The sequence below is a fragment of the Gossypium hirsutum genome, chromosome A01, assembly GCF_007990345.1.
Source record: "Gossypium hirsutum isolate 1008001.06 chromosome A01, Gossypium_hirsutum_v2.1, whole genome shotgun sequence".
NCBI classification, from domain to species: Eukaryota; Viridiplantae; Streptophyta; class Magnoliopsida; order Malvales; family Malvaceae; genus Gossypium; species Gossypium hirsutum.
In genome coordinates this window covers 108,298,786-108,370,874 of record NC_053424.1, presented here as the reverse complement: position 1 = coordinate 108,370,874, position 72,089 = coordinate 108,298,786, and the positions used below count along the sequence as shown (strand labels likewise).

Sequence of the window (72,089 nt, the reverse complement as noted above, 5' to 3'; positions counted from 1 at the left end):
GATAAAGACAAGACGTTCTACGCTAATCTATTATCGATTAACACCTATGGCAATGTATATCATTTTTGGATCCAAGCCCCTTGAAGGTATTTCATCATCATTGAAAAAGATGAATTTGTTGGCACTTAGATTGTTAACCAGGCAGTCTAGCTTGTTCACAGAGATATCATCAGTGACATAAGTTTCATTCAACACCTTTATCAACGCGCTATGATGTGTCTCTAAGCTGAGCAAGGCTAGTACTGATATGCAAGTTGGTTATTTGTGTAACTGTTCCACAACACTACACTTGTTATGCTTTAAGAATTTTAAGAATTCTTTAGCCTTGTTCTCAGTTACTAGTTCATTAACAAGTGACTCAAGTGTAGCTGTCTTTTCTTTCTTATGTTCAACTGCCAGGGTTTTTCCTTTAACGGGTTCAGCTCTTGCACTTACAAGGTCATAGCGCCTCCTACTACGCGCGTAGAAACCAATATCATGGCCCTCTTCTGAAGTGTCAATAGAGTTCTCCTCTCTTGGGATCATCACATTACAGTCATAATTCCATGGAACCCTTTTGCCATTCTTACAAGAAAAAGCCATGGGTTTCTGAATTATGACTTTCGGCGCAGCTTTGTTCCTATTTCATTATTTCTCGATCGTGAAATAATCACCTCCAGATGGTTGACCTTGTAGACCTTATCTGTCAATCCTTCCTCAGAGGTACAAACATCTCCTTCCAAGCCCTTAATATCTTCAAAAAGTTTGATTTCTTTGTTATCCATCAGACTTTGTACTGGAGCTCTGAACTCAGCGCACTCTTAGATTTTTAATGACCTTCTTCAGCGTGGAACTCACAATAGCTTCTCACTCCTTTGGGTACCTCCTCCGAATCTTGAACAATTAATCTCACCTCTATCATTTTTTTCCAAACCCATTTTAATAGGGTTTTTACTTCTGCAACGTCAGTTTTGGTCCTCTTTCCTCCATTCTCAATTATCGCGTTTACCCATTGGTCAGAATGGTTGGGTAACAGATTTCCTACCACATTAGGTATTGATGGACCATCGAACCTTACAATCCTCATCTTAATGAACTTTTCAATCAACATTTTAAATACAGTACAGTTTTCAATTGAGTGTCCCGTTATTCCTACGTGGTACTCGCATTGAGCATTCGCATCATACCATTTTGGGAACGGAGGTTGTATAGGTTTTAAGAAAAATAGGGATACCACATGAGCATCAAACAAGTTCTAATATAACTCTCTATATGTCATCGGAATGGGTGTGAATTGGAGTTTTTCTGTGTTTGGCCTTGAGTTAGATTCTTGCCTCGAAGGGCCTTGAAGGCTAGTTGTCACGGTTATTGGCTGACCTACGGTGACCAATTTTGAATAGCTTTTATTATACACACTTGCGATGTTCACTTTATTTTTTTCTTTTTCGAGGCTAATATTTTGGTGTTTTCCCCAGCATCTATTTTCTCATTCCTTACTGCATTTTGAATGATGTCTCTAGACATACTATATCTGAGAAGCTCTTGGTAGCACTTCCTAACATATGGTTAATGAATTGGGCTTTCAAAGTGTTTATGAAAAGCATTGTTTTCTCCTTCTCTAGAAGAGATGGCTGAACTTGTGTTGCCACTTCCCTTTATCTTTGAGCGTATTGCTTGAAACTTTCACTTTGTTCTTTTCCATGTTTTGCAGTGTAATTATGTCGGGTGCCATGCCGGTCACATGGCTGTATTGTTTCATGAAAGCCTGTGCCAAGTCTTTCCATGAGTTGATTTTGGCACGGCTCAACTAGTTGTACCACTTGGAAACTGATCCGATCAAGCTATCCTAGAAGTAGCAAATTAACAATTAGTCGTTATTGATGTATTCAGTCATTCTTTGGCAGAATATTGTGATATAGGCTTTAAGACAACTAGTCTCATTATATTTTTTGAATTCTAGAGTCTTTAATTTTGGTGGGAGTACTAAATCTGGGACTAAACTCAGTTCTTTAGCATCGACCCTACAAAGGTAACCAGTATTCTTCATAGCTCTGAAATTCTCCTTTAACAACTTGTACCGATCTTCTAGGTGTTTCAGCAATTCCACTCTTCCACTATCCATTTCTACCATGTCATCTAAATCTGGAACGACAGGGTTGGTCGGATTATTTCCAGGATTGGAACCTGAACCAATTAAGTAGTTCACCAGTGCTGAAGTACCGACTTAATATTGTTGGGGTCTTATGGTAATAGGTACACTTCGTGGATATGTCTGGTTGGACTTAGACATTCACCGGGGTAAAGCTTGAGGGTATGTAGGGTCTTCATTATCATCCCCAAAGTTAATCACAGTACTTTTTCCTTTTTAATCCCCCCAGCCAGCAATCGAGTCAATTGGCTTATCATGCTCCGATGGGACTCTTGTATTTTATCCCTCATGTCTTGCTATACCTTAGCTAATTGTTCTTGCAGCTACACTTGCAACTTATCTTGCATGTCCTTCTGAATTTGTTCTAATCTTTCTAATCCTTGATCCATGGCTTTGGTTTTGTCGCTGGTACTATAACGATATTTAGTTGGTAGATTCTTGTTGGTTTCTAGGGTAACTGTCATAATTTCGACTAATTACGGTCTTTTTATAGAACTTAATACATATGATGAAATGTAATGCTGATGAATGAAATGAATGCAAAAAGAGACATTGATTTTGATTTAATTCTATTAGAATAACTTTACTAGAAAATAAATCTCTTTACATAAAATGGATATATTTACATATAAGTCTTGCCTTAATACTCAAAGCCCTGACTTTTCTAATAAGCCAAGCTAATTCTTAGCCCCAATCTAATTCTGATTCGTATTTTAAGCTCAGCATGTCGGCTTGAACTGCTAGGGTTTGCAAGTGATCGGCTACTTCCCGTATTTGAGTCACAACTTTGCCCATGATGTGATCTCTATCCCTAATCTAACCTTGAGAGCGTTGGAGTTGCTCATTTCATTGTTTATTGTTCGCTTCAAGAAGCTCAACTTGAAATTCACAATTTTGCAGTGTGATCTCGAGCTCTTCTATCTTTCCCTTCAACTCTTCAATCTTATTTAGGCTCTCTTTCAACCCAATTGCAGAGTTGCGACTACGATATTGAAGTAGTGACTTTTCTAATAATGCTACCCGGGCTCTCAATCTAACCTTTTCATTTCGTCTTTCTAACAAATCTCTTTCTAGAGCATCTTCTCAAACTCGAGCGTCTCGAAATTTCTTTTTCCACTGATTAGCTCTAATATTTTCTTCATTGATTTCCTGTGGCTACTGTTTCAATGTTTTTCCCAACCTAGTAGTCCTCATTGACAAACGCAGTTTCTTATAATATGTTTTTAAGCTGTCCAAGTTTTCCTCAGCCTTGTTCTTTCATTTTCTCATTTTCTCAGCTTCTAACCTCTAGACGTCGACGTCTAATCCTAGCTGAATCTTTTCCCCTTCCAACTTTACTATCTTTTTCCCTAGCTCCGAACTCTTCTTTTCAAAGTCCTGCTTTACTATCTCTAGCTTAGACGGGATCATTTGTAAGTGTTCTTCTATTGGCTGAGTGTTTTCTTGACTTAACACAAGGTCATTTTCATTGACTCTTTTACCCCACCACCAATCATATTCGAGGGTCGTCATGGGATTTACGGCAAATCTCTTCATTTTGTGAGTTTGGTTCCAAGCGTTCGATATTTCACGGACCTTCTTTTTCTAATTATCACATTTGTACGCAAACTCACACCACGCCAACCCTTGCATTGTCGGTATAAATTGCTTCGACCTATACCTCCTCAATACAAGTAAAGTGGCATATCTAATAGCTCCCGATATATCGAGTAGAGGGACCCAGTCAAAGTTTCCATATCGGTACCAAATTTCATCAAGGATCATCTAAAGGGCTCTCCACTCAACATTTTCGTCTTAGAGACTCTGGAGAATTGCCATCGACTTTTCCTCTAAAATGTTGTCTCACCTTGGCGTAGCCATGAATTCTTTCAACGGAAAGTAGTTCTCAAAAAAAACTCGATAAGAGACATTTTATACTTTCCCCAAGTGGCTATGCAACCATGCTAACAAGAGTTGTGCACACCTAATAAACCTTCCTTCACCCACTCTCCGGCATGCACTTAAAGATCTAAAAGTTTCAGCCCAAATTGCGGAGGCGGACGTGGCCCATCTGTCAAGTCGGTCAAATAGATCTAAAACTGCCTTATTGATGTGCCCTAGTGCTTTAGGGAAGATGATCAACTCATAGATACTCAAGGTGAAGACATCAACTCTTTTCTTTGTATCCAGATGTGCCAAGATCAAATCCCGCAAACTTTTCCAAGGGATGCATTTGTTATCTCCCTTTTATTTAATCCGGGCCGCGGCTAATTACTCACTCATCCTAGTTATGTTCATTAGCCTCTTTAAGAAAGTGGGGACGTTGGCTTCTCTAGAATAAGCTTTGTCGGCTTGGATCCTCGGGCAATAAAGCAGAGTTGTGTACTATTCTACGGTGAGCACAAAAACTACCTTGCCAAAAGTAAAGCAGCTATAGACGGGATTGCAATATTGGGCCAGAACTCCGAATAAGTGCTTATCCACTTTTACATCGAGTAAATAAGGCAAATCACCATAGTCACAGTAGAAAAACTACTTGGTTCTGTCATCCCATTGGTCTCATATACCTCTCAACTCTTGACGGTTATTCTGAGTCACACTGATGCGGGTGAAATCCCATAGTTCTGACATATATCCCTTTGTAAAGTTGTCGCCCTTCTCTTGTTGTATTCTCTCGGACCATATTCGTACAACCCTATTGTCTTCCACTTTATCAAGAAATCCCTTTTCCATGACAAGCTCTCTATTTATAAACTAAACATGAATCAATACCCTTTTCTATGATGAAAATGCAATGCAATCACAGCCAAAACGAAACAAGTCAGCACATTTCATACAAAGCTAGAATTCAAAGCAAGAAATAATAAATAGAACACATATTTGGGTGACTACTAGAGGTTTGATATGGTTCTACCTAGGGTACGCTCTTATGGCTCATTATATACAGTCCGATTCTAAAGTAAGGGTACCTGAACTAGCAAATTCCTCAATCCTCACCTATTATAAGCTCATATGGGCCGAGTTCAGTTCAGGGGAATACATTTCCCTATGGCTATACAGAGATAAAGACCTCAAGAAGAGATAGGTATGGATGTATCCTGAAAGCGATCTACTATCCTATACGGAGGTGAACACCTCACGAAGGAATAGTTTTTCACTCCCATTTAAGAAGGGAAAAATTGAATGATTATGTAATGCAATATGCGGAAATGTAGACTCGAACCAATAAAACAAACATATCATTATATAAAAAAATGATGAAGATTTGATTTACCACAAAAATGATGGATGAAATACAATGAATGGATCATTATTTTATACCAAATTATCAACTTTTGACAAAAAGACTAAAAAGTAATCAACTCGCGGCTTGACTCTCTTATTTTGTCCCCAGTGGAGTCTCCAAACTGTCGAAACCCTTTTCTAAAAATCAACTTTTTTATTAAAAAAGGAAAATGGAGTCGCCACCAATCCTTTTTATTTAGGTGTAACTGGATCACCTTAAAACTCATTTTAATAAAATGTTAAACTTATTAAAAAAATACTTTTCGATCTATAAAAACCAAGAAATAGGTTCGGGAGTCAGTTACGCACGTAGAAAGATTAACACCCTTGTGACGCCCAAAATTGGTACCTAGTAGATTACTTGATTTCTTACTGTCGAGAACTGAAAATTTGAAGAGGATTTTAAAACATGATCCCGTTTTGTATTAGGACCTTACTTAACTAAATTGATTTTCATGAAAATGGCTTATTGCACGTTAATCGAGAAGAAATGATCATATCCCGTAAATTAGGACACAGTATCTTAAATTATCGAAAACACAAATAAACATCATTTGATCGTTACTTAAATTTTTTTTAAATATATATTTGAGTATTTCGGTTTTAGAAAGAAGTAACGATCAAATGAGTGCAACTTTTAGAACGAAGCATATTTAATTTATTTGGGCATAATGCAAAAACAAATAAATGTATTTTAACGAAAGGGCACGATGATTAGGAAAATAAGGTAAAATAATAGATGGTGAAGAAATGAAATAATGACATAAATAAATAAATAGATGAATAAAGAAAATAAATAAAAGGTAAAATAAAAATGTCATACTTGTGAGTAATAATAAAGCAGATGTAACGAACATAAATTTATAATAATGATATCATGTCGTGATTGCTTAGCATAACATTAATAATGAAATAATAATAATCATAATAATGAGGGCAAAAAAAGAAAGAAAATAAATGCATAATGAAAATAGAATATAAATTATATCAAATTTAAATGTTTAAAAAGTAGAAGAATAATAAATAAATAAATAGATGAAACAAGTATAAATAATATCAAATTTAAATATTTAAAAAGTAAAAGAATAACAAATAAATAAATAGATAAAAAAAATATAAATAATATCAAATTTAAATATTTAAAAAGTAAAAGAATAACAAATAAATAAATAAATAGATAAAACAAATATAAATAATATCAAATGTTAAATATTTAAAAAGTAAAAGAATAACAAATAAATAAATAGATAGATAAAACAAATTTAAATAATATCAAATTTAAATATTTAAAAAGAAAAGGAATAATAAATAAATAAATAAATAGATAAAACCAAGACAAACAATATTAAATTTAAATATTTAAAAAGTAAAAAAATAAAAAATAAATAGATAAATAGATAAAACAACTCATAAAAGGATGGAATTAATTGAATGAAGCACTGAATTGAAATTTAAACGAAATTAAAAGTATAAATCTTAATAAAATAAATAAATTAAATAATAAAACAGAATAAAGGACTAAAATTAAACGTGCGAAAAACGGCAAGCACCAACTGGCAAATTATTCCCAGGCCCATTAAATGCACCGTTTCAAGAGGGACTAAAACAGAAAAAGTCAAAATTAAATGGTAAAATTTAAAAAAAGAAAAAAAAGAAATAGGATTGGATTGGATTCGAAACTGCCTAAAAAGCGGAAGGACTAGGGTTGCAATTATATCCTAGTCACAAAAACACGCAGATCTTGAGGTTCTCGGGTTAAGAAATTGTGTCATGCTTTAAAACGATGTCGTTCTGGGGCTTCTGAAGCCAGGCCAAAACGACGTCGTATTAATAGCATATTTAAGTTAAAAAAATTCCAAAAAATTCATTTCAGCCCATTTTTTTTTAAAAAAAAATTGAAACCCTTTTTTTCTCTCCAAGTCATCTTTAGGCCTGCCTTCAGGTTCGACGAGCCCCACGATAGCCATCAGTCGTTGGCGACTGGCTCCGCAATTCCTGGTGGCTAGAAAACATAAACACCCCTTTTTTTAGTGTTTCGACTCCTACAATCCAGATCTGGGGTCGATGCTCACCGAAAACCCAACGAAGGTCGCAAAAATTATGGCGGACCCTTCAATTTCTGGGTTTTGAAAACCCTTTCATCAAAAAAGGGTATCACCCTTCATCGGAGGTGATGACCTCAACCACTCGCGGTGGTGGAACGCGAGCCGTCAGGTATGTTTTCAACTTTTTCTTTTTATTTTATGTTTTTTATATATATTAAAAGATTCGAGAAAATAAATAAAAGATAAATCACCTTAAAAATTTTGTATTCTATTTGTTTGTTTTTTATTTCTTCCTCCGTAAAAATACAAAAATTCTCATGGCTTTTATAGCAATATATTACACTGTTTCTTTTTATTGTTTTTTCTACTATTTTTTTGCGTGTTTTTGCTTCTATCCTTGTTCTCTCTTTTTTGCAGGTGTCCTTGGCCGGCGATGACGATGGACAGATGAGGCATTAGGCCTCGGGCGACGAAACCTCTGGCAAAGTGGAGGTAGTGGCGCACAGAAACCCTAAGGTTTCTGTCTTTTCTGCAAACAGTTTCGGTTTTTAGGCTTATTGGGCTTTGGGCTTGTAATTCGGGTAACGTATTGGGTTAGGTTGTATTCTGGGCCTTTAGTTTTTATTTATTTATTTTTGTGTCATTTGGGCTTGATGTTTTCTGTAAATGGACTGTTGTATTTTGGACTTTGTAATTGGATATATAATTTTTTATTTTTATTATTTTTTTGGTCTTTGTTTGGGCCGAGGCTAAATGGCCTATTACACTAGGTATGGTATGCGATGCGGCCAGAAGATTTGGCTTAAGTAATGACTAACGAAAGAATAAAACACAAAAAAAAAATTGTTTATGCAACATAGACTTAACCTACGCTTGCAAGGCCCAGCCCAAAGAAGAAATTCACTACGAAACTTATGGTACTAACGATAACTCAAGCCCAATCTATCCTAACCTTCGAGTAATTGCGATCTCACTCTAGTACATTTAGTATAACTCTCCCAAAACAACCTATCTTACAAAAGGTTGTCAACTAATCACTTAAAAGTGAATAAACAATAAAATTCTCTTCATAAAGGTTTCTTACATTGAACAATTGAACTCTCTATAACTCTTTCAACCTTAAATCCCACTATCCATCCATATACAAAGACTTCAAAATTATCTTCAATTAAAATGGGAAAAAAACCATTTAAATTAAAAAGCTTTAGCTTGATCTTTATCTTCTTGGGAAACAATATTTCCAAGAATTATCTTCTACAAGTCTCATGTTTGGACTTGGACTCTCCAAAGCCTACTGTCGAGATAAGAGTAAGATCTCTTCAAGTGTCATACTCGTAACAAACTCTTCCATATTGGAGTCTTTCAAACGTGTTGCATCAGACAAATATCCCATGTTTTTGTTGTTGATAAGATAACTATAAGGATGAATATAAAGTCAAAAAATTCCAACCAAAGCAAAATGTGGTTACAATGAAAAACACCACTTGCTTAGCAACCTAACTCTTAACATATTATGTTGATTTGGTCCTAATTGTAAATTTTTTGGGAGAAAAAAAATGGAGGGATGAGAAAGTAAATTAGATTCCAATCAAGAAAAGCTTTTCCATTTGAGTAAAACTGCTTTTCAAAAGCTAAAATTTTCAAGCAAAAGTTACTTGTTTAGCATAGCCTTTTAACAAGCACATCTAAACAAAGCTTATGTCAACATGATTTTTATTCTAAAAATTCATAAAAATGTAACAAATACATAAAAAAATTTCAAAAAAATAAAAAAATATATAATAAGTTAAAGAACACATAAAAATCATTAAATTTATTTAAAAATAAAAAATAATTAAAATTTTCATATGTATTTACTGAAACCAAGATACAGAAGTTGTTAAGAATCATGAAACTTTAACAATTTTTGGAAAACAAAACTCACAAACCAACATTAATTCAAGCAATTCAAAAAGATGATCAAGTAGCTAGAAAGTTTGCATCCATTGTATTCTGACAGCTTTAAAGGTAACATAGATGGCATGAATTCATTAGAGCTCCAAGGCAAAGCTACTTACGAATAAAACTAAATATGCTATAGCGAAATGCACTACATTGCAATCTGATGGACACTATCTTACAACTCAATTCAATGTTGTTACAATTGTTTCTAGTATACTAGAGTATAACAATAGTTGCACTCCTTGAGTAATTAGCATTCTTGTTCCCTATAAAAATTAGTAAAATTCCCAACTTTTTCTCTCTCTAATCAAACAAAAATGCCACAATAAACTTTAAACAATCCAACATAAAAACGAGTCATAGGTATCAATCTTATTGCACTCACTTTATATATTATTCTCTCATCTAACATCCATTCCTCCTCCTCCATTTCTTCATTTTTGTTATCAAAAATTGATTTATTATACTACTTTCATTTATGTCTTGTTTCAAAATTTTATATATTTTTTGAATTTATATATTTAATTTTTTAAAAAAGAATCAATATCAAATTCGCTAAATTTTTAACATTAAAACTAAACGGAAAAATTGTAAATATTAAAATTTTAATTTATCAATAAATTGGAGGACAAAAAACACATTCTGCATGTTGGAGGATGGAAACGAAAATTTAACTCACATCCACTATTTATTGCTGAGAGCAAGTTAGAATTGTTGACAAATTACTTGCTATGAATTTGGTTTTGGATTAAAAAAATTTTGGGGATAATTTAGGTTCCAATACAGTTAGCCCAATCTAATGAACACATGTCATAAAATGTGGCAGCTAGTTAGATTGTTGACAATTTGGTTGCTATTGGACTTACATCAATATAGTGAGTTTGAATTGAACCAAAGTGAATAGGATGTTTCATTTAAGTCAGGTCTATGAACAGTTTTCTATAGGGATATTGTTCATTCAAGTCAAGTATATATAAAAGATTAAGGTTAATTTACCCAAATAATATAAAAAAATTAAATTCTGAAATGGGTTGTCAATGTGATTAATTACGGAAATAGTATGTTTTTTAGGTGGAATCTTTTTCATATCCGCCACCACCTTTTTTTTTATAATATTTTTCTAATTTTTTTAAATATTATTTTATTAGTGGTGCCTTTCTCATAGGCGACACCACTTGTATTATTTTTTTAGGTACAATACATGACCTGTGTATATGTACGAATGTGGTATGGGATAGGTGGGGTCGCAGGCACCACTTGTGACTCCTATTTGATAGGCGCCACTGGTGACTCCTACCTTATAGGCGCCACTAGTGCTTAATTTTTCACCTATTTACACTCACCTGAAAATCAAATGAGCAGGAGATATCCAAAACATTTAACAGAACTGAAGTAAGAAGATAAGGAGAAAAAAGAACGAAAGGAAAACAAAAAGAAGGATAATATATTTTAGTTTATATCTTTTAAAATAGAATGGAGAGTTTTGTTCGTAATTTTGTTATTTGAAAGTTGTTTTGTTAGGTTATTAATTTTGTTAGCTTCTAAATGAAAATTTTTGAATTAAAAATTTTATGTAACTTTTTTGCTATTTGAAACTATTTTGAGAATTTTAAATTTTTTTAACAGATCTAGTATTGAAGATAGAGAATCAGTTTTTCATATGTGTTTATTTCGATTGAGAAACTTTGACATCAACTATGAGATGTATATTTGAATGTCGCCAACAAGTTGCAATGAGATTTAATAGAAATATCTCGTTTGATAATATAAAGAAAAGAATTAGTGTAAAAAATTGATAAACGTTGTGAAAGAAGGATCTCGAAACCTTTATACAAGTTTCTAGTTTCAACGGATCCCATAAAATTCACCAAAATTGAACTTGTAGACGATGAAGATGTGGAGACAATGGTGCTCTTTACTGTAGGACTCGGAGCTACCAAAATACACCGATTCAGTTATTTGATGAGTTAGCTGGTGTGGAGCAAACTAAAGATCTCACTCCATTAGGTGAAGAACATGGAGCTCAAGAGCCATGTATGGTGGTTTCGATATCGTACATTGATAGTCAATCGACTATACACGATATCGACATCGATCTTAATGTTGTACCCTAAACTGATGTGGTTGGTGATGATATATACCATAGTAGTCATCCTTCTGATCACGAGGTTGATAGTGATAGTGATCTCGACGTGAACGAGGTCCCGGATGATATTGTCAACAAAGGCGTGATAGACGATGGAAATGTTAACGTGTCTTCAATAGAGAACCAGATTCATCGTATTGTGATACGCAACAATGCTAGGGAACACATGTCGCGGATAGACCCTGATGCGGCGCACGTGACCGAGTTCATGAAGTACCCTAAAATACTACCTACTCACCGGCTGGTTGTTGATTCTGATCCTAAAGAGTTGTTCATGGGTCAAAGATTTGAAAATAAGGAAGAGTGCGTATTTGCCATTAATTACCATAGCATGAATATATTAGTGGACTCCAAAGTCGCAGTATCTAAACCGACATTATATATTGGGGAGTGTTGGAGGTCGAAGGCTGCAATTAGAAAAATACGAGCTACATTTATCCAGAAGCCGCAGAAGTAGGAGATATGAAAATTTGTTGGCCTCACACATGCACTTCAACACATATGATAGAAGATCATCAAAAATTTGACAAAACTACCTGTAAGTGCATCATGCCAATGGTGAAAGACATGCCAACCATTAAAGTTTTGGTACTGATTGTCGAAATGTTGTTCATTAACTCACTACCATACCCCACAACTGTAAGGGAGATTCGATCTTTCCTTGGTCATGCAGGTTTCTACAGGAAGTTCATTAAGGACTTTTCGAAAATTGCGCAACCTCTCTGCAACCTATTACAGAAGGACAAGGAATTCGAGTTTGACCAATCATGCAGAGAAGCGTTTAACACACTCAAACATAAGCTCGTTTTGGCACCTATTGTTCAACCACCAAATTGGAGTTATCATTTCGAGATAGTGTGCGATGCTAGTGACCATAGCGTGGGAGCAGTCCTTGGACAAAAGATGAAGAAAGAACCACACGTCATCTCCTATGCCTCTAAAACTTTGGACGCTGCCCAAATCAACTATTCAACCACTAAAAAAGAGTTTCTAGCTATAGTCTTTGCCATAGAAAAATTTTGTTCACATTATTAGGAACTAAGATTGTGGTTTTTTCTAATCATACAGCCCTCAAATATCTGATCGGGAAAAAGGAAGCAAAATCGAGACTTATAAGGTGGATACTACTACTGCAATAATTCGATCTCAAAATAAAAGACAAAAAGGGACGTGAAAATTTGGTGGCTGACCATCTGAGCCGAATTCCTCCATCAAAGGACGTAACACCACTTAAAGATGATTTTCCGGATGAAAACTTCCTTGTTGCCTAAACGATTTTTCCTTGGTATGCAGACATGGTGAATTATCTTGCTACAGGTATGGTCTCTCCTAACCTTTCGCGATCTGAAAAAGACAAGATCAAACGTGAGTCTCGATACTATATTTGGGATGACCCCTATCTTTGGAAGTACTGTTCCGACCAATGCATTCCTAAAATTGAGGTAAAATCAATTCTATCCTTTTGTCATTCTTATGCATGTGATGGGCATTTTGGCCCCAAAAGAACTGTGCATAAAGTACTTGAATGTGGACTATATTGGCCAAATATTTTTTGTGACTCATATCTATTTTGTAAAACTTGCGAAAAATGTCAAAGGGTAGAAAACTTGAGCCGAAAAAATGAAATGCCTTTAACCCCTGTACATGTCTGTGAAATTTTTGATATATGGGGCATTGATTTTATGGGCCTTTTTGTCTCGTCATTCAGGAACATTTATATTTTACTTGCTGTTGACTATGTGCCAAAGTGGGTGGAAGCAAAAGTCACTCGTTGTGCTGATGCCAAAATAGTAGTCGATTTTCTTAAAAGTTATATTTTCTCCAGGTTTGGCACACTGCGAGCATTGATCAGCGATTGAGAGACGCATTTTTGCAATAAAGTAATTGATACGCTTTTGTAAAAATATAGAGTGGTGCAACGAGTCACTACAGCTTGTCACCCACAATCGAACGGTCATGTGGAAGTGTCGAATCAAGAAATCAAGTTGATTTTCGAGAAGACCGTTAAGCCAGGTAGAAAAGACTGGAGTTTGCGTCTTAACGATGCATTATGGGCATACCGAACACCTTATAAAGGACCCATAGATATGTCTCCTTATCGACTAATTTTCGGAAAACCTTGCCATCTCCTTATTGAGCTAGAACATAAGGCATTTTAGGCAGTCAAGCAATGCAACATGGAGTTGGAAGCTGCAGGTAAGCATCGTAAGTTACATATTCAGGACATTGAGGAAATTCGACGAGAAGCGTATGAGAGTGCCCAAATTTACAAAGATAAGGTCAAAGCGTACCATGACCAAAAGATAAACCGCAAACAATTTATGGTAGGACAGAAAGTATTACTTTATGACCCTACATTGAGAATTTTTGCAGGTAAGCTTCGAACTAAGTGGTTAAGGCCTTTAATTGTTACTCACGTATTTCCACATGGTGCAGTAGAGGTTAAAAGCGAAGTATCCGGAAAAATTTTCAAAGTCAACGGACAGCGATTAAAGCCTTTTTACGAGAACTTTCAAGTCCACCTGGTTGAGGAATTAATCCTCGAAGAGTCGACTGAATAAATTTCTAGGACGTTGAGCTAACGACATTAAAAAATCGCTACTTAGGAGGCAACCCAAATTTATTTTCATTTATTCTCATTTATTTAATTTTCAATTTAAGTCAGGGTGTAAATAAATAAATTAATTCTTATTTAACTCAGTCAAATTGATGTTTTCAGGAACACTATAAAGGTCATGAATTTTCAAGAAGACAAATAATGATGGTGGCATGGGCACGACTTACTAATTTGGTGACAGTGAAAAAAAATACTCAAATTTCCTAACCTTCATGAAATCCCCAAAAAAAACCAAATCAAATAAATATTCACACCCTCATTTAACCCACTTACCCTAAACCAAATAACCCACCAAAATCCACATCCAACACCCATCCATCAACCCAACCTAATTAACTTACCTACCCAAATAAACCTACCATACCCAATACCCACATAAACCCAATACCCAAGATTTGCCCAATAACCAATACCTAACCCAATTACCTCACCCAGCCTAAAATAAACCAAATAAAAAAAATAAAATTAAAATTAAAACACCCAAATGCCTAATTCCCCAACTCATTTTCTCCATCTTCTCCATCTTCTTCATCTTCTTTAAAACAAAACCTATACCCAACACCAAGCCACGCCGTCACCACCGTCACACCCCCCACCGCCGACCGTCGTCGTTGCACCCCGTAGTAGGCCTCGCACCACGCCACCCCGCACCACTGTCGACGAGCCCTCACCCACGCCCCACCTCTATTTTTTCCTTTTCCCTCTTCCCCATGCCATTCGACGCCAATCTCCACCACCGAGCTACCGCAGAACGGAGGCTTCCACCATACGCCACCGCTCTTCTCCTTTCTAAACCCCATTTTCTCTTCATTTTCTTCCTCAACAAAACAAAGAAAAAAACCCAACTCCCATTACTTAAACCGCCTCCAAAACCGAAACCACCAAAATACCTTTTCAAAAAATTGGCCCAACCTAAATGTTGCCACCGCTTCCATACGCCGCTGCTGCCACAGCGCTTAGTATCCATCGTTTACGGCTAGGACTACTGGGGTATCTAATCCCATTCGCTCCACCGTCACACCATCGCCTCAGTTACTAGTGCCAACTATTCGTGTCATCTACACGGACACCATGGTTTGAACACGGAACCAAATGGCCGACAACTTTTCGGTCTCACTCCATCAAAATCGGCACCGGTTCTCTGCCCCTCCAGTCGTCTATATAGCCGACGTTTAACCTTCTTCACCTCCTCCTAGACGAACGACCCCACCAACGAGAGCCCGTCGCTAACAACGTTCCACTCCGGTCGAACCAGAACACTCGGACAACAGCTCCGCTCTTTTTGAAAGGTCTAACCCTAACCCTTAATCTACTTTACCTTTACTGACATATCATGCAGGTAACTCGGATGAGGCTCGAACATCTAGCGACCATGTCAACCCCTCTGCAAACAAACGTGTTGCCCAACGCCAAACACGATCGTCTGCTACTCGAAGTCATCGACAACAGACAAGTAAACCAACGACACCACCGCATAATAGTATTGACACTGCTGAAAATTCAAGTCCACCCCCTCGCCCGATGAATATGTTCGACCAACACGAAATAATCAACGTAATAGACGAGGTCGTGCCAATACCATTCCCACTGAAGGACGATTGCGAGGGTTTTTGGACTTTTTGACCCCAAAGCATCGTACACGATATGATGACATTCGACAACGCCCACTCCCGGTCTGTAAGCAAATCGATTCCATCACTCTTAATAGGCTAAATATTCATGATGCTATGACTACTTATTTTAATGCTATTGGTTGGAGCTCTTTTGCAAACATATCCTGTGATGCATATTATGAGTTAATATATGAGTTTTACACCACATTTAGCTTCAATACTACTGCATTACAGACTGTTGAAACACAAAACATTATATGTTTTTATCTGTTTGGAAAAGACTTTCGGATGTTGATATCTGATTTTAATATTGCCATGGGTTTCGTTGACCCTGACGATATTCAATCTGATTCCTATCATACTGCTTTGTTAGATATCCCGAGCGACTTTAATGCTCTAGATGCCTATTGTGTTTCAACCTATTCTAATCAAATTTATAATCCGAAAACCACAAAAGACTTATTGGTGCATGAACCTGCTTTAAGATATATTCACTGATTTTTGGCATTTAGTTTTTCGAGACGAAACGATTCGTCCTCTGTCTTAACGAGAAACGAGAACTGAATTATTTTTCTTATGGTGTATGCATTCTGGTTATAAAGTTAATTTAGGATATTGGTTTACACAGAATTTTCATGCTGTTTTGCAATATAACCGTCCTCTAATACTTGGGTCGTATATTACAAACTTAACCTCTACACTTTTTCCCTCTGAAATCGATTTTTCGTCCTTGACATGTGCATATCATATGGACAGCCTAGATAAATATTGTTTGGATTCTATGGGTTTGCTTTTCGGCATCCCTACTGCATATTTTTTTGTTCCTCTAGGTACACGGACTGCTCGTGGGAATATGGTTTTTTGCCAATGCCTACATTTCACTACTCGAGAACGAGAGGAACGGCCTCCAACTGTGGAAGCCCGTTTAAGCAGAATCAAAGCGCGACTTGGAGCAATGGAAACCCAAGTCTCTACAATCCTAGATATCCTGCAGAATCGTTACTCCCAACACCAACAAAATCATTAACATATATGGGGAGTGTTGTCAACCTTTACTTTTTATTTATTTGGGCTGCTGACTTTTATTTCATATAATATATGCTTGAGGACAAGTATAGATTAAGTAGGGGATGGATGGTAAATTTGCATGATTTTTGCTGCACGACTCACTTTTGCATGTGTTCAATCTTACGTTAAATTCATTTGATAGTTTATTTAACATTGAGCCTTTAATCTCATACTTAACTAATTTGGACAATTGGGCAAATTTTGAATTAAAATGTTCAAGTATATAAATTAGTCGACATGTGTGTTTTAAAGTTGATATATGTAGCTAGATTTTTTCATATGAATTGATTGTTTGGAAAATTATATTTGCTTGTGCATAAATAAAAATAAATAAATAAAGGTTCAAGTTATGAGTGAAGTTTCGAAAACGTGACAGGATCGAGTAACCGGAATAAGGTGCTTGGGTTGTCATCTTATCTTGCGTCAAAAGGTTCGAGTGACAAGTCGATAACTTATAAACATTCCGCTAACTAAGCCTTCACACAAAAATAATAATAATAAATGAATAAATAAAAATTTAAGACTGTTTGAACCGAGTAACTGGAATAGGGTGCTTGGGTTGTCATCCTAGTTCGCGTAAAAAGGTTTGACCACATCAATAATTTTATTTTTCTAATGCATAGTTAATTAATAATGCCTTGCAAATTATTAGATTCAAACTCAATTTAATGAAATTATTTAGTTCACATATTTCAATTTTATGACACTTGTTGATCAAACTTTATATCTTGAGCATTTATTTATTTCTGCCTAAGTTGTTTACATTGATTATGTATGTAGAAAAGAGGCTCGATTTTTAATAAATTGTAGAATAAAATTTTAATGTTTGAAAGAACAACATGCTTGAGGGCAAGCATGAGCTAAATAGGGGGAGTTGATAAACATATTAATTTACATGATTCTTGTGCTTAATTTGGTTTATTTCTGAATTGATCCCTGCTTAATTGGTGTTTTTATGATTTAATCTTTTCAGGGATGCAATTGGTCAAAAAAGAGCAAAAAGGGTCAAATTGAAAGACAAATCGTTGAATCGGGGCCAAATCAAAAGGATGGAGAAAGCCAAGGATTTATCATATATTTTGACTTTGTAAAAAGCTAAAAATAGGAAGATATTATGTTGTTTTATTTTATTTTATTTTATTTTATTTTATTTTATTTTATTAATTTAGGTTAAGCTATTTTTAGTAAACCCCATGTATATAAATAGGGGCTTTTAGTTCTTAGAAAATCATCGCTTGTCTTTACATTCCTATTTCATTTTGGAATTGAATTACTCTCTCTCTTGTATTTCCTTCTTCAATTTGGAATTGGAATATCATTTCCTTTCTCTTCAATTTGACGTTACATTTTGTAGCATTGTCTCCAATTTTTGTTTCTTTTCCATAATTGGGCCAATTGCTCTACAAGTCATTTCCATTCATTTCTTCACCATAATCCCCGAATTTCTCTCCAAGCTCACAAAGCATGAACAATTTCATGCTTAACTAAATTCTATCTTGGCTTTAGGCCGGTGTTCTTTCCGGTCGAGAATTGTGAGATTTGTACTCACGCTTAAAATCCTTCCAATTGATATTCACCTTTTTCCTAAGTATCGGGATTGACAACTCATCCCTTAAGGATAATTCGATTTCAAGTCAAAAAGAGCTCGTTGGGTTGGAGTCATGTTTTCTGACGGTTGGAGAAACGAATCGGCTGTGCTGTATTTGGATCTTCGAGAACAAATCAAGGAAGAGGTGATAGGGTTTAAACGACCCACGCGGTTGAGGCCGTTAATTCGAGTTGGGTTCTTCAAAACGCAAGGCTACTGAAATATTAAATCGGGAACACGTGTATCTCGATTAGACTATTGGTAAGGGTTGGTTTGCAGGACGTATCGGGACCAGCTATGAGAAGAAGAATTGGTGGTTAAGACGTTCTTAATCACTATAACCAGCTTATCATTTGAAGGAGAAGATCAATTTTCGAGGATCGATTCTTAACACTGAATTTATCGAGTCTAAGGCTAAGGCTTATTACATTTGATTGCAAACCCCAATTTAATTTCTAATTTATTTAATTATTTATCTTAGTAGTTTTAATTATTTAATTTCTAATCAATCTCAAAATCCCCTGATTTACTTATTTATTTGCTTATTTTTCAGCTAGTACGTTTTGAGTCGTGGGCACGACTCTAGCCACGACACTTGACACGACATTCTGCTCATAAGCCAAACTCGAAAGTTGATTAGAGTACCAATCCCTGTGGACTCGACCCTACTACCACTCTTACTACTATTTAGAATATTTAGTAGGAATTATTTTTTGTGGATTCGACGCCCATCAACGATCCATCTGAAGTACGCTCCCCAACTGGTTGTTCCACATTGTAATACCCAATGATTTCCATGTTTTCCCCACTTGTTGATCCCATAGATCTCCCCCAATCGTATTGGCAGTATCAGATATACTGTATGCAACCGAACTACTAGAGTACTCGATCAGTAACAGCCCGAAAATTTCTACAGTAAGATATTATCCTTGATATAGTAAAATGAGGAAATAAAGTGACAAGAAGAGGAAATTTGAGTTATGTCATTGGGAAGTAAATTATGACATATTAATTCAAGAAAGGACTAAATTGTAAAAGTGAGAAAAGTTTTGTTGCCCAAGAGTAAATACTCAAAATTTAAGAGGTTGAAGTATAAATATGAAAAATTGAAAGACCAATAGTGCAAATATTTTATGGGTGGAATGATCTAGAAACTAAGAAAAATAGATGAATTAAGACCAAATTGAATAGGTGAAGAATTATGAGGGACTAAATAGCAATTTTACCAAATTAAGTGATGACTCAAGGATGAAATTTTAAAAGATCACAAAGGGCAAAATGGTTAATTGGAAGAGAAAAAATCTAGAAAGTAATGATGATGTGATGATATTTTATAATTATTTAATTAGAAAAAATATTATTTTATTAATATTTAATAAGATATTTTTTATTATTTTATTATTTTATTTAGTATATATATATGTGTGTGTGGAAAGAAAAAAAGAGGAGAGGAAACAACACCATCCATTTCCATGCATCCCACTTTAGAAAGAAAGAGAAGGAGAAACTTTCCTTTCTTTACAATTTAGTCCTTCCACCAAAAATTCACCATTTTCACCTAGAAATCAAAAGAATTTCCATAGCTACCAAGAGAGAAAAATGTTAAGGAGACTAAGGGGAGTTAGAATATCAAGTTGGATTCAAGAAACAGAAGCTGGAGGAGAGAGAAAAAGCAAGTTAAAGATTGAAATCAATAGGATAAGGTAAGAATTTTAAGATTTCAATATATTTTAAGTAGAGTTTCTCATGTAAGGTAATATTAAAGCATGAAAATGATGTTAAGGTAGAGTTTTCTTATATAAGGTTCTATATTCTTGATATATTAGTGAAAGGAAATAAGAGAAAATGATGGGAAATATGGTAGAGAATGGAAATAAGGGTGTTATAAACTTGGTAATCAATATGTTGCACTAAAACAGTCTTAAACAGCAGTAGTAGTCAAATTTTGGAAAATCACCAAAAATTTTGGAAATTTAATTAGAGGTTTAATAAAATATGAAATTAAAGGTTACTGAGTCTAGTTTTTCATAGAAGAAACGATGTAAGCAATGGAATTGTAAATTGTGAGATATAATAAATGTTATGAGACAAGGTCAGAATGATTTTGGGTTCCCTTGTTCTAACTTTGGAAAATCATAAAAAATTGGATAAAAATAATTAGGGCCTTAAATTTATATGATTAGAATCCTGAATGAGTCTATTTTCAAGAGAAACAAAAGAAACATCATTTGAATCCTGTACGAGGAGATAATTAATTTTTAGTAAAGAATGGTCAAAACTGTCAGACAACAGAATAGAGGTGAATTTAAAGAATAAACTGTACTTATTGGGTAAACCAAAAATTCTGAAAATTTTATGGTAAGAAGATATGTAAGTCTAGTTTTAGGAAAAATTAGCGGATCTTAATTTTGAATTCTTTAGCTCAAGATATAAATAATTTAGTGACTGTGACTCAAATGGATAGTTTTGAATATACATATAAGTAAATAGTGAAATTATTGATAATGTTATTTATAGCATGTTATATAAATTAATGATGTGGAATGGAGAGGAGGAGGAGAAAAAAATGTGTGAGTATTCAACTAGCATGACTAATTTGTATATTTTAAGCTCAGGGACTAAATTGAATAAAAGTAAAACTTTATGGGTAATTTTGTAAAAATGTTAAAAATGACCAATTTGCATGAAATGGATTATTTTATTATTTAAAACTACAAGAATTTTATTTCCTGAGCCTTTGGATGAAATCGTCATTAATTAAAAGCTTAGGGGCAAAATGATAATTTTGTTTAGAGCATTAATTGAATGTATTAGAACATGAAATAAATGAAAACAATTATCAAATTTATTTATAAAGATCCAGATGACTCAAATACGAGACTTGAACATGGAAAAGAAAAGATATTGGATTAATGAAATTATAAACATTAACAAGCAACGAGGTAAGTTAATGTATCTTTAATTGTATTTTTTTTAAATGCTAGATGAAATAAAATGTCTAATAAATAAATTGGTAACTCTGGTAATGCTCCGTAACTCTATTCCGATGATGGATTCAGGTTAGTGGCGTTACACGATTACCATGATACCACTCCACTGTCTGAAAATTGATAACGGGTGCGCTAATGCACCATAGGTTTGAATGGACGTGGGTAGACGAGGGAATAACCACCATAAATTTTGGAACAAAATACGACATCCAAATGAACTGCACAGTTAATAACATGGTTATATTAACGCAGGTCGAGTAAGATAAAATAATAAAATTAAGTTGATATTGGAAAAATCTACCCCCTTTCCAGCATGATTTTCGATCATTAGACGGTATATCAGAACCATGTATGACATTCCAATACTCGGATTAGTGCTCCATCTATGAAAACAAATTGTTAAAATAATCTAATCTAAAAAAAAGTCAACTAATTGTTATAATGAGTAAAAATTCATCACCTATTAACAAGTGGAAATACGTATGATTGGTGACTAATGGATGCCAAGAATAGCATACAGTAAAGTGCCCACGACTGCAACAATATGAAGCATCCGCCTATGTCTACCACAGAAGGATCTGCCATCCGACAGAGTTTGCAATAAAACATGGCTAACACTGCGGACCCTCAATTGTACAGACGAGTGTTATGCAAATTAGATAATAGGGGAAGTACATCAAGTGGACCCTATTGTCGTTTGCATCTGACATGAGTACACCCCCTATAAGGTGCATAATATAAGCTCGAACGACATGCATCACCTCCCATTCATTGCCAGTACTTGGAAAATGCTTGAAATTGACCTTTAGCCATGAAAAACTCAAACCCGTAAATTTTCTCTCACTTGGCGAGTGTCCAAGTAAGTCATAGCAAAGGGTAGCCGACCTAGAGATCAAACTTATGCCAGTGACTGTATTCCCGTCAATGGGGAGCCCGAGCTGTAGTGCAACATCCTCTAGAGTGATGGTGCACTCCCCGCACGACAAATGAAATGTGTGGGTCTCTGAACGTCGTCGTTCGACTAAATAGGGAATCAAGTTGTATCGCAGATCAAAGGCCCAGATCAATGCCGCTAATCCAAACCCGGCTACCTCCAAGTATGGCATTACGCGTTCATTTGGAAAAAACCCTACACTATTAACACGGTCACTCAATGCGAGGTACGGGCCCTAACTTATTAAATTAGCAAAATAGTTAATACAATATAACTTAATTCCGCAAATAATATGAGTTTCAAATAAAAATTTAATTACCATCTCATTAATAGTATTTGATATGTGATTATTATTAATCAAAGAACCCATTTGTTGCAAATCTGTAATTAAAAAAATAAATTCCTTTAATTTGTTGAAAAAATACAATAAATAATTTCGAATTTCAAAAATAGAAAAACACGGTAAATATCTCATTATTTCTCATAATTTACCTACAATAAAAAATTTTATTTTAGTTTACAATAATAATATAATTAAAATAAATATAAACTATCTAAACATAAAAAACATATGAATTAAAAAAAAATAAAAGTAGAAATAGAAACATACATGATTAGTTTCTTTCAAACAACCTATAAAATTATATAACAACAAATTTAATCAACATTTTAATAAATCAACAAAAATTTTCAAATAAATCAAAATTAAAATCAAATCAAATTATATAAAAATTACATTAAAAAATCACAAAATAATAAACTAAACACTAACAATTTATATAACTTAATCATAAGTTACTAACAAAATAACTATAAAATTATTTTTTAAAAAAATTACATTACTAAAAAATCACAAAACACTAAACTAAACACTAACAATTTATATAACCTAATCATAAATTATTAACAAAATAACTATAATTTTTTTTAAAATTACATTACTAAAAAAATCACAAAACCCTAAACTAAACACTAACAAGTTACAACCTAATCCCATAAATTATTAACAAAATAAATAACTATGAATTTTTTTAAAAGAAATTACATTACTAAAAAAATCACAAAACACAAAACATTAACAATTTATAACCTAATCATAAACTACTAACAAAATAACTATATTTTTTTAAAAAAAATTACATTACTAAAAACTCACAAAACACAACAATTTATAATAAATTACTAACAAAATATTTAACAAAATAATTTTATATTAATAAAAAATTACCAAATACTGAACTAAACACAACAATTTATAACAGAATCCTAAATTACTAACAAATTAATTTTAAAATAATTATAAAAAAACAAAAAAAAATTACATTCATAAAAAATATTAAACTAAAACCATAAACACTAAACATAAACAATTTATAAATAATAATTAACAACAAAAAAATTTCACAACATCTTAATTAAACTATTTAAATTAAAAACAAAAATTATTTACTAAAATAATACATTACCTTTCTTCTTCTTCTTCTTCTTTTCTTCTCCGTTCTCTCCTTTCTTTCTCTCCTTTCTTTCTCTCTTTTCTTCTCCACACATCAGTGCTTCATCTTGGGAGATCATGCTTATAAGGTCTCCATTTCAAATTCTTTTTCCCTTTTGAAGTTAGTAAACACTGCCTTGGCAGTGTGTTGTGCGCAGGGGTAGGGGAAGGCTGAGACGCTGGGTGCTCGGCGTGCAGGGGTGAGAGGACTGGTCACTCCAGTGTCACCTACCTGGTAGGCGCGACAAGTGCCACCTATCTGATAGGCGCAAATGGTGCCGCTAGTTCAGGTGCCGTCACACGCGCGAATATTTTTAACCTGTATTTTAACCAGTTGACATATCTTGACCTGGTATATATAATATTTTTTTAAAATAAAATAATATTTTTTAAGTCAAAAAATTTATTATAAAAAAAGTGATGGGTCTACGAGAAAAGCTCCACCCAAAAAATACTAATTTAATAAATAATCCTGTTTACAGCTTATTTCAATAATTATTTTTTTATATTATTTAGGTAAATTAACCGAGATTAACAACATATATGACCAGATGTGAAATGTGAAAGCAAGGTAAGTTTGAGGCGGTGGGTTTGGCTTGGTAGGGAATTAGAACTAGTGTAGAATCGTAGGCCTTTGTATTAAATTGAAAGGATTGTGTCTTTCACATCAGCATCTGACATCTGAATATATTGATTATTTGCTCCCAAACTATTTGAGCATCATCTGTTTGGTTAGGGGCTTACTATTTAGGCACCCCCACCCCACCTTATAGCTTTCCGAGTGGGAGCGGGAGTGGGAGTGGGAGCTTTTTGATGTTCCATCTTTTGGGTTTCATTTTTTTGACAAAAATAGTAGCAAACAATCGTTTCATCCTTGTTTCAGAAAAGATTTGTACTGAAAGTAACTAATATAATATGTAAATTTATATATTTATATATCAACACAAATAATTTTCCAATTTTCTGGGTTTTAATTTGTATGGAATGAGAAGGCATGGTCCCCCACGTCTGAGTTGGAGCAACTACCCCCACCCCTCCTGCCTTCGAGTTGATGAATAACAGCTATCACAGACAGCGTCTACTTTTGACAAAATTTTAAAGGCGGCCACGGTCATGGCCACCACTCCGTTTCTATCATCCTCTTAATTTGCCTTCGGGAAGGACGATAAAAGCAAAAAAAAAAAAAAACTAAAACCGGTCCCCCATGCCAGGCCCCAACACGTTCCCCTGTAATCTGAACCTGATGATAACATGCCTCTTCCAGGCAACCAATACCTTCTTGCTTGGACCAGACAAACAAGATTTTATCCTCTCATTCCCAAACCCCCAAAACCACATTATTGCGATTTCTTTTTCATAAACAAGGTGCTGTCCTTGTGTGGACGAATTCAAATTCACTGCTAAATAAGTTATCACCCTGGCTCCAAGTATGTTTTTCTTTCATGGAAAAGTTATTGATAATATTATTATTTAATATGAATTTATATTTAATGTATAGACAGCATATGAATTTATAAGAAACACACAATGTAATCTGTTAAAAATTAATTATTATTATTATTATTATTCATTATTTCAGAGAAGAGCCAATCAATTATAGATCTGGAGGCGAAGTTAGGTTTATGTTAAGCTCATATTAGAAGTTCATATACAATCTTCAAATATATGATATTTTATACCATTTGTGTAAATACAGGTTCAAAGGACAAGTGTCGTGCACTTAAATGCATATGTGGCAACAATTACTGTGAGGAAATGTATAGAAACAAGCACATCAGAAAGAAAACAAATGAAACTTTTCCATTGAAGTTCTAGCAAAGTCCCATCCAAGCGAAAAGGTTAAGTAACTCTTATGATAACCCCCAGCATTTGTCAAAATTCATAAATGTTAGATAAGTCAATTTGACATACCATTTAAAGAAGTTAGGTTTTTAATATTTTGCACCAGTTACTAACTATTTTACCAACAAAATAGTCGCAAGTGTCCAGCTACAGTTGAAATTCCCTGTACTTGCAAATTCCCTGTACTTGCAAATTCCCTGTTCACTCTGATCCTAACCCAACTGGACACAAATTTTGTTTATAGAGACAACACATGACATATATACCACACAGTTGGAGCCTGAAGGGCTTCAGCAAAGGCAAAGCCCTACTTATGCCAGGCCAAAACCAAAGTTTCCAACTTTTTATGTCTATCAAATGATGCAAATGCATAAATCATCGTCATTCACCATAACATTACCTTAAAAAAACTGACACAACAAAAAGAGAACAAGTTGTGAAACTATCAGCAAAGCAATGCATGCTCTTTATGCATTGACATGCATGATACATACAAATAATAAAAAGCTGCAGTTTTTTGGATTTTGCTGCTTGTTCTTTCTATGATATTTGTACATAATTTTAGATGCCAAAATACTAGTTTAAATACTCATATTTAATGAGCTTAGCTTTCCAAAAAGAAAACCTACTTTCTGTTCTTCTTCTCTATATTTCCTTGTCATGCAAACCTTACCATGATCATTATGGTATGGTTGGTATTTGACCCAAAAATCATCGTAAAAAGCTAAGCGCCTAAAACACCTTTTTCCCTACTTTTTTTCCCATCTTTATTCAATTTCCATGTCTTCCTTCAGAGAGCGATCTGAGTCTGAAAAGTAGTGGCATTGAACCCCACCTGTTGCGGCACTTGCTGCTGCTGCTGCTCAACCTCCCAACTTGCCTTGGCTATGATTCCATCATGCACAGGAACGTACTCCTAATCAAAACAAACAAGTGTTACCAGTTACAAGCAAACAAGACAGTGGAAAATAAGACCCCCCAAGAAAGTAGTCTGAGAGGTTCCTTTTCCTTTTCTTTTTTTTGGTTTTGATAAAAGAGATTCCTTTTTGTAAACCACCATATTGTCCATTCCATATATGAGCATCATGTAGTTAACAACAAACGTTTAATGACAAAAATGAAGGGAATAGAAGTCCTAGGCAACAAGTAACCCACCTCAAGCTTCTGGACCAGTTCTTTGGCATTTGGTGCAGAGACAATGATGTGGCGTTGGGAAGGTTTGATAAAGCCATCATCCACGGCTTTGTCGATGAAAGTCAGTAGATAATTATAATAGCCATCAACATTAAGCAAGCCCACCTGCATATTTTTGGAAACATAAGTTCGGTTTCAAAAGAGAGGAACCAATGGACCCAGAAATCAACTTTTTCTTTTCTATTGTGGAAACAATAACATTATGCATACTATTATTGCTTACAGGTTTGTCATGGATACCCAGCTGAGCCCAGGTTATCACTTCCAATAACTCCTCCAAAGTTCCATACCCGCCTGATACTCAACAAGAGAGCAAAATAAGCATTCTTTGGTTATATTTGTTGGACGGAAAGGGTAAAGTACATGTGAAATTGGATATTATATTTAAAAGAGTAGATGGGACCTGGTAAAGCAATAAAACAATCAGAATGGCGGGCCATTTCTGCCTTTCTTTGGTGCATGTTGGCGACGGGTCTCACTTCCCCTACCGTTTCACCAGTTATCTGTGGCTCGACATGCAACATACACTCAAGACATCATTGAAGAGCTACAGACTCCTATCTCAAAAGACAAAAAAAGAATTTGATATGCACCTCTTTGCTCATCAGAGTTCTAGGTATGATCCTGTTAACAGGAACATAACAAAATTTCATGGTCACAAATATGAGATACATTAACCAAAACCAAGAAAGTGAATAGTTCATAGGTTGATGATGAATGATGAGTGTACCCGAGAACATTCCCTCCGGCATGGTGAACAGCTTGCGAAACCAAACCCATTAATCCAATACTCCCTCCACCATAAACAAGGTCCAATCTTCTTGCCACCTTTCCCAAAACAACACAATAGAGAAAAAGAAAACCTTAAAACTAAACTAACATAAAGAAAAACAGACAGGGTTGAAAGAGATGTGTGGGAGATATTTAGAATGTACCAATTCTTGGGCTAATTCAACAGCAGCATCTCTGTAACATTTCCTCTTGCCAGTACTGCTTCCACAGAAAACACATACCCTCTTGAATCTTGATTTCACAACTTTGTTGGAAACGTGATGGGCCGAAAATTTACTTTTTATTACACACTCAATATATTACAATACGAAGATTACAAATATTTTCTCAATGACTAGATAGTCTAGCTGCTGCTAGATTTTAACTCACTCAAGGTTTGCTAACCTTCTCACTCTCACTCACGTTGCTTCTCTTATTTCTTTTTTCTTCTCATTTTTCTTCATTACAACACAAGTTCAAGCCTCTATTTATAGGCTGATAAAGTGACAACAAATGTGGCTATTAATCCACTTAATTTCCAGCCACAAAACATCTCAATAATGGAGCACTTTGTATGGCTAAAATTTCAGCACTTTGCATGGCACAAAATTGCTCCACGTCTCATGCTTCTAGATTATGCTTGGAGTGGGTTTGATTTCTAACACTCCCCCTCAAACCCAACTTTCATACCGAGCTTCTCCTTGAATTTGTTGAATGTCTCCACTTTCAACGGTTTTGTGAAAATATCTGCCAGTTGATCTTCTGTCCTGCAATGGACCAACTCCACGTTTTTGTTTTTCACTTGCTCTCGGATAAAATGATACTTCGTATCGATGTGCTTGCTTCGGCTGTGCGACACCGGATTCTTGGCAAGTGATATAGCGGATTTGTTGTCAACGTAGATGGTAATTGGACCTTCATTTGAAACACCTATTTCTCCCAAAATATTCTTCAACCACATTGCTTGGCATGTACAAGTTGCTGCGACCATATACTCTGCTTCACATGTTGAGAGAGCAATTGTTTGTTGCTTCTTTGACGACCATGAAAAAACTGCGGAACTGATGTGGAATGCATATCCGGAAGTGCTTTTCCGATCATCCAAGTCTCCCCCATAATCGCTATCTGAGTAGCCAACTAATTTTGAATCTTGTGAGTGGGTATAGAATAAACCATGGTTCATCGTACCTTTGATATATCTCAAAATTCTTTTTGCGGCAATTAAGTGGTCTTGCTTCGGCTTCTCCATGAATCTGCTCACCAATCCTACTGCATATGTAATATCTGGTCGTGTGATTGTCAAATACCTTAAACTTCCAACGAGACTTTTAAACAACGTCGGATTTATTGACTCCCTTGTCGAATCAACACTTAGCTTCATCCCTGGATCAGCTGGCGTGACTACTGGCTTGCAATCCTTCATTTTGAACTTGTTCAAAATCTGCTCCGCATACTTCTTTTGAGAGACAAAAATTCCATCTTACATTTGTTTCACCTCGACTCCAAGAAAGTATGACATCTCACCGATATCTGTTATTTCAAATTCTTTAGTCATAGCTTTCTTGAAATCATCAGACATACCTGGATTGTTTCCGGTGAAGATCATGTCATCCACATATAGGCATACGATCATGATATCTCCATATCCATTCTTCTTTGTGTACAGGGTGTGCTCGTGCGGGCTTTTGATGAATCCATTTCTTCGGAAGTACTCGTCGATCCTTGTGTTCCATGCTCTTGGGGCTTGCTTCAATCCATACAAAGCTTTCTTCAATCGGTAGACTTTGTCTTCCTTTCCTTGTATGCTATATCCAGGTGGTTGTTCTATGTAGACTTCCTCCTCCAAGTAGCCATTCAGGAATGCAGACTTGACGTCCATCTGATAGATTTTCCATTTGTATTGTGCTGCGACCGCTATGAGAAGCCTAATTGTGTCTATTCTTGCGACTGGAGCAAATATTTCATCATAGTCCACTCCTTGTCTTTGCTTGTAGCCTTTGGCGACTAGTCTTGCCTTGTATTTCTCTACTTTTCCTTCTTTGTTGGTCTTCGTCTTGTACACCCACTTGACACCAATCGGGCTATGTCCTTCTGGCAGACTTGTTAGCTCCCACGTGTCATTCCTTCTTATTGCAGCAATCTCCTCGTCCATGGCCTTCTTCCATTTATTGTCTTCAATTGCTTCTTCGTATGTCACTGGATCACATTCTGTCATTAGACAGAATAGTGAATAATCGAACTGCGTCTCTACAGGTTCCGTAGAATTGTAGATGTCGTTGAGACTCCGTGTTCTTGTGGGTGCTTCATCTGAGCTGCTGCTTCCGCTGCTGCTGGTTGGTGACGAAGGGGCTGTTGTACCAGGACTTTGATCATCGCCTTGTTCTTCTTGGTTGATGACATCATTGTCGTCTTCGTTGAAAAATAATCCTTCCACTTTCTTTTCTTCTTCACTCCATCTCCAGTAATCCGCTTCATCGAACTCGACATCTCTTGAGATAATCAATTTCTTAGTAAGAGGATTATAAAGTCTGTAGGCCTTACTTCTTTTGTCATAGCCTATAAAGATACACTTCTCTCCTCTATCGTCAAGCTTTTTCCTCTGTTGCTCAGGAACGTGTGCATATGCAATGCATCCAAAATTTTGAGGTGTCCAACTCTTGGCTTGTGATCGCTCCATGCTTCTTCTGGTGTCTTGTGTCTTACACTTTTTGTTGGACATTGATTCAACAGATAAACTGCGCATTCAACGGCTTCAGCCCAGAAAGTTCTCGGAAGGTGTTTACCTTTTATCATGCTTCTTGCCATATCCAGAATTGTCCGATTCTTCCTTTCTGCAACTCCGTTTTGTTGTGGAGTGCGTCTGGCTGTTAACTGATGAATGATTCCATGATCCTTGCAGAAACTTTCATAAAGCTTTGCAGTATACTCGCCTCCTCTATCGGATCTGAGTATCTTCAAATATCGACCACTTTGTTTTTCCACCATTGCTTTGAACTCCTTGAATTTTTCTAGGGCTTCCGATTTTGCTTTGAGAAAATAAACCCAACATTTTCTGCTATAATCATCAATAAAAGTTAGGTAGTACCTGTTTCCACCGAGTGATTCAATGTCGTACGGACCAGATATGTCGGTGTGTACAATTTCCAATGGTCTTCTAGCTCTTCGAGATTTTCCTACTTCAAATTTCTGCCTATGCTGCTTTCCTTTGACACAGGCTTCACACAGTTGATCTGGATGATTAATACTTGGTAATCCATTCACCATATTTGTCTTCGACAACAGCTTCAAGCCAGAAAATCCGAGATGTCCGTACCTTAAGTGCCACAACCATGATTCATTCTTCAGATCCGTCTTCATGCATTTTACTTCTCCAGACTCGATGTCGAGGGTGAAAAGACGATTTCGCGTCATATCAACTCGAACAACTAATTCTCCACTTTTGTTTCTGATGGCGAGTGAGCGGTCTTTCATATGAACTTCATATCCTTTTTCTAGGAGTTGACCAAGACTGATCAGGTTGCTCTTCAAATCTGGTACGTAGTAAACGTCTGAGATGTACTTCTTCTCTCCATTCCTTTGTGTTATAACAACCTTGCCCTTTCCTTTGATTTCTGCATGTGAGTTGTCTCCAAAAGTTATTTGTCCATGAACTGTTTCATCTAATTCTGTGAACAGCTCCTTTCTTCCACACATGTGGTTGCTTGCACCGTTGTCGAGATACCACACACTTCTCTTGCGATCTTCATTTTCTCCGTAAGTGAGAAAGACACTTGATTCCACTTTTTCGTTGCCTTCTGCTGCGACTGCTACATGGTTTCTTTCATCCACTTTGTGTGTTGATCTGCACTCGTAACTGAAATGTCCATACTTGTTACAGTTGTAGCATTGTACCTGAGATTTATTTTCTTGAAATCTGCCTCGGCCACGACCTCTAGATCCACGTCCACGGTTGGATGTTTGATAATCTTTATTTTCTTGATATCTCCCATATGATTGATTTCCACGTCCTCGTGATCCTCTTCCTCCTCTGTTTCCACCACGGTAGCCTCCACGGTATCCTCTGCGGTTTCCTCTTCCTTGGTTAAAGTTATTACTTGTTTCTCCGTCGTCGACGGACAACTTGCTATGCAAGGCTTGATCAAGATTTTCACTATCTTCATTTAGCTTCATCTTTTGCTCATGGGCTTGCAGAGAACCCACAAGTTCTTCGAGCGACATCTTTGACAAATCTTTTGATTCTTCGATGGCAACGACTACGTACTCGAATTTGCGTGTGAGTGACCGTAGAATTTTCTCCATCACTCTTACCTCGTCAAGAGTTTCTCCATTTCGTTTCATTTCATTTACCACCGATTTTACACGATTGGCATAGTCATCGATATTCTCGGAGCTCTTCATTTTTAACATTTCAAATTCAGCTCTAAGTGACTGAAGGCGTACCTTTTTAGCTTTTTCTACACCTTGAAATGATTTTTGCAAAATCTCTCATGCATTCTTCGCGTTCTTCACATCTGATATTTTCTCGAAGGTTGATTCATCCATACCTTGAAAGATACTATTCAAGGCCTTTTGATCCTTCTTTCGTGCTTCTCATAACGCCTTCTTAGCGTCATTTGATAAAGCTGCTTCTGTAGCGGCATCTCCGGGCTCGATGTATCCTTTTTCAACGATCTCCCAACAATCTTGCGAACCGAGCAAAGCCTTCATTCGAATGCTCCAATTTCCATAATTTGTCTTCGTCAATTGTGGAACTTGTAGCTGAATTACGTCGCCCATATCGACTTGTTAGATGAACACCAAAGGTACTCCGAACTGGACACGAACCGAACACGAACCGAACTCCGAACCAAGCTCCGAACCGTAGCTCTGATACCACTTGTTGGAAACGTGATGGGCCGAAAATTTACTTTTTATTACACACTCAATATATTACAATACGAAGATTACAAATATTTTCTCAATGACTAGATAGTCTAGCTGCTGCTAGATTTTAACTCACTCAAGGTTTGCTAACCTTCTCACTCTCACTCACGTTGCTTCTCTTATTTCTTTTTTCTTCTCATTTTTCTTCATTACAACACAAGTTCAAGCCTCTATTTATAGGCTGATAAAGTGACAACAAATGTGGCTATTAATCCACTTAATTTCCAGCCACAAAACATCTCAATAATGGAGCACTTTGTATGGCTAAAATTTCAGCACTTTGCATGGCACAAAATTGCTCCACGTCTCATGCTTCTAGATTATGCTTGGAGTGGGTTTGATTTCTAACAAACTTTCCCTTCCATTTCCATTTCCAGAGATTCTTGTCAAGTTCCCTTGTTTGCTTACTCTACACAAAAGTGGGCTCACAGAGAGAGAAACAGATGTGTGGTGGCAAGCACCCTCCGTTGATTCACTCTAGACAATGTAAGATGAAACAGGCCCCTTATTTATATTTATAGACTCACTCCCAAGTCCCCACCAAAGCATATAGAGACTGCTCGTTAAAGAAAATCTGTTTTTTTTTTTAAAGAATGCCCGTACTAACGAAAAAACAATAATAAAATATTGAAAATGATAATGAGAATAATAGATGTAGATTAAGTAAAAGACAAAAAGGCAAAAGGGCTGGCCATTGACAGAATGAGAATGAGAAGAAGAGAATGTCAATGTAATAACCCTACGATATCCAAAAGTGTCCACGTGTGAAACATGATGCCAGAAACATGTGGTAGATTTCTTGCAATATTTCAACAAGATCAACGCCAGAAACAAGAAAATTACTTGTAGTGAGCTTATATGCTATATAACATATATGCTTTACCTCCTAGACTTCATTTTCCATTTCTAATCAGAAAATTTAATAGAAAAGAAAGAAAAAATAAAAGACCTTATGACATGTTTTATGATTGGTTTCTGATGATTTCTGATAACTTCATCTCATCATAAATCATTCCCCAGAGAGATAGAGAGAGAGAGAGCGCTATGGTTTTGTATTTGCAGAAGCTATAGGTTTTTTTCTCTTCATTCCCAAAGAACCAGAAAGCAGATTGTGCTCTGCAACCAGCATTTAAGTTTTTTTCCACACACTAAAGCAAAACCAATGCTCTTCTCTTGAAAGTAAACGCCCCTTTCAGGTTCAGGGCTTCAGGCATTTCCCTCAAAGCTATATTATCAAAAATGAACTTCTCAAACATATAAAAGTACGAAAACCCAACAGAGAGTTAAGCATAAACAAACACTCAGTGTATTAAATTGGGTGGCAGGGGTTACATCGTTTTCTTAATCATCATAATGATTTGCTACTTTGATCATTGTGGTAATAGGGAAGGAAGCACTTGCTCAATGTCACTTAACATCTGTTGGGTATTTACCATTTTACCAGTACAGGTTAATTAATTGTTGGTTTAATGAGGTTTCTTCCCCTTTAGTTTTAAATGGCCATATGAGTATGACAAATCAAAGATTTGACTCCACAGCACAGTTTTTTGCCATTTCATTATCAACAACAGTTTTGGCCCCTTTGCCTACATTTGTCAGCTTCAACTTTCACACTTACAATACTCAACCAGTTTTAAGTTTATCCTAAAATCCACTACAGTTCTGTTATGTACACTTTCCTAGATAAGTAGCAAGTCCAGGGCCCCACGAACTTAAGTGGCGAGTGCCTGATAAACCCAGGGATGTCCTCCTCTCGGCCTCTTTGTTTTTAAACTTGGAAGAAAACAAAAACAGACAAATGAGTTAAAATTTTCTTGCTTTGGAAATGTCCCAATTTCCATTCCGGTTCTGTACTAGACATGCATGTCGTTGGGAACCTGGAAGTCCAAAATATCACACTAGCAATCGATAATTGAAAGAAACCCTGAAATGAAATCCAATTCCAGATGGTGGGGTCATGGAAATATGGGAGGTAGCAAGCAGCCTCAAATTTGCAGGTAAAAACTCACACGGCATTGCTGTGGTTGATGGATGAAGGAAGGTACACAAGTGGGGGGGAATTGACCAATGGAGTGGATGGGAAAAATTGGGACCCAGTTGAAAGTTAGGGAAGAAATGAAGGAGGAGAGTTGAAGGGTGGGTTCTCATGGTCAGGGATTAGGGTAGTCATTTTCTTAGGGCCTCTGATGGAGGAGGCTACGAGTCTATGACTGCTCTGAGCCTTTCCTGCATTGCATATATAGGCCATTTAGCTTTAAGCCTTCTCATCTGGCACGTTCCTATTTAATGCTTCTGACATTTTTGCAACCTTAATTAAGGGATGTTTTTAGCCACGTGTCTTCACAGAAATCAGCTCCACTTTGCTTCCGGTATATCCTAATAATCCCATAGGTCATATCTACATGGTAGAATTCTTGTTGTTCAAGTATTTTCTTTTTCCAACTCTCACAAAATAATATTTCTTTTCCATATTTTGCTGGAGTATTTTATAGATTGAATTAACATTCTTTTAAATCTTTTCACCATTTTTTCTTGATACTAATTGAAATTTTAAATAAAAATATTCTAATAATACAGTTGATTGTTTTTTTTTTCTATTATTACATAAGCATGTAGACAATTTGACACATTTTTTCTAATTTAAAAAAGTATATAGGAAAAGGGGAATGCATGTCAAAATGAAGGGTGTTCAAGGGACGGCAAGGAAGTGTAAGGCAAAGTAGGGTGTGGACAATTAAAACTAGCAGAGAGCATTGACCATTGTATAGTGAAAGCTCTAAATGCTGAAACAGTTATAAATGAAAAGGGCGCAATGCAATGATTGCTCTGCGCCGTCTCTATTGTGCATACATTATATAATTATTAACCCTGTTGGGGTAGTTGATTTTAATGGTCTATTGCTCCCACTTTTTCCCCTTTATTCTCTCTGTCAATTGTCACCTCGGGAAATAATTGCTAAGCATTTGGTTTGAGGCTTGAGGACTTAAATCACCTTGGACAATTTCATTTTATATTGAAATATTTTATACAATCTTGAAATTAAATATATACTCCGTTTTCACTATCTGTTTAGGATAATACAGTAATATATTTTTTCAAAAAAAATAATTATTTAAAATAATTGTTATTCAAAACTATAGTAAGTTTAGAATAGTCGTGTTTAAAATAGGATTTCAGTTACAATAATTGCTATCTAGTGCAATTATTTTTTAAGAATAACTCTTGTTAAAAATAGTTAAAATAATTTTTGATTAAAATAATAATATTTTAAGAATAATTATGTCTAGAATAATCATTATTTGAAATAGTTTCTATTTAGAATAATTGTGCTTTCTAAAAAATTCATTTTCCAGAACAAGTTATTCCAAAAAAAATATTATCCCATAAAAATTCTTGTTCAGAACAAACATTAAGAACAACCATATTAAGAGCAACTAATGTTTAGAACAAGTCAAAATAATTCTTATTCAAGAACAATTATCATCATATTTTTTAAGAGATGTTCCACGAAACGATGTTTTACATAGTATCGCTTCACGCAAGTAAAAGAAGTGGAAGTAACCACAGAGAATGATAGGCCTTTTGGGTTATCTTAACTCTTGAGATGTTTCAGAAAGTTTAGCTTGATGGATCAGATATAGGAGTAGTTAAAAGGTTTCCCATTAACCTTTCCCTATAGCATTGAGTGTTTCTCCATTCCTTTAGAAACATAGTGAGCTTTTCTTCATTATTCACAATCATGTGACAGCCCTAATGTGACCCTAGTCGGAAAGTGGTTTCAAGACTACAAAACCGAGTCACAAAAATAATTAGATGTTATATTCTGTGTTTATTATATGTGAAAGTGCATGTGTGAAAATTTCATGCTTTGATTTTGTCATTTGTGAGTGAAATTATTAAATAGGACTTATGTGAAAATTTTTAAAAATGTGATAGGTTAATTTTGTAGTGGCAAAATAATTTATGGTGTAAATAGATGGATTTGCATGTCAAATTTCCCACTTTAGTTGTAGTGGCCGGCCATAATGATGTTGATAAGCAAAATGTGCATTATATATTAATATTATAATAGTAATGGCTTAAATTATGAAATAAAAAAATTAATTAAAATAAGAAAAGATGAATAAAACAAAAAACAAAATATTTTTGGTACATCTTCTTCCTTAGCTTAGCCGAATTTTGAAGAAGAAAAGGGGAGATAGCATTCGGTCACTTTTGAGTTGGAATTAAGGTAAGAAATTCATGTTAATTTTTGAAATTTTAGCATAGTTTAAGCTAGATACTAAGTCCCTTACTTAGCCCATGTCAAAATTTTGAATTTTGGTGGTGATATGAGTATTCGGCTATGGAAGATGTTAAAGGGAATGGTTGTTGTCTTTATGTTTTAATGAATAATTGTGAATGGGTGATGTTTGAACTAGTTTAATGTTCATATAGGTGGTTTGAATGATAGAAAAATCGACTTGTGTATTTGTGAAATTGCCGAATGTGAACTTCGATAATATTTGAGTAATGTTTGTGTTTTAAAATCATAGAATGGAGTGGATGCCTTGAATGTGATATGCACAATTATAAGTTGAATTAAGGTTTGATAAATTACCATTGTCATTGCCGAATATGTGCTTAGTTAAAGAAAAAAAATTTGTTGTTGGATGTTTTAAATGATTTAGATAGTTGTAAATTAAGTTTGAAATAGGTATTATATGTTTTGGGAAAGGTAATGTTTTTGGGTTGAATTTGTATGGCTGGTTCGGTTATGATATACATAGATAAAGTATAAGTGTATTAGGTTGTTGTATTAGTCAATGTGTTGTAAGGAAATTTGATGCCTAAGGTTATTTTGTTGTATCCGAATTTGATAAATAAATAAAAAATGTTTTAATATGTTTATATCATGGTAAGATTTATGTTTTGATTTTATTACAATTTGTAATTCGGCACTTGTTCCATGATATAATATTTGGATGTGTATGTATATATATTAATGAAATTCGGATACGCAAGGTAATGAGTTAGGAAAATGCTCCATGATAGTTTTAGTATATTATTTAGAAATAAATGCAATTGTTAAGTGTAGCTCTGGAAATCTATGGTAAGAATGCAATATGAATCTAAATTATAATAGCATATTCGAACATGTCATCTTATATATTAGGTTGTATGTGTGATTATTTATCAAATTATATACTAGCCATATAAGTTTTGTGTTTGTGTATGTGAGCTAGATATACAATGAATATTCCGCTATGAAGTTTAAGGGTTAAATCATAGGAACTTTGATGTTATACATATTCAAATTATTCGGTCATTAGGGTTATATGTACTTTGGCTATGTGGGTTATGTGTTAAGGTAAATTGCTTAATGTGATTAAAAATGTGTATGACCAATTTTTTATTTGAGCTAAAAATAGCTATAAGACCTATTCAATTTCTTGTCATATTCGGCCATAAGCTAGCATGATGAGATTTTAATAAATTAAATTATGTTTGAATTAGCTCAAGAGCATAGAGAACCAAGGTTGGACAGGGAAAAAGATAAAGTAGTTGAATAGCCGAACCGAGAATGTTCGAAAATATTCGAAGTAAGTTTTAAGTAGTTAAATATATAATATTCGATAATGACATGACAAATTATGATAATTAAGTATTACTTGTCATATATGTATATGGCCGAATGGCAATTGTAATGTAAGTAAAATGTGATATGCTTTCATGATCAAATGATAGTGTTAGATGAATATGAGCAAGATGTTACGTGTAAACTATCAATATTAGATGTGAGTGATGAAATGAGATAAAAGTGAATAAAATGTAGAATGATATATTCGAATAATGCTTGTACCCAATTTGGTGTGATTGTGTTATATGAAACTTGTTTATTTGAATATCGCACAGTATTATTCGCGCCTTTGAGCCTAGTAGGCTATAATGCCGGTGAGATACTATTCGGGCCTTTGAGCCTAGCAAGCTATAATGCAGGTAAAATGATATCGGGCTTCGAGCCTAGCAGGCGAAATGCTGGTGAATGAACTCAGGTTTAAGACCTAGCAGACTAAATGCCGGTGATTTGATAAAAGTCTAAGACTAAGATACCTCGTGTTTAGAATGAAAAATGAATATCTTCAATATGTTAAGTTAGCCAGGTACGTATTATGTATTTATACGTGAGTTTGATTGGAATTGAATCATAAGTGTATAATGTGATACCTAAGTGAATAAATGTTATAGTTATATCTATGATCATGATACATTTTGTTAAGATGTAAAAGTATGTGAAAGCATTTGACTTATTTATGATATATGCATTTAGTTTAAGTGAAATAATAATGCTAAATGTACATTATGCTCATGTGTATATTCGGCCAAATGACAATATACCTAAAAAATGGCCTCTTGAGAAATTGAATAATTAATGTATGATTGAGTTTATTTGTTTGCACTGCTTAAAACTTACTAAGCTTATGAAAGCTTACTCCGTTTATTACGTTTCTCTGTTTTATAGATTGTTGATTCTAGTTACCTGCTCGGGGAGGGGATCGTCAGCAACTCGTCACACTATCTATCATTTTGGTACTACTATATTTTGGAGCTAGTATGGCATGTATAGAATAGACTTAAATGAATGATATTTTGAGATGTCTTTGTATATAAGCCATGTGATTATGACAACTTTTGAATGTCGATATAAGTTTGAATTTCTATCTTTGATTGTGTTTGGCTATGAATATAATTTCAAATGAACTTATGTAAATGTGAATGTACAAATGATGAGTTTTGGATTCGTAACTCTTCATAACCCACTCCGGCAACGGATACGGGTTATTTGGGTGTTACATTTTATTAGTATCAGAGCTACGGTTTAGTCGATTCTAGGACTAACGTAGCGTGTGTTAGTCTAGCTATACATGCCATAAAGTGTTAATATGATAGTGTGATGATTTTTGACAATTGAAACATGTTTTTCGTATAGTAATGAATTCTAATCCCGATCGAGCAATAGCTGATGATGTAGAGAGCATAGCACCTACTCCCGCACTAGGGACAGTGTCGTTGGACTCTCAACCGAATGCTAGTAATCAAAATGATGAGGCTAAACAAGCCTTCTATACTATGATGAACGATTGGTTTACTCAGTATATTCGGACTAATCCGGCTGTTTCACATCCTCCACCCCCGACTAATACCACCCCTACACCTGTGGTACCTCCTGTAGTTGACTTGTTGAAGTTGAGCAAGCCCCCGATTGATAGAATCCGAAAGCACGGGGCTTCTGAGTTCAAGGCTACTGACAGTGATGATGCCGAGCAGGCTGAGTTTTGGCTCGATAATACCATTCGTGTGTTTGATGAATTATCGTACACACCCGATGAGTGCTTAAAATGTGCTATATCTCTGTTACGTGATTCTGCCTACTATTGGTGGAATACCTTGGTTTCAGTTGTGCCGAAAGAATGGGTTACTTGGGAATTCTTTCAAACCGAGTTCCACAAGAAATATATCAGTCAAAGATTCATCGATCAGAAATGAAAAAAATTTCTCGAGCTCAAGCAGGGTTCTATGACAGTTACCGATTACGAGCAAAAGTTTGTCAAACTTAGTCATATGCTCGGTAATGTGTTTCGTCTGAGGCTATCATGTGTAAACGCTTCGAGGACAGGTTGAATGAAGACATCAAACTGTTGGTGGGTATTTTGGAAATCAAAGAGTTTGTAGTGCTTATCGAGCGAGCTTGTAAAGCCGAAGAGCTCTGTAAAGAGAAAAGAAAAGCTGATGATGGAGCTAAAGAGTTCCGTAAAAGATCTTCGAGAAAATTCTTTCACCAGTCATCAAAGAAATTTAGAGATGACTCAGGCCGATCTAAGAATACTTCAGGTTTTTCCAGACGTGACCGTGATAGACCCCCTGCGAGTGCACGAGCCACCTCTGTTGCTAGTGTCAGCAATGATCGTCAGGACAGATCTGAGTGCAAGCATTGTTGTAAATGGCATTCAGGAAGCTGTAGATTTCATGACCGCTCTTGTTTCAAGTGTGGATCGGCTGATCACTTTATCAGAGACTGTCTGAAATTAGCTGAACAGAATACTGATCCGAGTGGGAGACCTAGTAACACTCCAACACGAGGTAGACCACCTAGGCATGCGGGTAATGCTAGTGGAAATCAGAGAGGGACCAAAGATACTGCTGTACATTCTGAGGCTCATGCTCCTTCCAGAGTTTATGCTATACGCACACGCGAGGATGCTTCTTCGCCAGATGTTATTACTGGTACTTTCACTCTTTTTGATACTGATGTTATTGCTTTGATTGATCCCGGTTCTACTCATTCGTATGTGTGTGAAACTTTGGCATCCAGTAAGACTCTACCTGTTGAGTCTACTGAGTTTGTGATTCGAATGTCGAATCCTTTGGGCCGTTATGTGCTAATTGACAAAGTATGTAAGAAATGTCCCTTGATGATTCGAGCTTCTTGCTTCCCAGCTGATTTAATGTTATTACCGTTTGACGAGTTTGATGTCATTCTCGGTATGGATTGGTTAACTATGCATGATGCAGTAGTGAATTGCAAGCAAAAGACAATTGATTTGAGGTGTTCAAATAATGAGATAATTCGAGTTGAGTCTACCGATTTGAATGGATCACCGGCAGTGATAGCCCCGATGTTGGCTCGAAAATATGTGAAAAAGGGGTGTGAAGCATATCTTGCGTACGTACTGGATAGTAAAGAATCATAAAAGAAACTTGAGACTGTGCCCATGGTTTGTGAATATCCGGATGTGTTCCCCGAGGAATTACCTAGATTACCACCTGTTCGGGAGGTAGAGTTTGGTATTGAACTAGTACCAAAGACTACACCTATTTCGATAGCTCCGTATCATATGGCACCAACCGAATTAAAAGAATTGAAATCTCAGTTGCAAGAGTTGACAGATAGAGGTTTTGCTCGACCGAGTTTTTCTCCCTGGGTACACCAGTGTTGTTTGTGAAAAAGAAAGACGGAACCATGAGAATGTGTATTGATTATCGTCAGCTTAATAAGGTAACGATAAAGAATAAATATATGTTGCCGCGAATCAACGATTTGTTTGATCAATCGAATGGAGCCTCAGTATTTTCGAAGATAGACTTGAGATCGAGTTATTATCAGTTGCGAGTTAAAGACTCTGACGTGCCTAAAATTGCTTTTAGAACGAGGTATGGACATTATGAATTCCTAGTGATGCTGTTTCGGCTCACTAATGCCCCTGCTGTTTTCATGGATTTAATGAATTGAATTTTCAGATAGTATTTGGATCGGTTTGTAGTCATGTTTATAGATGACATTTTGATTTATTCACGCGATGAAACTGAACATGCCAAGCACTTGAAGATAGTATTGCTGATTTTGTGAGACAAGCAATTATATACGAAGTTCAGCAAATGTGAGTTCTGGTCGAGGGAAGTCAACTTTTTGAGGTATATTGTATCCGCATCGGGCATCCGAGTTGATCTGAGTAAAATTTCAGCTATACTCGATTGGAAGCCTCTGAGAAATGTTTCAGAAGTTCGAAGCTTTTTGGGACTTGCTGGGTATTACAGACGGTTTGTGAAAGGTTTCTCGATGATAGCGACACCGATGACAAAGCTACTTCAGAAAGATATCAAGTTTGAGTGGTCGGAAAGTGCCAGAAAAGTTTTGATCAATTGAAAACTCTTTTGACTGAAGCTCCAGTTTTAGTTCAGCAAGAATCTGGTAAAGAATTTGTGATCTACAGTGATGCGTCTCTGAATGGTTTGGGCTGTGTGTTGATGCAAGAGGGTTGAGTTATAGCGTACGCTTCGAGACAATGGAAGCCACATGAGAAAAACTATCCGACTCATGATCTCGAGTTAGCTGCTATTGTTTTTGCTTTGAAAATTTGGCGTCATTACTTGTTCGAGGAAAAATGTCATGTGTATTCTGATCACAAAAGTTTCAAATACTTGATGACTCAAAGAGATTTGAATTTGAGAAAAAGACGTTGGCTAGAATTATTGAAAGATTATGAGCTTGTCATTGATTACCATCCGGGAAAGGCTAACGTGGTTGCTGATGCTTTAAGCCGTAAATCACTGTTTATTTTGCGAGCAATGAATATGCATCTTTCTGTGTCCGCTGATGATGTGTTAGTAGCGGAATTAAAAGCAAAACCGTTATTGATGCAACAAATCTGTGAAGCTCAAAAAGTTTATGATGATTTAGTTGCAAAGCGAGCATTATGTGTTTCGAAAGAGGATTCAGAGTTTTTGATTGATAGCAATGGTTGTTTGAGGTTCAGAAATCGATTATGTGTTTTGAGAAATTCAAAGCTTATTTCGATGATTTTGAACAAGGCTCATAGCAGCCGAATGTCAGTTTACCCGTGTGGTACGAAAATGTACAATGATCTGAAACGTCTGTATTGGTGGCATGGTATGAAGCGAGACGTTTCTGACTTTGTTTCTAAGTGTTTGATATGTCAACAAGTGAAAGCAGAACATCAAGTGCCTTCGGGATTACTTCAGTCGATCATGATACCCGAGTGGAAGTGGGATCGAGTCACGATGGATTTTGTATCTGGGTTGCCATTGTCTCAGAACAAGAAAGATGCGATATGGGTTATTGTTGATAGATTGACGAAGTCGGCTCATTTTATTCCCGTACGTATGGATTATTCACTTGATAAGCTAGCCGAACTGTATGTTTCTCAGATTGTAAGGTTACACGGGGTACCTACTTCTATTGTGTCGGATAGAGATCCGAGATTCACATCGCGGTTTGGGAAGAAATTGCAAGAAGTATTGGGTACTAAGTTACATTTTAGCACCGCTTTTCATCCTCAGACCGATGGTCAATCCGAGCGAATTATTCAGATACTCGAGGATATGTTGAGATGTTGCATCCTTGAGTTTAGTGTTTCGTGGGAACTATACTTGCCTTTGGTTGAATTCGCATATAATAATAGTTTTCAATCGAGTACCAAGATGGCTTTTTACGAGGCTTTGTACGGTCGTAAATGTCGTACACCTTTGTTTTGGACCGAACTCAGTGAGAATAAGATTTACGGAGTTGATTTGATTAAAGAGGCTGAACAGAAAGTAAAAGTGGTCCGTGAAAGTCTGAAAGCAGCATCAGATCATCAGAAATCGTATACAGACTTGAAACGGAAAGTGTTTCTTAAAGTTTCACCGTGAAAAAAGGTACTCAGATTTGGCCGTAAAGGAAAATTGAGCCCAAGATTTATCAGACCATACGAAATTTCAGAACGGATTGGGCCGATTGCCTATAGACTACTTTTGCCACCTGAACTTGAAAAGATTCATGACGTTTTTCATGTTTCAATGCTACGTCGGTACAGATCCGATCCTTGTCATGTGATTAATCCATCAGAGATTGAAATTCAGTCTGATTTGAGTTATGAAGAGGAACCGCTTCGTATTTTGGCTCGTGAAATAAAAGAACTACGAAATAAGAAAATCTCATTAGTGAAAGTACTGTGGCTCAAACACGGGGTTGAAGAAGCGACTTGGGAGCCAGAAGATTCAATGAAAGAATGTTATCCTAACCTTTTCACTTGGTAAGATTTTCGGGGACGAAAATTCCTTAAGAGGGGAGAGTTATGCAGCCCTAATTTGACCCTAGTCGAAAAGTGGTTTCGGGACCACAAAATTGAGTCACAAAAATAATTAGATGTTTTATTCTGTGCTTACTATATGTGAAAGTGCATGTGTGAAAATTTCATTGTAACACCCCTAACCCATACCCGTCGCCGGAGGGTTAAAAAGTATTACCAAACAAGCACGAAATTTCATTTAACTATATTTGAATAACTCCCGATGTCACACTTATAAAACCGAATTCCAAATTGTTTTTTTTTCAATTATACAATATACAAAAGAGTCATCTCAAGATAATGGGCATATTGATTCATTCTTAAGTTCAATTCACATCAAAACATTGAAAACATTAATCAAATATCAAACACACATTCACATTAACTATATGGAATACATATAGTAACTTAACAAGCCATTTTCGCATGGCTATACATATATACATCATCAGAAATATACTTATTTAACAACAAAAAGACAAGCCTATACATGCCATTATCGAAGTTTAACTACTAGAGTACCGAATGGGCTTAGATAGTGTGGACGACTTCGACTTTGGGATCCCCGAGACCGTAGCTAACGAACAAGATCTATAAAACAGAGGATTAAAGCAACATAGTAAGCATTTATATGCTTAGTAAGTTTTAAGTAATGAAATCATTAAAAATTAAGGCATAGCATTCATAATGCTTATCATCTTTTCTTTGACCTAATATAAACATGTCTAAATATACTACTATTGTTCATGCCTGTCATTTTAATTTATTCCTTAAACAACAATTCATATCACATAGATAACTTCTTTTTATTCAACCAACTTCATTATTTAGCCGAATACATCTTATCCAATTTCAAGGCTAAATAAATACATATAAGCATATTCACATGTTCATGTTACTTAATACTTCAACCAATATACTTACATATTCAGAGACAATCTTAACATATTTTCACTTGAATCAAAATTCATATATCCTAAATAAGTTATATATATACTTCATACAACCATATGCAATGGCCGAAAGAACACTATCCAAATGAATAATCACAATTTAAACCGAATCAATTTTATAACATATATATGGTACATACTTGACCATATTAGGTTTGTGAGCCCATTTATTTGAATTTTTACAGCAAGATCACACATTTCCAACCCAAATGCCTTCGGAACTTAGCCCGGATATAACATTAGCACGAATGCCTTCGGGACTTTGCCCGGATATAATATCAGCACGAATGCCTTCGGGACTTAGCCCGGATATAATACCAGCACGAATGCCTTCGGGACTTAACCTGGATATAATGTCAGCAAGAATGCCTTCGGGACTTAGCCCGGATATAATATCAGTACGAATGCCTTCGGGACTTAGCCCGGATATAAATCTCACACAAGGCCTGCGGGTCTTAGCCCAGTTAAAATCCTCAAATATCGTGCACATATATATATCTTAATACATTAGCATTTCATTTACCTTACTAGAACATAAGCACAACATGCTTATCAATAATTTAACTTTTGGCTCAATAGCCACATACAAAGAACTCAATTTCATTTCAATAATCAACATGATCTCTATAAGCATTCGAATACAAGTCATATGTACAAATTATTTATCTCACTACTTAATTCAAGTAGAAACATTAGGTTACAATTTATATATTAAGCTTATATATCATGATTTTATCAAATCATAAGCTAAGTTCCATTACTCAAAAAAAAACTTACCTCGGATGTTTTGAATAGTTGCAGATAGGCTACTCGATTGCTTTCTCCTTTCCCCTATCTGAATTAGTTCCTCTTTGCTCTTGAGCTTAATTTAAACAAATGAATTTTGTTCAATTACTTATCAATTAATCAATTTAATTTAATACATATATATATCATATATTTAAGGTACAAATGACCTTACTAAACTAGCTATTTAAACATCATTCATATGCCCTACTCATGCATAATCGAGCATATTACTAGGCTACAATCGACAATCACATTTATTCCCAATTAATAAACTAAACTATCAAGGAACATTTTACTAACTTATTACCTTGCATATTCTAATTTCATGTATTTTATCATGGAGTAAGTGCTGGATTATAATTTGTAACAAAATCAAAATATATCTCCTATCATAATTCCATATACATCATTTCATTTTATAAAATTTGTGACATAGTTGAATATTCCTTAGCATATATGCACATAATAACACTTTACTCATGCAAAGACCATAATCGAATCAACCATAGGTAGTACTCAAATCATCAACTATTTTAATGTACTTAACTACTCAAACTTAATCTTTCATACACTCATATCCGATGTCATAAGTAATGCCGAATGCCCAATTTAACCAAACTTAAAAAATTTAACCTTCATCACTTAATTAAACCCTACCTATTCTTCAAAACTTCAAATACAAAGTAGTTGTCACCTATACTCTTATGCCGAATTAGCTAACATTTATAATCCTTAACCGAGTGTTATTCAACTTAAGCCACCATTATATTTTTACTTATCAAAGCCGAAACCTATGCATAACATTACTTATATCATTCAAAATCACATTCTAAAAAAAATCATGAACAATGTCGAATCCTTAAGTGTTCAAACATCTAATTTACTCAATTCAACACATCGAAACAACATTTGTTCAAGACATCAAGCATTTTTTTATTTTCGGCTATTACATATATGAGCATTAAAAATTCATATTTTTAGCAAGATCAATTTCTTTCCTCAACACATTCTTCATCAAAACTTAAAGGAAATAATCAAATTCCTTCTTTAATAACCATAGCCGAATGCTCCATCCATCCATCAAAATTTAAAAATTTAGCATGGGCTAAGTAAGAACAATGATAATTAACCTAAAACAAGCTAAAATTTCACAACTTTAACACAATATACTAACCTTCTTAAGCATTCAAATGACCGAAAGTCTTCCCCCTTTTATTTCTTCAATATTTTCTTTCCCAAATTCGGCAATCAAGAAGAAAGATGAACATCTATTTTTTTTCAACTTTTATTGTTTTACTAATTAATTTCTTTAAAAAAAATAAAGTCATCACTTATTATAATAATATAATAAAACATACATCAACCATCATTTATGGCCAGCCACTAAACAAAATTGGTCCATTTGACATACAAATCCCTCATGTCATCATTTCATGCATTATTTGATACTTTAAAATTTACCTATCACACTTTCAAGTTTTATCACATGAGTCCTATCTTATAAATTTCACATATAAATGACCAAATCAAAGCATGACACTTTCACACATGCATTTACACATATAATAAACACAGAATTTAACAGTTAATTATTTTTATGACTCGGTTTTGAGGTCCCGAAACCACTTTCTAACTAGGGTCAAATTAGGGCTGTCACATTCATGCTTTGATTTTGTCATTTGTGAGTGAAATTATTAAATAGAACTTATGTGAAAATTTTTAAAAATGTGATAGGTTAATTTTGTAGTGGCCAAATAATTTATGGTGTAAATAGGTGGATTTGCATGTCAAATTTCCCACTTTAGTTGTAGTGGCCGGCCATAATGATGTTGATAAGAAAAATATGCATTATATATTAATATTATAATAGTAATGGCTTAAATTATGAAAAAAAATTAATTAAAATAAGAAAAGATGAATAAAAAAAACAAAATATTTTTGGTTCATCTTCTTCCTTAGCTTAGCCGAATTTTGAAGAAGAAAAGGGGAGATAGCATTCGGTCACTTTTGAGTTGGAATTAAGGTAAGAAATTCATGTTAATTTTTGAAATTTTAGCATAGTTTAAGCTAGATGCTAAGTCCCTTACTTAGCCCATGTCAAAATTTTAAATTTTTGTGGTGATATGAGTATTCGGCTATGGAAGATGTTAAAGGGAATGGTTGTTGTCTTTATGTTTTAATGAATAATTGTGAATGGGTGATGTTTGAACTAGTTTAATGTTCATATAGGTGGTTTGAATGATAGAAAAATCGACTTGTGTATTTGTGAAATTGCCAAATGTGAACTTGGATAATATTTGAGTAATGTTTGTGTTTTAAAATCATGGAATGGAGTGGATGCGTTGAATGTGATATGCACAATTATAAGTTGAATTAAGGTTTGATAAATTACCATTGTCATTGCTGAATATGTGCTTAGTTAAAGAAAAAAAAATTGTTATTGGATGTTTTAAATGATTTAGATAGTTATAAATTAAGTTTGAGATAGGTATTATATGTTTTGGGAAAGGTAATGTTTTTGGGTTGAATTTGTATGGCTGGTTCGGTTATGATATGCATGGATAAAAGTATAAGTATATTAGGTTGTTGTATTAGTCAATGTGTTGTAAGGAAATTTGATGCCTAAGGTTATTTTGTTGTATCCGAATTTGATAAATAAATAAAAAATATTTTAATATATTTATATCATGGTAAGATTTAAGTTTTGATTTTATTACAATTTGTAATTCGGCACTTGTTCCATGATATAATATTTGGATGTGTATGTATATATATTAATGAAATTCGGATACGCAAGGTAATGAGTTAGGAAAATGTTCCATGATAGTTTTAGTCTATTATTTAGGAATAAATGCAATTGTTAAGTGTAGCTCTGGAAATCTATGGTAAGAACGCAATATGAATCTAAATTATAATAGCATATTCGAACATGTCATCTTATATATTAGGTTGTATGTTTGATTATTTATCAAATTATATACTAGCCATATAAGTTTTGTGTTTGTGTATGTGAGCTAGATATACAATGAATATTCCGCTATGAAGTTTAAGGGTTAAATCATAGGAACTTTGATGTTATACATATTCAAATTATTCGGTCATTAGGGTTATATGTACTTTGGCTATGTGGGTTATGTGTTAAGGTAAATTGCTTAATGTGATTAAAAATGTGTATGACCAATTTTTTATTTTAGCTAAAAATAGCTATAAGACCTATTCAATTTCTTGTCATATTCGGCCATAAGCTAGCATGATGAGATTTTAATAAATTAAATTCTGTTTGAATTAGCTCAAGAGCATAGAGAACCAAGGTTGGACAGGGGAAAAACAAAAATAGTTGAATAGCCGAACCGAGACTGTTCGAAAATATTCGAGGTAAGTTTTAAGTAGTTAAATATATAATATTCGATAATGACATGACAGATTATGAGAATTAAGTATTACTTGTCATCTATGTATATGGCTGAATGGCAATTGTAATGTAACTAAATTGTGATATGCTTTCATGATCAAATGATAGTGTTAGATGAATATGAGTAAGATGTTACGTGTAAACTATCAAATATTAGATGTGAGTGATGAAATGAGATAAAAGTGAATAAAATGTAGGATGATATATTCGAATAATGCTTGTACCCAATTCGGTGTGATTGTGTTATATGAAACTTGTTGATTTGAATATCGCACAGTATTATTCGGGCCTTTGAGCCTAGCAGGCTATAATGCCGGTGAGATACTATTCGGGCTTTTGAGCCTAGTAGGCTATAATGCTGGTGAAATGATATCGGGCTTTTAGCCTAGCAGGCGAAATGCCGGTGAATGAACTCGGGTTTAAAACCTAGCAGACTAAATGATGGTGATTTGATAAAAGTCTAAGACTAAGATACCTCGTGTTTAGAATGACAAATAAATATCTTCAATATGTTAAGTTGGCCAGGTACGTATTATGTATTTATACGTGAGTTTGATTGGAATTGAATCATAAGTGTATAATGTGATACCTAAGTGAATAAATGTTATAGTTATATCTATGATCTTGATACACTTTGTTAAGATGTGAAAGTATGTGAAAGCATTTGACTTATTTATGATATATGCATTTAGTTTAAGTGAAATAATAATGCTAAATGTACATTATGCTCATGTGTATATTCGGCCAAATGACAATATACCTAAAAAATGGCCTCTTGAGAAATTGAATAATTAATGTATGATTGAGTTTATTTGTTTGCACTGCTTAAAACTTACTAAGCTTATGAAAGCTTACTCCGTTTATTACGTTTCTCTGTTTTATAGATTGTTGATTCCAGTTACCTGCTCGAGGAGGGGATCGTCAGCAACTCGTCACACTATCTATCATTTTGGTGCTACTATATTTTGGAGCTAGTATGGCATGTATAGAATAGACTTAAATGAATGATATTTTGAGATGTCTTTGTATATAAGCCATGTGAATATGACAACTTTTGAATGTCGATATAAGTTTGAATTTCTATCTTTGATTGTGTTTGGCTATGCATATAATTTCAAATGAACTTATGTAAATTTGAATGTACAAATGATAAGTTTTGGATTAGTAACTCTTCATAACCCACTCTGGCAATGGATACGGGTTATAGGGGTGTTACAAATCCCCTCTTAATCATTAATGACATTATAGCTGAAAATTCATTTCATTACTCCCATTATTTGACAAGCTTGCAATTTACAATCTTGAAACACTATAAAGAAGAGCCCTTTACAACTAGTGGAAGACTTTTTAGCTTTTTTTTTTTTGGACTATTAAAGCTCTCTCTAGAATCCTTTCATTTTGTTTCTTAATTAAGCTTTATCATCAGTCACGTTTCTATTTCTTCACCATACCAACTACTAGAGTTGTCCATGGATTGGACCTAATCGAGTCGAGGCCCAGTTCCAAAAAAATTAAAATTCAAGCCCATTTTCAGGCCAAACCAGCCTATCCAGAAAGTACATTTCACTATTCAAAATTAATAAATTATTAAAAATATATTTTTACTTTTTAATTTATATATTTATATAATTAAATTTAAATAATAATAATAAAATATTATTTAAATTAAGTTTGAGTCAGGCCAGGCCGGTCTGAGGTGCAAAAATCCTTGTCCAAGACTTGGGTCAGATAGGCTACCTAACCTTTGGATAGGTCTACCAACAACCATTTGCCGTTGCACTCAATCTTCCCAGATTTGCTCCAATCTTCTTCTCTGTCTTCTTCTGGTACATCTGGTTCACTTGTTTGCAATGCTTTCTTTCTCCACTGAAGAATCCTCTACAGAATCCCTATCTAATATTTAAATTGAAGAAAAAGAATGTGTTTAAACGTGTTTAAATTCATGTCCTTCTGACTATTGTTGAAATATTCACAAAATATTTATAACATTCTAAAACATATAATTGACATGTTGCAAGTGATCCAAATGTTATGTCATTTGGTTATTAACCAAGAGTTGTCATTCTTCATAGCAATAAGTTATGTCTCTTATTACTAAAACTTATGTTGCGTGGTTAATAACAAAGACTGATAATTATTCAGGTAGATATATATTAAATAATTATGTTTATTTGTAACACCCCAACCTGACCCGGTCATTGGATTTGAATGTGTGATGTCACATTTCGTTGTCGAAGCAACTTAGACTAACTGATAATTGATAAAAGTAATATATTTTAATCTTGTTCTTGGTGCGTTTATGGATGATTATTTATGTGAATTGATGAATTTTATGATCCTAATCTTTTGAATTCATGTTTCTATACTTATGAGAGCATTAGGGAGCGAAAGGAGCAAAAAATGAGTGAAAATCAAACAAATAGAACAAATTTCAGAAGCCACATAGGCTTAACCTTCCCACAGGGGCTAAACATATGACCATGTGCTAAACCATGTCGATTTTGCAATTCGCATTCCAAACACATAGAAAAATGCAATTTTTAGGCTTTTTGGTTGTTCTATAATTTATAAGTACCAAATAAAAGAAGAGAATAGGGAGCCATCAGAGAATATTGAAGAAAATAACTCGAAGAACACCATTGGGGCCAACTCTGAAGCATATTTTCATCAAGATTGAAGACCTTTTAATTTCTTTTGAAGTTTTTATGAGTTTCTTTATTTCTTTTGGTTATTTTGACTTTGAGATGTTTTTTTTCACAATCATGAACTAATTCCCTATATATCTAGGGAAGATGAACCCTATGATGAAATTCTATTATTTGATTTCTATTTCACACAATAAATACTTGATTATTGTTCTCAGTTGTGTATGTTTATCTCTTGTTTTAATATTTCTGAGATATTAATTCATGTTTAATGTGCTTAAATCAGAGGAGTAAAAGTTTATGTTTAAGATTAGATCTAGCATAATTGAGTGGAGTTGCATGCAATCCCAGAAATAGGACGACATAAATCTACCAGATTAGATTCAAATTTAATAAGAGAATCCATAGATCTAGTTAATGCGATGATATGGGTTTTAACTAGAAAGAAATTTCAATTAATTAACCTATAGTCAGTTGCTCTTACTCTCGAAAGAGATATTAGCATAATTTAGGGATTTCTACTAATCAAGATACTAAGTGAATAAATCGTTTAATTCAGATTCATAATAATGGATAAAGTTTAGTGGATTCTTTCATAGGTTTTGTTTCTCTCATTAGTTATTATTCGATTATTTTTCTGATTCATTCTCTGTTGAGTTCTTTAGTTAAATTAATTTAGTAAATCTTATTTTAAATCAATCACTCCAAATTGCCAGTTAAATAATAGGAAAATAGTAATTACTAATACTTTTAATCCTCGTGGATACGATATATTTACTCACCGTAGCTATACTATTTATCAATAGGTGTGTTTTCATTTGTCGTATTTTTAATTAGTAACGTGAAAACACATCAAGTTTTTGGCGTTGTTACCAGGGACTGAAATATTAGGAATACTCTATTTCTATTAACTTAGTCAATTTTATTTTATTTCATTTTATTTTTATAGTTTTGTTTTCATTTAATTTTTACATTTTAATTTTACTTTTGTTTGCTTCTGGTAGGTTCTTTTAGTTTATGTCTGGAGGAAACCCGTAGAGACCATTGCTTTTTGATAGTGAGATTGAAAATACTACTCGCAAAAATCACAGAGAGATTAAAGAAGTAAGGAAAAGTCGATAGAATATAATAGACGAACAAGAAGATAACAATATTACTAAGAAGATAAGAGATAATCAGAATATTCAGCTACCCTTTGCAAACTCTATTCCTCGTACTATGTATGATTATGCCAAGCCCACTCTGATTGAGGCTGAATCGAGTATTGTGAGATCAACTATTGTTGCTAACAATTTCAAATTGAAGCCAAACATAATTCAGATGTTCAGTTCGATGATTTGCAAGATGAAGACCCTAATACTCATTTGGCTAAGTTCCTATAAATTTACGACACTTTCAAGATTAACAACGCCATTCACTTCTAGTTGTTCCCATTCTCGTTGAGGAACAAGGTAAAATAGTGGTTAAACTTTTTACCACAAGGTTTCGTCACTACATGAGCTCAAATGACTGAGAAGTTTCTTCTGAAGTATTTTTCACCAACTAAATAACTAAGTTGAGGAATGATATTTCTTCCTTTACCCAGATCGATTTAGAGACACTATATGATGCATGAGAGAGATATAAGGATTTATTGAGAATGTGCCATCATCATGGGTTGCCTTTGTAGTTATAAGTTCAGACCTTCTACAATGGTTTGAATCCCTCGACTAGGTAGTTACTTGATGCAGCAGCTGGTGGGACACTGAACAAAAAAACACCCGAGGTAGCTTATGAGTTTATAGAGGAGATGACACTGTATAATTATTAACGGTAAGTCATGAAGACGAAACTGATAAAAGTAGTCGGTGTTTTTAATTTAGATGTTGTCACTGTGTTATCAACCCAAGTAGAAGCACTAAATAAGAAAATTGATGGTTTATATTTTTCTATATAGGTGAATCCAGTGATGCAATGCAATACAAATCGAGGTGGAATGAATAATTATAATGTTTACCCTTCGAACCTAGCACAGAGAATGAACAAGTCAATTATATGGGTAATAATTTTAGACCTTAAAATAACCCTTATAGTAATAACTATAATGCAGGTTAGAAGAACCATCCCAATTTTTCTTGGAGTGGTCAAGGAAATAAAAAAACACAACCCTCTTCGGGCTTTCAACAACCTTATTAGTAAGAGAAGAAATCGAACCTTGAAGAGATGTTGTCAAAATTTATCTTGGTGTCAAAAACGCGTTTCCAGAACACTAAGGCAGCATTCAAAAATTAGCAAGCATCAATTCAAGGACTTGAAAACCAGATAGGACAGCTTGCTAAATTAATTTCAGAAAGACCATAAGTTAGCTTGCCTAGCAATACTGAAACTAACCCAAATGAGCAGCTTCACGCAATTACTGTTTGAAACGCGCAAGGGTTAGTTGAACCTGAACAAGAACTAAGGTAAGAAATTATGGTGAACAATAATGAGGTTGAGGAAGGTAAGAAAAAGTAAAAGCCGGTTGTCAGAGAATACAAACATCGAGTGTCATATCCTAACGCATCGAAGAAAGACCACACGAACGAAAAACATGGTAAATTTCTTAAGCTTCTTACAAAATTACACATTAACTAACCGTTTGTTGAAGTTCTTTAATAGATGTCAAATTATGTCAAATTCTTAAAAAAGTTTTTAACAAACAAGAGGAAGTTAGATAACTCGTCGACTGTGGAGCTTAATGTAGTGTGCTCGACCATTCTCCAAAATAAACTACCAAACAAACTTAAAAATCCAAGGAGTTTTACTATTCCTTGTCTCATTGGTAGTTTAAATATTGATAATGCTTTGACTAATTTAGGGGCTAGTATTAATGTTATGCCTTACAAATTATTTAAACAACTTGGTATTAGGAAACTCAAACGTACTAGGATGAGTATTCAATTAGCAGATAGAACTATTAGATATCCTAGAGGTATTATTAATGATGTACTTGTGAAAATTGATAAGTTCATATTCCCTGTTGACTTTGTTGTGTTAGACATGAATGGGGATAGTGAGGTAACCTTTGTTCTTAAGTTGACCCTATTCATCCACTGCGATGATTATTATTGATGTTGGTATGGGTGAACTTGTGATTTGTGTAGGTAATGAAAAGATTACTCTTCAAGCACGTGATTTTGTGAGAGTCTCTAGTGAGTGAGATAATTTTAAATGCTATGTTAATGTTAATAACCATGTGGATCAACATTCTTTGTAGGAAATCCCACGTGAAAATGTGTTGGAGCCATGTTTCAGTCAAAGTGAAAGAAACTAAGCAACATATGAAGAGCGAATGGTGCAACTCAATTAATTAGATGAATAATGAATGCATGTTGAGGAGAAACCTAAAGAACACGATGAAGATCCAAAGCGACGCCATGATGCGCATATAATGAGGACGAACCAATTTATGGTTGGGGACAAAATACTGCTAGACAAAACGAATCCATGAATTTCCCCTTCGAATCTCAAGTCAAACGGATCGAACTCATTTATGGTACTGAATGTCTTTTCATACGGTACAGTCGAGGTAACACATTCTAAGTTTAACACATTTAAGGTAAACAATACTCGACTCAAACCTTATCTTGATATTAAAATTAATAAAGAGAAAGTAGAGCTTCAGCTCCGAGAACCATTGTAATAGTGTGCATACAAGGTAAAGTCGAGCTTAAACTCTAAATATGTGCTTCTCGAGAGGTAACCCGAGTGTTAAAATTTTGTTAATTCTTTTTATTTTATTTCATGTTAATCTTAAAATTAATTAAATTATTTTTTAAAAAATGTTTTTCAAACCACACTGTCAGGATACACGGGTGTGTCCCAGGCCGTATGCATAATGGGTGTTCAACAATGAGTCACATGGCTTGAAGATATGGCTGTGTGGCACACACGGCCTGACGACATGGCCGTGTGAGTCTTGGGCCTTAATTTTTCCAATTTTGATCATTACATGGCCTGAGGTGGTCCACACAGCCTGGTAACATGGTCGTGTGGCACATACGGCCTGGACGCACGGGCGTGTCCAAAGGCATATGAATATTGGAGTTAATTTTTAAATTTAATTACGAGTCAATGAGTTACACGGGCCATAGACATGGTTGTGTGCTAGACATGGCTTGTCATACTGGTGTGTGTGAGACCGTATGCTCGCACAACCTCGCACACAAGTATGGGAGAAACAAAAGAATATCACACACGGCTTGGACACACATGTGTGTCCGAGGTCATGTGAAGACTGAGCTTAAATTTTAAATTACACACGGATTGAGGAAGCCCCATACGAGCCTAAACACGATCGTGTCCTCTTTTTAACCCAAACCCTAAATTAATTTTTTTTCATTTTGCCTTCCCTCTCAACCTTCCAAAAATAAACCTAGCAATCGTTCTCCCCTTTTTCACATTTTCTGGCAACCGTCGTCCTAACACTCTCGCCCCCATTCTGTTTCCCCGTGCCCTAGCCTTTCCATCTTCCCTTGTCACCATCGTCTGAACACCCCCCTTTTCCTATGACTTCTCCTTTTACCTCGATCTTTCCCCCTCACCGAACCACCGTGACCAGCCCACCCCTACCACCGCGATCCTTCCTCTTCATCGAACCTTTTAATATGAAAATTGATTTATTACATGACATGTAAATGAATTATACGATAAGATATAATGATTTGTAATGATATATATATGTGGAAATGATGCTTGTGTGAACTTAGTATAAGTTTTGGAAATGTTTTACGTTCCAATAGGGTTATACACGTGATAAAATGAAGATTTTACATGTGATAACAAGGTTTAACATTTGTTGCAGATTATCAGATTATATGTATTGTAGGTTTATCCCGGATGAGTAACCTCGATATATTGTCAATTTGTGTGAGTAACCCTGTTATAAAGTCAGCTTATGTGAGCAACTTATTCACTCATATTTCTGGGTCTGTTTTACTATATTTCCATCAAGCGATATTCAATTAAATGGAAATGGAAACTTAAATTTGAATTGGAAATGAAATAGTATATGTTTGATAATTTATATATGATAACATGTTAAATTTACATGATTTTTTGTGTTTAAATTGGTTAATTCTTGAATTGATCTTTGTTAAATTAATGATTTTATGTTTTAATATTGTTAGGAATGTAATTGGGATGCTACAAGTTAAAAATGAGCAGAAAAAGACCAATTTGCAACACAGTCAATAAAGTGGGGCCAAATCAGAAACGTGGAAATAGCCAAGGACTCTCAGATTTCTTTTGACTTTGTAAAAGCTAAAATTAGAAGAAAATCTAATTTTATTTTTTATTTAATTTTAATTATGTAGTGGGTAGTTAGGCTAAATTTAGTAAGTTATATGTGTATATATAGGGCATTTATGGTAGTTTGGAAAAGACACTTGATTTCACTTGGAATTAAATAAGAATTATTCCTTTCCTTCCAAGTTGATGTATCAGTAGTATACTGCTACTCCCATTTCCATTTTCTTGTTTTTGCAAAATTTGTTTAATTGCTTTCCAAATTCCTTCCCTTCTCAACTTTCACCATTTTCATTCAAATCCACTACATAGCCAAGCAAAGCATGATTAAATCCATGTTTCACTAAATCCTAACTTAGCTTTAGGCTGGTATTCTTTTCAGTCAAGAATCGTGAAATATGTATCCGTATTAAAAATCCTTCCAATCACTATTTTCCTAAGTATCGGGATTGACAAAGTTAACTCGATTTCAAATCAAAAAGCGCGTTGGATTGGAGTCGTGTTTGCAAATAGTTGGGGAAACGAGTTGGCTGTGAGTATTCAGATCTCTGAGAACAAATCAAGGGAAAAGTGATCGGGTTTAAACAACCTATGTGGTTAAGGCCATTAATCCGAGTTGGGTTCTTCAAAACGCAAGGCTACCGGAATATTGAATCGGGAACGCGTGTATCTCAATTAGATAATTGGTAAGGGTTGGCTTGCAGGTCGTACCCAGAGCAGCTACGAAAAGAAGATTTGGCGGTTAGGACATTCTTAACTACTATAAGCAGCTTATTGTTTGAAGGAGAAAAATTAATTTTCGATGATCGATTCAAAATCCAGAATCCGCTGAGTCTAGGGTTAAAGCTTATTATCTTTGTTTACAAAATTCAAATTTATTTCCTAATTTAATTTTATTTCCAATTTATTTAATTATTTATTTATGCTGTTTCAATTATTTAATTTCTAAACATTTCAAAACTCCCTTAATTTATTTGTTTATTTTTCAACAAGTCCATTTGGAGTCGTGGACACGACTATTGCGACAATTATCGACATGACAAAAATTCTGATCACAAATTAAAACGCGAAAGTTGATTATAATACCAATCATTGTGGACTCAACCCTACTACCACTCTTTACTACTATTTAGAGTTATTTTAATGTAAGAATTATTTTTAGTGATTTCGATGCTCATCAATATGTGATTTCATTAATAAAGTGATATTGCTCATAATATGAAAACATGACTAATATACTTGATTAATAATGTTGATATGTAACTAGTTATGCTATTAGAAGCAATCTGTTTACTAAAAAAAGAAGAAGCCAAATTTGTGATTTAATATTGATGCATGAATTGCATTTCATTGTTAAGTTTTATTGAAGTTAGTTATATTATGTAATATATGTGGGTGTCTCATGTATCATTTAGATTTTTAGAATTTGAATTACTTTTTATTCCAAAAAAATTAGATTTGTTTTTAAAAATTTAGTATGTGAATATTTTATTAAGGGTGTTTTATAGTTTTAGTTAATTCTACACTAATTTAGAAGAAAGCTTAGTAAGTAAATAAATTTAAAATTTTTTATCATTACAAATTCGAGAAAGGAATATAATTACTATGTCGAAAGCTAAATAAATTTAAACTTAAAATCAAATAACTATGACTAATTGCACAAAATTTGAACTAAATAGAAAACACACAATCACAAAATGATAAAATAATTGAAATATGACATGACTATCACATACATAAACATATTAACATTTCCATTAAAATATGTGATCAATTTTTGTATTTTTTTAAAAATTTAAAATTTAGTTTTTTAATTTTTATTTTTAAAAATTTGTCCTTTTAACTTTTTAACATTTTAAAATTTATATCCAATTGTTAATATTATTAAAATTATTTTTTTTATATTCAAGTTTATTACAACGTCATATTTTTAATTACATTAGTATCAAGTGAGTATTTCTTTTTTAATTTTAAAATATCATATCAATAAATTTAACAAAAAAATTAACAGTAATAACAATTGAACTTAAATTTTAAAATTTTAAAAATAGAAAATTAAATTACTAAAAGTAATAATACAAAAATTACATTTTAAATTTATGAATAATACATTTATATCCAACCAAAAAATACATAAATTTAGAATATTTCGAATAAAAAAAGATAACCTTTAAAGAAATGGGCTATCATTGCATGAGACAATAGAACAAATAAAATTTAATATCCGAAATTTTGATTTGGGTCATTGGTTTAGGGTATTGTCAGGCTTTTTGAAATCGAAGTTGGTTGGATCTATAAGCATTCTATTTTCTCTGTACAAAGTAAAAAAAACAGGTAGTAAATATGAGAATTTACTCAAACTTATGATTTCCAAAAATCTAGAATAAACACTGCATGTTTATTCAACTAATTGAGCTAGTCTTTTGTCGAGGTGGGGTTAAATGTATTGATAGCATTCATTAATCCAACTACCCAACATCCTCAAAAGTCAATTCAAAAAGATATTTATTAAATTATTCATTTAACTCATCATGTCAAGATAATATTTATTTTTAGTGTTAGAAATGTGCTTTTAAGAAAAAAAAAGTATATTAACATTTTCATTTTAACCAAAATAATTGAGGATAATAAAAACTATTTGAAGATTAAATTTAGTCAAATATCAAATCCGACAAGAACTGAAAATTAACCACTTACCTTATAAGGTAAAAAAATGGTGAACAAGGGGCTTCCTTCTATGTATTGGTATTTATTTTGGTTTGGGATCCCATTTGAGCTTTTCCCGTAGAATTAGAATGAGCCTAGTTTCCAAATTGTGGCCCAATAGAAGATTTAGCAAATTCTCATGCTACTGCCTGAACAACTACTTTTAGGCCCATATATGTGGCTTCTTCTTTTCTTTTGATAAAAATTTATATTTTTTTTGCTATAATAATAAATGTAATTGAAGTGGAACAAAAAAAAAGTGCAAATAAGTTACAATAACAGGTTTTAAAAGAAAATAAGTAGAATATGAACACCATTGATTGTGTAGCAGAATTTTATTATGATGGAAAAAATATTAGACTTGTTGAATTACAGAGAAAAGGAAAATCTATCTATATATCCATTTTCTTTAATCTTCTAAAACATTCAAATTCACTATATGTGTAATTGGCAAACTAAGATCTCATCTCCAGTGGCTGTCATCACAAGGAGAGCAACCTTCTTTTGCAATGTCAGTGATTTGAACTCCAGAATCATAAATAACTCCTGTTTTCCACTCAGCTGGAAGCACACTTTTTGCCCAAATCCACTTCCCATCAAACCCAGATGTCACCACAAATCTGAATTGCAGGGCTCCATTTGGGACTCTGCTTGTGTCCCATACTGCCCCATGGTTCCTGCTCATGAAGTTCCAGTTTGCAGACCCAACCTGGAATGATATAAAGCTAATAGTTTTAGCCCACTTTTCTTTTTTTTATTCTTTTTTTTTTAAGTTTAAACACTCTTGAACTAAATAAACTTACCTGAGCTACATCCATGGCTACTACTTCAGTCTGACCACCCTGGTACATCAATTTAATTGCCAAGTAATTTGGTTTTTGGCTTGATTCTTCAACTCTAACAGCTAAGTTCTGGTTTTTGTATTCACAAGGTATCCTGTTTCACATAAACAATGTTTCAGTAGTTATAATATTGATGTCAATCAAAGTTAATAATTTACATAGGAAAAAGGGATGTAATAAAAAAACATATTAGAACGTTATAGGCATTAATGTGCCTGCTGGGCTGCTGCCCCATAGGTGACTCGAGTTTTCTGTGTGGTGGTTGTAACAAAACCATTAGATGAAGAAATGTTTTTAATTCATGTTTACCTTTTATATTCCACGTCGACAATCCCAAGTTTCAAAATGTCTCGGCCGATGCCTTTGTTAGCCATCGCCATGAATGCTCTGCTGCTAAGAACAAATTCCGTTTCATTATTATGATTGAGATCAGTTAGTGTGATCCTAGTCCCTTCACTGCTGCACAGAGTTGAATTCTTGCACCTTATCTACCAAAATATGAAGAAAAATCAAAACTCAAACTTCCATCATAAGAAAAAAAGAATAAAAACTGAATTATACAAACCTGGAAGCAGGCACCGCAACCGGCTCCATCTTTGTAAAGAGAAGAAACACCAGCAGCAAGGTGTCCACCACTTAAACCTAAAGCCAAGGAACCGTATCCACAAGCTCCCGCTGCAATATCAAACCCACAAAACAAAGGTCACCCACTAAAACAACTCTGGGTATTAATGAAATTGATAGAAAAAAAGGAAACAAATTGCGGCTAAACCTGAAAGAGCAGAGGCTTTGGAGAAATAAGCAGCCTTGGACTGGTGCAGGCAGCGATCACAAGCAGAAGCAGAGGAAAGGAGAAGGAATAAGACGCAAAGAAAGAGGGCCATTTGCGTGGAGTTGAGTAGAGAGAAATGGAAGTGAGAAGCAAAGTGATGGGTCATCAGTTTATTTATAGCAAGTGTTTTGTGTGTGGAGTGGAGTACAGGTCAGCATTAACATAAATGTTTGGATCGAGTTTTATGCTTTTTAGAGCAACCCTATTCTCATTAGAATACTGTTTGCTATGTCTCTACAAGGCTTACACTGTAAGGAAAGCGACAGGCATTTGTCTAAAACGCGGAGAGACAAAACAAAAGGGGATAATGGACTTTGTCACCGACCCTTTTGCCTATGCTCTCACAGCTGTGCCCGAAAGAAATGAGGACATTAAAACAGAAGAGCTTTTCTTTTGACAGTGGGATTGATAGATTTGCTAGTGAAAGTTGGGTTAGGGGTGCAAAGTTTTGGCACTTTTAGGGGAACCTTCAACTCACTTTCCGTTCCCCATGTTTTTGCATTTTCAGATTTTGTCTTGATTAGTCTATTAAAACAAAATAAATAATAAGTCAACTTCAATATAAATAATTTCATGTTTATTTTAATAGGTTGCCACGTGTGCAAGTGAAAAATAAAAATCTAATAAAAGATGGGAAGGTTATAGATAGTTTAGTCTTTTGTAAAAAATAGTAAGTACGTACTACTAATTAGAAAGGAGAATTCTGGGATGGCAGTTGATCCACCCTTGAAATTTGGTGAGATTTGTCTCAATTATGGACCCAAAGAAACTATTAAGTGAAAAGGGAAAATGGATGAAGGTGATCAAGATTGCTTGTTAATTAGTGGAAACATATAGAACAAATTCTAAGCAAAGCATATTGCCAAAACTTGAACAGCTATGGTGTGGGCTACAACCAAAAGAGAGCTTCTTTAGCTGTACAAATGACTATATGCAATTATATTTCTATTTATCTTTTTCAGAATCAACCTTAATTTTTTTTACACATTGTAGTAATGTTATTTTTCCAATATAATTACAAGATCCTAAGTCATGTTTTTGAGTGTCATTTTTTTTTCTAAAAAGAATGAAATCAAAAACAACTTTGGGTAAATTCAATGTCCCAAAATTCCCCCTGCGAGGATCATTGCTCACACTAGAAATTATGAGTTGGATCCACTGAGTACCTTTAACCGTCCATTAATCTCAAATTAAACGTAAAACTTTGGCATCATAAGTTGGGTTAATGGATTCCTAGGTGGACACCACTTGTAGAGAAGACAACAATATATGAATGCAAAGCTATCGGATCCAGCTGCCTGGAACTTGATGCTTCATCTTTGTACCTTTTGGGTCAAAGTCAATCCAAAACTGTTCCTGCTTGCTCACACTTTCAATACTCCTCTTAAATGTTTTGGCAATAGAAGCTGCGTTTAGCCGAAAGTTGTGCCTTTGGGTTCTGACACAAACTTAAAAGCTCCTGAATTTGAATCTATGAAGGTGTACCTACATGTAAACAATTTCACGATATGACTCATATTCTATAAGCTAGATCGGGTCATGAAAGGTAACACAACTTAAAAAAATAAAAAATCCTATAAATACTAAGAAAAAACAATTTCGGTTTATGTTCTTACCACATCATCCTTGTATAGCACTGTAAACTTATTTGACTAATTAGGGCGGCGTTATGCGGTTCACTTCTACTGAAAGGAAAACAAGGAAAGTCATGGAACAGTCAAGAGCCAGTTCATGGCAAGATGCCTCATAAAATAGAAAATGAAGCGTAGAAGGTGGCATTTTTTGGTCCCATGTGGAGGAAATCGCTGACCAAACGATATCATATCAGCTGCCTAATTGCGTTATTATTGAAAATAATTTCTGGCTATATAATCTTCTCCTTTTCTTTTGTTGGCGATGACAAGATTTTTTATTTTTTGTACTTAATCAATAAATAAGCATAAAAAATATGAAATGTCGACACCAAATCAAGTCTTCTACGATACTAAAACACATACTGCAAGAGATAACATAATGATTATTGATGGTGCAATGACAAGTCAAAACACCTGTAAATATTTGTGTCCTTAACAGATTCATGTTTAAAGACTATAACATGTTTTATTCAATTCATCTCATCATTCAATTATATATTACTTTAATTAAAAATATTTATTATTTAAAAATAATAAATATTATTATGAAAATGTTTTTATATATATAATTTATAAAAAATTTAAATAAAAAAATCACAAATAATAGAAATTATTTTATACAATATTTAAAAATGAGAGATAGGAGTAGCACGGTTCGTACACGTGTCAAACAAATATCTAACAACAATTTTAATCACCGTTTCATTCTAGTTAAGACTACAAATAATAGAATTAGATCAAGTTTGTTATAGACTCAATTTTACTATTTCAACTAAAGCATTATATAAATATCATATAAAATTTTAAATATATTTTTACCTTCATTTTTTTCATCTGCATAATAATTGTGCCATATATATCACTTTAAATATTTAAAACTAACAAAATTAATTAAAAATAAATTTAATTAAATTATTTAAATATATATTTTTATTAAATTATTTAAATTTAAATTTAATTAAACTTGCTAGTTCTATTGATTTATTTAAATTTAAATGATTTAAATATATAAAAATAATAATTATTTTAGTTAAAATACAATACGCGAGTTTATAATTGATGAATGAAAATTCATAATGCAAGTGCACGTATCGATCAAGTGATAAAGTGATGAGAATTTATCGTTCTCACAAAAACTAAATTTTAAGACGTTAAGTACCACCTATTTAAATTTATCTAATCCAACTCAAGAAAAAAATTATAATTATTAATAAAATTAAACTAAATAAATTACAAAGATTTTATTAAACTAAAAGAATGAAAAATTCAAGTTTCCCAATTAATTTTAAAGAATTAGAACTCTAACTTCACCTAATTCAATTAATAAATTATCTCTCATTCAATTGTTCAATTTATATAATTTCTAGGCTTAAAGGTGTAAAAAGCCCTCAATTTTTTTTCAAACAAAGTAATTAAGCCCTTGTTATTTCTTTTTTGCACTCAGTTAGTGTAATGACCCAAAATTCACGGGCATCGAAAAAGTACATTATCAGGCCTCCGTCTTAGTGAATTAGATTCATAAAAAATTATTAGAAATATTTATAAGTCTAGTAGCGTGTCTAATTACGTTTTAATTAGGCAAATTTAGTTTAATTTGGAGAAAATAGAAAAAAGGATTAAATTGAATTAAGGATAAAAATTGAATTATAGAACAATAGAAAGTAAAAAGGACTAAAATGGCAATTAAGCCAATTTTCTATAGTTGAGGCGGCATAAGAGAATAAAATCTAAGCTTTTATTTGTTTTAAATTATATAATTAATGATATATAAATATAATTTATATAATATGAATTTATGATAATTAAATTATAATCATATTATATTATAAAATAAATTTATGTCAATTGTGTGGATATGATAAAATACATGTGTAATGCTTGTATTTATACAATTGTAAAATATATGTATATTTACTTAAATAATAAGTAAAAGATATTTATTAATTATTAATTATATTATTATATTATAAGATTTTTATTTAATAAATTAATTAGATTAAGACAAATGTATGGTATATAATTAATACAATTTATACATGTGTAAGAAAATTTATATTAGTACAATTGTAAAATAAATAATTAAATTACTTATTATTTAAGTTAAAGATATTTATTAAATTAAATAATTAAATTATATGATTTTTGTATAATAAACAAATTGAATAATGACAATTGTAATAAGAATATTAGTACATTTGTCAGAAAATAATTTGTTTACTTAATATTAAAGTAATAGATAATTAGAATTAAATTATTAATCTAAAACAAATAAAATAAAATAAAATAAATAAAAGGAAATAGAATAAAAGGAAATAAAAGGAAAAATAGGGGAAGAAAAGGGGAAATTAATTTTAAAGCTTCAAGTTTGTTTGGTAAGCTAATTTAGTCCTTTTCTCTTAAATTTGATGTTTTAGAAGTCTTAAAAACAAGGTTTTGATGAAATTAATTTGATAGTTTGAAAGTTTATAAGCTTTTAAACAAAGTTCATGTTGAAGAAAAAGATGAATTAGGGATTGAATTGAATAAATTTTAAGTTAGAATTAGTAAAAGGATTAAATTGTAAAGTAAGCTATAAGTTTTGTATTAGAGGGATTAAATTAAAAGAAATTTTAAATTAGGGTTATATTATGAATACTTGATAGTTAGGATGAATATGGAAGAAAAATGAATAGAATTGAAGTATGAAATAAATGAAACAAATAAAAGAGTAAATTAGGATTAAATTTAAAATTAGGCATAAATTGAGTAGAAATTTAATTAATTATTTAAATTAATGCTGTAATTAATAATGTAAAATGTTATTTTTATTTTTATTTTCGTAGCTAACAAGGAAAACGAGGCATCGGCATCCAAAGGAAAAGAAAAGATCGTTGAGGAGTAAACTCGTATTCCGGGTTTGTATTATTATAACTCAAACTATTTATTAAATGTATATTGAATTTATAGTTATGGAATAATTAAGATAAGTTAAGTATTATATTTGAAATTAAATATGAATATGTGTGAAAATTAATTTGTATATAAATTAAGATAATAGATGTTTAAATTGATTGAGTATTGAAAATTTTTGTGGAAATGAAATTGAAATTGGAAAAGTAAAATAATACTCTATTAACTTGTCTGACTAGATTTGATACAAATGGCATGCTATTGGATTTGTGATGTGATGAGGAGATTTGTAGTTCGACCGAGAAGATATTTCTGTTATTATATACTTCAATTTATCCGAAGAGGCATTTAATGCCTTATTGGTGTGTTATGGAGTATTTATAATATTCCAGATGTGTTTGGGCTGGATATTCTGGTGTGTTTGGGTGGAATCCGCGTATCTGTCGAAGTCCGAGCCTTGTTAATAGGGTAAATAATTGAAATGAAATTTTGAAAATGAGATTAATTGTTTTGGCACTATTGAAAAGTATGAGAAAGAATGTATGAGTTAAATTATGAATTGAGTTAGTATGTGAAAAATAAAATATGAATTTAAGAGTTATGGATTAATATAAATATATATAATTAGTTTAAATGATTATAAAGTCTATGGTTGATGTTTGTAATTTATTAATGTTAAATAGTTTTGATTTATAGTAATACCACTGAGTATGAAAACTCAGCGTATGGTTATTTCCGTGCGTAGGTCATTAGAGTTTCGGATCCGGTCCAGCGTCCAAAACAAACCCGACTCCAACAAGAAGATTTTGGTGATGTATTTCTTCCTTTTGTTAAATGGCATGTACTAGGTAGTTGAATATGAATTATGTATATACATTTCAGTTAAATGATTTTGGTTGTATATAAATGATTATAATGTTTTGGATTATGAATATGATATAAAGTTATGAAATGGTAAATTTGGTATTAAATAATTGAAATGAAATAAAAGTTATTAATTATACATATATACTAACATGTTATATTGTTTAAACTAAGGTATTAAATTATTATTTTGATAAAAATTGGATGTATTTGAGTATACCTAATTATTGGTTGGAGTATTGATATTGGATTGTTTTGGGTTTGAAGTTTGTAGGGGATTTTATGTAAAAATAAGTAAAATTATTGTCGAAATTTTTATAAAAAAAAATTCCTGAGAATTTGAACAAGTTCCGTTTCACTTTTAACTTACGTTTTGGCTTCGAGTGTCTATTATTGGGACTTAACTATTAAATTATACTATGAATGTTATTTTATTTGTGAATTATTTTGTAAGTTGTCTGATATGTCTGGTAATGTCTCGTAACCCTATTCCGGCGACGGTTTGGGGTTAAGGAGTGTTACAGTTAGGTACTTGAACTTTCAAAATATATCAAAAAGGCCTTCAAACTTTTTTAAAGAAAACAATTAAGCATTTATTTTTTTTGCACTCAATTGGGTACTTGAACTGTCAAAATGTATCAAAAAGGCCCTCAAATTTTTTCAAAAATGGCAATTAAGTCCCTACTTTTTTTTGCACTCAATTGGGTACCTTAACAGTTGACCATTAAAGTTAATTGGTCCTAATTTTTTTTAGTTAAAATCACTTAGTGTCACAACCAAGCCATGACATGTGGCAAAAAGTTATAAAAAATAAAAATCAATAAATTTTATAAAATTATAAAATTATTAAATTTTAATAAAATATTAAAAATTACAAATTTTACAAAAATCATAAAAAATATAAAGAAGTGTAAAATTTTATAAAAATCATAAAAAATATATAAAAATATAGGAATATAGAAAAAATTATAAAATTTTATTAAATCGTAAGAAATTTATAGAAAATGTAAAGAAATATACATTTTGTAAAAAATTATAAAAATTATCATACAAAAAGAAGTATTTTATATTTTTTAATAACTTTTATTGATTTTTTATCACTTCTCGCCACATGTTACGTTATGTTGCGACATGTGATGGCTTTAACTAGAAAAAAATTAGGGGTCGTTAACTTTAACGATCAATAGTTAAAGTTAATGGTTAAAGGGCATTTTTTATGTATTTTATATTTTTTATGATTTTTATAAAATGTTATAGTTTTTTATATTTTTTATATTTTTACGATTTTTATATATTTTTCTAAATTTTAATATATTTTATATTTTTATTAAAATTTAATAATTTTTATAAATTTTATTGATTTTTATTTTTATAATTTTTTTGCCACATATCACGTCGTGGTTGCGACACTGGGTGACTTCAACTAAAAAAAATTAGGAGTAGTTAACTTTAACAGTCAACTGTTAAAGTACCAAATTGAGTGAAAAAAAGGGGGCTAAATTACTTTTTTTTTAAAGTATGAGGGTCTTTTTGATGTATTTTGGCAGTTCAAGTATCCAATTGTGTGCAAAACAAAAAAGTAGGGGTTTATTTGCTTTTTTTGAAAAAAATTGAGAACCTGTTTTTATGCATTTTAAAGTTCCAAGTATCCAATTGAATGTAAAAAAAAGCAAGAGCTTAATCGTTTTCTTCTTTTTCTTTATTATTTTTTTAAAGTTTTGAAGATTTTTTACACCCTTAAGCCTAATTTCTAAAGCAATGTTCAATGGCATTAACTAGACCCTTTCGGTCTCTAGTTAAGTTAATCTCCCTTCCCCATTAGCTATATTTCTATGCTAGACAAATTGAGTGCAGTCATTAAGAACAATCCTATTGGGTTGATCAGGGCATCAGATATATTCCTATCTTAGTTGCAAATTAACTCGTTCATTGGCGCTGCTAAAGTTAATCCTAATTTATTCAATTTAGATTTAAACCTTGATTTTCTCTTTCAAAATAAATCAAGATTATTGATAATACTCTAAAATGACATACTTTTATGTGTTAATGACATATATATTTTGAGTATGATCCTACTAATTTAGGTTGTTTATGGTTTTTTATCTTGTAGGGATTAAATTGAAGGCAAAAGAAAATTTGGGGGCAAAAAGTGTGGATTTAAAGACAAAATGAGTCAGCATGCGAAACAGGAAAGAAGTGGTGCCAAAAATACAAAGCGTGAAAGAATTGGGGGCAGAAATTTAAAGAAGAGATTTATAAACATAAGACTCCATTTAAATTTGAATTTTATTAGGATTATTGTTAGAATTATTATTTAGATTTAATTTCAGCTTTTATCTTTATTTATCTTTTAGAGTTTAAATAGGAATAAACTAATTTTTCTATATACTATAAATAAGGGATGGAGCGACATAAATATTCATTCATCTTTTCTGTAAAAACTTCCCCTCCCTGAAACTCTTAGCTTTTTGTTCTTTTTATTTTTCAACTTATTTCTTTTTATTTTTCCCCTGAAAAGTATGAGCCACTAACCTCATCTAGCCAAAGATTGTCTTTCTCGCTTATACTTATTTTTGGTGCTTTTAACGACACACCAATTATCAAATTAATACAACTTGGTGGCTAGACAAGTAGATTAAATAAGCATAGAATTGAATAAATAATTAGCAAAGATTGAAATAATCGAAGAGAAAATAAATCAATTAGCTAAAATATAAGATTTGTTATTGTTCCAAGAAAATATAATTTAGTCTATATTGAGTTGCGAAAAAAGCACAAAACGAGAACCATAATAAATTTGCATAATAAAAAGTAAAAAAGAAATAATCTAGAAAGGAAAATAATTATAATATTTATCTCGAGCACTTTGGATCGCTTTTTCTTCCTGTCTTTGAAATTTGAAAGCTTGAAATTCCCTTTGATGTGAGAGAGTTGTTTTTTAGCCTCTAAATGATTTTTCTCTCTTTTGCTCTCTTTCTTCTCTTAAATCTTGACACATTTGATTTTAGATTTTTTAAATGAGTCGCTCCATCGCATACAAAAATTATGGTGGAACAGACTACTTATTGCCAAAATCTTTATATTGAAGAGCGTGCTCCACTTTTTACTTTATACTTCAGGTCTTTTATTCTTCATTTGAGACTTAAAAACGAGAAAATGAAATAACAAGTAAACTCGAACTAATTTAAAAAATGATAAAAATCAAGTAAAATTCAAATGAAACATAATTAATTCAAAAAAGCTATAAAATACAATAAAAGTTCATCTAAATGCTAAAATTAGCTCCTAAAGTATTATGAAAACTATACTAAAATAATTCTAAATATGGGAGTTGTAATTTCATTAAATTCTACAATTTTAGATTAACATTATAGAATTAAAATTTGATACAAGAAAGTTTTGGATATTTTCCAATTTATAAAGAAAATGACAGTAAATGTCAATGTTTAGTATTAAACTATAATTAAAATTAACTATTATTACTAAAGATTGATAAGGTAATAGTTAATCTTATAATTACAATCGTAAAAATTACATCAAATATTAAAAATAAATAAAATAAATTTTATATTCACAAATATCACTTTTAGGTTTTTAGCATAATATTATAACTGTACTTTTAAGTTTTGATAGTTTTCCAGCTTACATATGTTAGAATAATTCTATTAATAAATAATTAAGAAAATTGTATTGACGTAGTAAATGATTAATAAATTTAAGCCCTAATGACACCCACTATTTTCCTTTTTTTTAGTGAAAAAATCAAATTTTTTTAAAGAATGAAATATGCTTGAAATTCAAAATTTCTTTTATTCATCAATCAAGAAAATATCCAATTTTTTTAAAGGAAAGATTTAAAGCTTAGATTTATTCATTTTGATGTAAATGTTAAAAATTTGTTGATTTTAATGGTTGTGGAGTTTTTACGCCACCTAGCCCTTTTTTTCTAATCTGTTGGTTGTGCATTTTGGCTTTTTTAGGCAAATAGATTAAAATCTTTCATTGAATATTCCACCATGACAAAGCACATGGTCTTGACTTGACAAAGCTCTTTTGCTTCGTACCTGTTGATTTTCAGCATCAAGCCATGAATTCCGTAGTCTGGTACAATCATTTAAGTTGCAAACATCGAGTCCAATCCAACATAAAGTACTTGTATCTTTGTATTGCATGCTTCAGCTTTCAAATTCACAACCCATATAACGTAAGTCTTAGGCCAGCATACGGAGGAGTTTTCTTCCTCCCAATCGACTTCACTTTCTAGCTTTAACATGTCTATCTGCAAAACATAAGGTAACCTACGAAGAAACTTATCAGAATGGCAACAAAGTGGCAGTCCCAGATTATCACTACTTATGATTATCAAAGACGGTTCTCTGTAAAAAAACAAAAAAAAATGAATTACTTATGTGAAGTGTATTATTATCACTTTTGATAAAAGAACTTGTTATAAGTAAAAATCTGCTTGCTGCTTAACTAATGCCAAGAGAAGCTACTTCATCTTTGCACTCCTTACTGAACTTTTTGTATTTCACTTGCATTAATCCATCACTTGACAATATCCATATGTGATTGTTTTGTAACTGAAATGCAATATAGTAGACAAAGAAGAAAAACTCCGGAAAAAAGAAAGGCCTAGAAACGAGTATAGCACCAATGCAGTTTACAACCATTAAAACAACAGGATATCCTATGTTAATTTTTCTTGCCTGCATCATCTTCGGATTTATCTTCGATACGGGTGTCTTCAATTTCTTTTAAACATTTTTTCCATGTATTTGGAGAGTCCTTAAAGGGTCATATCCCTATTCCCATGTGTAAATGTGTATCCAGCACGGATTTCGACCAGGTTACTTCAAAGAACAATGAAGAGTCGGAACATAACAGGGTGTAATCATCTCCTATAGGTAGGAGCTGACGTAATCAAAGTAGAAACCGAGAACCTTCCAGTTCTTTTTTTTTTCTTGTTCTGTTGGTTCAAGATGTCCTTTTGTTGTTTAGCATCTTCATCATTGAATGTTCCACCGCAGCAAAGCACTTGGCCTTTGACCATTCATAGACTTCCAACAACTAATTAAATGCTAACGTTCCTA

At 33.4% G+C, this 72,089-nt stretch overlaps 2 protein-coding genes and 1 non-coding gene across 3 annotated transcripts; all 3 read right to left on the bottom strand.

Moving 5' to 3' along the window:
* Positions 1-26,165: 26,165 nt before the first annotated feature.
* On the bottom strand, positions 26,166-27,953 carry LOC107920415 (cytokinin riboside 5'-monophosphate phosphoribohydrolase LOG5; the record flags this gene model as incomplete). The annotated part of the gene is made up of 7 exons (XM_016850124.2): positions 26,166-26,584; positions 26,824-26,967; positions 27,086-27,156; positions 27,266-27,365; positions 27,456-27,486; positions 27,593-27,690; positions 27,798-27,953. Coding segments are annotated over 7 exons (726 nt in total), but the record flags the coding sequence as incomplete, so codon positions are not given.
* Positions 27,954-53,516: 25,563 nt separating this feature from the next.
* LOC121208059 (small nucleolar RNA R71) lies at positions 53,517-53,623 on the bottom strand. Its single transcript, XR_005903080.1, has one exon. It is a non-coding gene; the product is annotated as a small nucleolar RNA R71 (small nucleolar RNA).
* A 6,632-nt stretch (positions 53,624-60,255) lies between these two features.
* LOC107918466 (expansin-like A2) lies at positions 60,256-61,739 on the bottom strand. Its single transcript, XM_016848038.2, has 5 exons — positions 61,550-61,739; positions 61,343-61,452; positions 61,087-61,265; positions 60,739-60,871; positions 60,256-60,644 (listed from the first exon to the last, which is right to left on the bottom strand). The coding sequence occupies exons 1-5, from the start codon at positions 61,713-61,715 to the stop codon at positions 60,399-60,401; spliced, it is 834 nt and encodes a 277-aa protein (XP_016703527.2). The 5' UTR covers positions 61,716-61,739; the 3' UTR covers positions 60,256-60,398.
* Positions 61,740-72,089: the final 10,350 nt, after the last annotated feature.

What these genes read in the sequence shown, in the direction of transcription:
- LOC107918466 (XM_016848038.2), bottom strand. Translation starts at nt 61,715, where the DNA reads ATGACCCATCACTTTGCTTCTCACTTCCATTTCTCTCTACTCAACTCC. An exon ending in CAAAGCCTCTGCTCTTTCAG is followed by an intron (nt 61,453 to 61,549) that starts GTTTAGCCGCAA and finishes TTGATATTGCAG; the next exon opens with CGGGAGCTTGTGGATACGGT. An exon ending in GTTGCGGTGCCTGCTTCCAG is followed by an intron (nt 61,266 to 61,342) that starts GTTTGTATAATT and finishes ATATTTTGGTAG; the next exon opens with ATAAGGTGCAAGAATTCAAC.